Here is a 60,948-nt window from a genome sequence, read left to right on the forward strand (position 1 = left end):
CATCCTACCATCTCTCCATCTCTCCATCCATCCATCCATCCATCCATCTCTCCATCCATCCATCCTACCATCTCTCCATCCATCCATCCATCCTACCATCTCTCCATCTCTCCATCCATCCATCCATCCTACCATCTCTCCATCCATCCATCCATCTCTCCATCCATCCATCCATCCTACCATCTCTCCATCCATCCATCCATCCATCCATCCATCTCTCCATCCATCCATCCATCCTACCATCTCTCCATCCATCCATCCTACCATCCATCTCTCCATCCATCCATCCTACCATCCATCTCTCCATCCATCCTACCATCTCTCCATCCATCCATCCTACCATCCATCTCTCCATCCATCCTACCATCTCTCCATCCATCCTACCATCTCTCCATCCATCCTACCATCTCTCCATCCATCCTACCATCCCTGGGTGGTAATTCCCTCGTTTGACACACACAGTGAATTTTACTGCTTCATCAGCGTGATCCAAAACCAAGTGGAAAGACTTCCCTGAAGAGTGCAGGCTGTTATATTTATAAAGAATTATTCATTTTTTATTATTTCCAAATCCCTCTTTATTGGAAAAAGACGATTAAGAATCACATGTGGTTGTAAAAGTCAGCTCCAGAGTTTGTTTTATTATCCGACATTTTCATGTGTAGTTTGTTGAAGAAACACAGAAATATGACCTCATAAAGTCCGTCAGCGTGAGAGTCAAAGAGTTAAAGTGTGTGTGTGTGTGTGTGTGTGTGTGTGTGTAGATGATGTAACTGTGTGTAAAGATAGAGAGGCTGGCTTTCATTACACTTTTGGCTTTATTCAGCTCAGATGCTTTGTTTCTTTCCATACATCTATCTTCAGCTGAACTTCTGAACTTTATGATCAGTAAGAGAGAGAGGGGAGGAAAAAGTAGCAGAAAAAGGAAAATATCGATCGTTTTTGGCGTTTTCCTTCGTCTGCTGGAGCCGTTAAGAGGACAGAATAAAATCTCAGCTGCAGACCGAGGTGAGTCAGGCTGCACAGTTTATCCACTCTGCTCTGTCTGCAGCCACTCGTGAAGGCATTATGGGAAAATTGTCAGCGTGTTTACTCTCCATCCCACCGCTCTGTCAATCCCACTATCAATTTATCATACATCAACGACTCCACCCACCGACCAGCAAACCACCAACCCCCTCTGAGCTGCATGTATAATCACTGAGGATGAAAGTGTGCACACCAAGAATCAAGATTTACACAATTTCAAAACTATTTATGGCCAGAGAGTTTTGATTCTGTGTTTACATCTCTGGTCCAACAACAGAGTGTAAAGACAAAATAAAACAGGCCGGGAGTTTTTGTACAGCGTCTTCCTTATTTGAAAGAATTTAACACTGAATTTTTTTGCTCTTTATTTGTGTTGGAGCAAACAGAAACAATCTTTATATATGACGTGGACGTTTAGCCTGTTTACTCATGTGAAGCCTCCAGTTCACCACCATCTCAAGAAGCCCAGAAGGAGGCCAAATACTGATTGATTGATTGATTGATTGATTGATTGATTGATTGATTGAAAGCTGTAAAGTACAGACCCACATCTTGTGACTCGCGCTGCTCGACTCCCCTGATCGCCCGTTTACTTTAATATCTTTCAATCAAAAGCGATAACAGCACTACAGTATGTGTATCTTGCGACAGTGCAGTTACACTCAGAGACCTTCAGTGGGCGCCAAATCCCACCAATCAAATTCCAACATATTGTTGCTTTAACTCATGTTCCCCGTGTTGGATTTATCCTCCTATTTTCTGTCCCTTTTTTGTATCCTTATGGCCTTCAGGTGAGACTTTAGGGTGGTTGGTTTGGACATAAAAAAATGTCTATTCTGACCGTTAATGTTAGCAGACTGTTTGGGAGTCATTAAAAGCAAAGTGTTAATTCATATTCTGCATCATGTGTGGACGCCACGGTGAATACATTAAGCCTGTTAGAGACAAACAGAAGGTGATTGTCGGAGGAACATTAGTAATCATCTGATAGTGATGACATAGAACAGAGTTACACACACACACACACACAATCTTAAACGTCTCTATCTCCGATTTGTGATGACAGCACACCTGATAGGATTTGACGTGCGGAGAAGAAGAGGAGGATGTTGACAGCACCCAACGTGTGACATCACAGCGGTCACCACGGAGACGAAAGGTCAGAACCAAGAGTCCCCGCTTTCGGCTCAGAATAGAGGATGAGTCACAACCTGCATCAGAGCTGGAGACGGCCAATCAGAGAGCCGCCTGTCACATCCTGCATCAGGAGACGAGCAGCCAATCGGAGAGCCTTTTCATTCAGACAGATTTAATCGGTTTGCGTCTCACGGGTTATGTTTTATTTTGTTTGAATATATAAATGTTAAAAATGTGTGTGTGTGTGTGTGTGTGTGTGTGTGTTCTGCAGGAGGAGGTGTTCTGCTCTTCATTTCTGCTGCTTTTAATTCAGTTTCTGCTTCCTGCAGATGATCGTCTGTTTCAATTTAGTTTGGAAATCGAGTTAAATTCATGCTGAGCAAACAAAGGCTGCACGCAACTCAACTCAGCCGTCTATGAATAATAGAAAATATCGATGAAGGATTGGCAGTTATTTTGTGTTGTGTCACACTTTGTAGGAGAATATCAGAAAATTGATGTTCCTGTATTTGTTCTAAGGGCCAGCAGGGGGCGACCCAGATTGCAAAATAGTCTCTAGCCTTGTTCACACCGGCACAAAACTCCTGAAAATCTCCCCACGTATGTGTGAACGCAAACAGCTGAATGTTTCACTTCATCTGGAGTTTTCTCCTGCCAGACTATGTGTCTATTTTTTTCTGCTGAAAGTCTGATGTGAGAATGAAGCACTGAGCAAATTCCCTTTACAACCGACACAAACATTATCACATCGAGCTGTGAAAAGTGATGTAAACAACATAGAGGACTCCCAGGGGTGCATTTAACTTTCAATGAGGATTAGCCAGGAGATGGAGAGGATTACTGCTGTCAATAAAGTGACTGTAGTCAAAGGGAGGTCACCTATACCTGTGTGAGAGAAAACAGAGAACACCCTGTCCCCTGAGGTTTGACACCTCCGTAAACCGATATCTGGAAGAAGAAGAAGGAGAAAAGAGGAGGGATGAGCGATAAGGAAGGGGCAGAAAATGAGGCGGTAACATGAGATCATTACATAACAGGCAGTAACTATTGTTTAAAAAGCAACATAACAAACAAATATGTGTTGGTGATCAATGCAGTCTGACAAAGGATATCTGTCTCCAAACTTCAGCTACATCCTCAGCAACGACCCTGAAACACAACACAGACCAAATCCATGAAAACAACCGGTTTGTGCTGTTATCAGAAGTCTGTGCTCTGTTTGTTGAATGCACAGGTTGAGCTGCTTTTTGTGGACTCTTAAAACTCTTAAAAATATCTTTATTAATATCTTACAGAAGCCCTTAAAATAAATAACTCGACATCTTGAGAAAACTACCCAAAAGTACTCGTTATCACGGAAAAACAGAATTCAATTAAATATAGTGATACGTGTCCTCTTAGGGCTTCCGTAGAATCTCATTTAAAGACATTTAAGAAGTACATTTTGCTTGCTCGTTGGCAGCAACTCAGGCCTTGTTCTTTGATTTTTATATCTTAGAATTAAATGATTATCTTGACTTGTCAGGTGGGTATGACTTATAATTAGTGTAATGATTTATTTTTGACTCAAATTGGACAAATACACTTGCTAAGATTTGAGTTTTTGCAGCAAAGTTCCTAGAAATCCAGTTTTTAAAGATATTTCATGGAACAATGACACCTGGAAATGCCCTTCTTACCTGCCTTCTTTCTCTGAAACCTACCCAGATTATGTAACAGGTCAGAGGTGGAGCACATACAGGTGTAGTCTCTGTAGTCACAATAGACTGTGTTTTCAGTCCTGTTATCTCCCCGTCTCTGTTTCTCAGAGGAGAAATGAGCCGAGAGAGGAGACAGAGGAGAGCCGGAGCAATCATGTAAGAGAGGGAAGAAATATCTGTTTCATTCTCGTTCTGCAGTTTGTGTGTGTGTGTGTGTGTGTGTGTGTGTATGTAAGTGTGTGTGATGAAGCTGCGAGCAACATATCAGGTTGTCGTCACAGTCTCCACAGTCTTTTGTCTTTCTTTTTCTCTACTATTTCACATACAAACATAAAGTTATCCTTCTTTTTTAACAATATGTATTTGATTATGATCAGGTTGCAGTGACGCATCTGGCCTGAAGGGGGCAGTATTTCATCCTCAGCTCTCTGATTAAATCTCTGGTGGGTGCCTGCTGAGAGACCTTTTCGTTGACATTTAGACTTGTCAGTGAAAGAAAAGCCCGAATGGAGCTTTAAACAGTGATGAGGGCTCAGTTCAGTCTAATGCTGAAACATGGAAAAAGGTCTGTCCAACTAATGAGCCCAACATGGCCTCTTAAAGGCTTTCTGCAACACTGCAGGTGTTTCATCACCTGTGTGAGGACACGTTTTGCTATATGTCCTACTGCTTTATTGTGTATAAGATTAACTCTAATGAGCAAAAAAGTATTTCTGATTCTCATAAAAGTCAGTTGCAAATTGCATTTTTAAAAATCTTAATTATTCTTAAATATTGCAGGAAATCAAGCATGTATTATAAAATATATATTTTTTAAAAGATGACGTAGTCAAACTAGAAAAAATATAAAAAAATATTTATACAATTTTTATACAATTTATAAAAAAATAAAAAAAAATACAAAAGAAATAAAGGAATATTTATCTATTTGATCCATTAGAAAACTATTTTTCAAATTGAATTCTGATTTAAATCGTTAAAAAATGTTTTACCTGATTTTTATTTCTCATAATAGTCAGTTGCAAATTGCATTTTTAAAAATCTTAATTATTCTTAAATATTGCATGAAATTAGGCATGTATTATAAAATATTATTTTTTTAAATCTTTTTTTTTAAAGATGACGTAGTCAAACTAGAAAAAATATAAAACAATGTTTATAAGATTTTTACACAATTTATAAAAAAAAATACAAAAGAAATATTTATCTATTTGATCCATTAGAAAACTCTTTTTCAAATTGAATTCTGATTTAAATCGTTAAAAAATGTTTTACCTGATTTTATTTTCCGTTTTTTTTTTTGTGTGTGGGCGTGGTCGTTATTTGACGCTTCGTGGGGGGCGTGGCTTCACTGAATATTCATTAGCGAGCAGAGAGACGCTCAACAGCGGGCAGGCAGACAGGACGCTCACAGCTGGATGGATAACAACGTCTCCAACAACAAGGATGTAAACATTTTTCGACATTTTTTAAAAAGTTTATCAGTAAAAAAAGAAGAAGCAGCAGCAGCAGCAGCAGCAGCAGCGGTTTACGTAAAGGACGTAAAAATAACGGTGTCCACGACAGCCGGTAGAAATCAAAGTGCTCCGTTTTAATGAGTTGAGTTTAAGATTTTCGTTAAATTAGCAACTGAGCACACAGACAAACCATGATGGAGTCTATTTTAGACAGTTTAACCGCGGATAAACTGTACCCGCCCGGAGGAACCAACCTGTTGGACCTGGAGGAACTCAGCGATGGAGATTTCCTCACTAACGTGGTGAGTTTCAGTCCGTGTGTTCGTCACTACAAAATGAAATGTCGTGCTGTTATTTGTCATGCATGAAGTTTTGCAGTCAATGAAATCAAACGCACCCCTGCTGCCTGTTCCGCCCGGAGCCGGACCTCAGAAGGGCGGTGTTTGTTGTTATATCCTGACTGACATCCGGGGCTCGCACCTCTACCTGCGCGCGTGTGTGTGTGTGTGTGTTTACTGTAATGTGTGCAAACCAATATGTGAGACTGGGAACAGGGACACAAGCTGGCGAGTTACTGGTTAACTTTAAGTGTGTGTGTGTGTGTGTGTGTGTGTGTGTGTGTGTGTGTGTGTGTGTGTGTGTGTGTGTGTGTGTGTGTGTGTGTGTGTGTGTGTGTGTGTGTGTGTGTGTGTGTTCAGCTGGCAGGTGTTCAGAGTCCTCAGAGGCACACCTGACTTTTAATGAAGAGTGTGTGTGACTGGACGTGTTCTCACAGCAGTCTACAGTTTGCTTTATTGCCTTAATGAAAGTTAAATTACACTCAGATATGAATCTTAATTAACTCAAAAACTAATGAAGGTCTCCTTGTACTTTCTCAAATGTCAATATTTCCTGTTTTTCTATGATTAAAAAAACCCATATCTAGAAGTCAAAGCCTCTGAAACTATGTGTGCATGGTGCATGGTTGTAAAAGGGGGCGTAACTTGCAGGGTGAGGAGGGGGAAAGATCTTGATTGTTTAGCTTCTTTGTTTGTTTTATGAATCTTTTGCATCGATTGCAAAAAAGCATTTTCTATGAATGTTTTCAGGTTTACCTTAAATATATTCTCCATCCATCCATTCATTGTCTTCCACTCATCCGGGGCTGAGTTGCTGCTGCAGCAGGCTGTAAGCAAGTTGCCCCAGACGTCCCTCTCCCCAGCTGTGTTTTATAGCTCCTCCTGGGCATCCCTAAGGTGTTTCCAGGCCAGACGGGATATATAATCCCCTCCAGCGCGTACAGGGTCTACCCCGGGGTCTCCTTCCAGTTGGACGTGCCCAGAAACCTCCAAAGGCAGGCGACCAGGAGGCATCCTGATTAGATACCTGAACCAACTCAACTGGCTGCTTTTGGGATTCTTTCTACACTGAGCTTCCTCTGGATGTCTGAGCTCCTCACCCTTTCTCTGAAGCTGAGCCAAGACACCCTCCAGAGGAAACTCATTTCAGCAATCTGATTCTTTTGGTCTCTCTACCCAAAGCTCATGATCATAGGTGAGGGTTGGAACGTAAATCGACTGGTAAATCGACAGCTTTGCTTTTTGGCTCAGCTCCCTCTGACACAACACCTGCACGACTGTTGACACTGTCCAAATCCGCCTGTCGATCGCACAATCCGTTTCCCCCCACACTCGTGAACAAGGCCTCCGAGATACTTAAACCCCTTCGCTTGAAGCAAAGACTCCCTCCCTACCCGGAGGGAGCATGTCTTATTGACTGTTTGTATCCGAGAGCTTTTTATCTAACTGCTGCACAAAAAAAAAAAAGTCAGACACATTTTTCTTGTTTACGTCGTAGAAACATAATAGAAGCCATGCACGGAAACAGGAAATCTCCTTCACCTCCAAATTTAAAACCACCTGTTGATTCTAAACGTCTCGTCATATCCTCATCCTAAATTCACAGGTTACCGGGGGCAACGGCAGCATCAATCATCTCCGGTAGCACCTGTGACATCTTCAATATGAGTAGAGGGAAAACATGTAGCTGTACTGAAGAACAGGACGCAGCAACACAGAAACATTATGCCCTGATGTCTTGGCTGTAGTGACTGACTGTACTTTTGCATTTTCATCCTCCTCTAATGTAATGAGAGTTCTCATTATTACGACATGCCTGCAGCCTGTTTTTTTAATCTCCAGCAATGAAATGCAAAAAAAAAAAAAAAAACGACACTGCCTTACCCTCAAGTGCATGCCATGCCTGACCGAGCTTTGCACTCTTAATTGATGGAAACATGCTGAACACTGCTGCATGCTGGGAGTTCATATCATTCACTCACTGTCCCTGTTTCCACCCTGTGTCATCCTCTCTTTTCTGTTTGTTTTTTTTACAGTGCCGTTTTTTTTTTTTTTTAAAGCAGATCTTTATTCCGGTCGGTGAGTCAGTCCAGAAGTCTGCTCGTGGTTTCACCCCCCCCGTTTCTGTGCTAAATACAGATGTCCGTTCTGCCGTGAAGCCACTAGGCTGGGCTGCACCACTGAGGACATGGGAAAGGATGGCTGGTTAGCTTTGTTGCAGGGTGGCACACGAAGGCCACATTTGGATTTCTCGTTGCAGTTGTAGTCTCTGGGCAGGTGTTGATGATGACTCACAGCTATTTATGTGACGACTACGACTAAAAATGACTCTTAATGAGAGACTGTAAACACCACAACAGTAAAACTGTGACGCGTGGAGTTAAAAGAGTAAAAAAGAGCTGCAGAGTCTGTGTTTGCTCGTCACTGTGAATGACTCTCACTCTGCAAGAAATTCAGACCAATAAGAGAGCATTTCTCTTGTGCATCACAATATACACTTTGTGAAAAAGCCTTTAGACTTAATTTCTAGAACTGAGAGTCTTTCTTCAAGTCTTTTATGATGTCATGTTAAAGGTTAAGACGTGCTCTCTGTGGAGCCGCACTGAAAGGATCCGCACACTTCCAGTTCCTCCTCATATTTTGGTCAGCTCTTCCAGTAAACTTTTTGACAAAGAAGCGACCTCTAGGATGGAAAAAATAAGGAGCAAGGATACCTGGCTGCAGCCTGCAGGTCTTTGAGGGTTTCAAATCATAATATCAATCCTCTTTTGTGTGGTTTCATTGTGTTAGCTGCCAATTTTGATTGGATGCTGTAGGCTTGAGCATGGCCCTGGAGCTATCTATTGTCCCAACTATCAATTATTACAGTGTAAAGTATGGGTGTTTTTAAGAGCATTTTTAAGAGTTTATAGAGAAACAGCTACTTGAGGTAACACTGGTCGGTTTTATTCCATTTCATAATTACACACTGTTTAGCAATCCCTAACTTAGCTCTGCCCAAATCCTGTTAAATTTGGATGGGCTGCTGTAAACATTAAACATATGTGAACTATATGTGCACCATGATCTGAAAATGTATCTTCAGCATTCCCTAAACCCGACTTTGTGCAGTGGATAACACTGTCTCAGTTGTTGCTAATACTTTTGCAAAGAAGGAGCATGACATGAGACTCAAAAAGAATCTCTACTGTCCATCGTTTGAATCTTTCTCAAACTCACGTCTGAATCAACTTTGAAAATGGAATTAAAATATGGAAAAATGTAGGCTTTGTTTTTGGTATCAGCTTAAAAGAAATCCATATTGTGCATCACTGACTCTTTGTTTTTGTTTTGCTTAGATTGGGATCATGCACATGCACAATAAGGTGAAGTAAGGACATTGCAGTTGGTAAAAGTTTTGAATTAGTCGCTGTGTGTGTGTGCTTTAGTTTGATTCAAGTCTGTTTGTAGTTAAACCAAATGCAGAAAGCATGTGTGTTCTTTTGTTTTTAGTTCTGCTGCTTCTTGTATGTTCTCTGTTCATATTCTATAAAATTAATTTATTTTCTACTCTGCTCTGTTCTACTCTCCGTTCAGACCCTGTACTCCAGCTTCAAACACACACACCCCTCTCATTTGCATGCTCGCCGCTGGTTGGCCGCTGCATCTCCAGAAGGAATGTGAGCAGGCATGCAGCGATGTGTGTGTGAAGGAAAAAATCCTCTTCTTCTGTTCTACTGAGAACTAAATCTGAGTTCACTTCTGTCTCACTTACACACACACACCTTCACACACGCACACACACACACACGAGTACGACTGCCTCTCACATGCAGCTCGAGTGAAGACTAACGCCGCCAAACCGCTGCAGCCACACACCACCACATAAAGCCAAATACAGTAGAGAACATTGCCATTTGTCTTATCTGTGGCAGCCAGGATTGTAGCATAATGACATGATGTTTTCAGTGCTCTCACAATTGTAGTTTCTGCTAACTGTACACTGCAAAAAATCTCCCTCATTTTCCAGCCATGGACTCTTTTATGGACTTTTAATGTCTCATTTAAAAAAAGTGGAAAAAGTCTGCCAGTAGAGTGAGAGTATATCACTTCTTTGGGATTGAAATATTCAGTGTTTTCACATTATGGGATCGTCTGAATCATACAATTACAAATATTTTCCATTTATCCTTTCAGATAATTCTCTAGATGTTTTGTCCTAAAATGAGTAAAATAAGTGACTATGATAAGTTCACACAACCCTAAATATTACATTACAGATCTGTTATGATGGAGAGTTTTTATGGTGTTAGAGATCTCTTAAGAGAGTTAATTCAAAAGCTTCCTTTGCCATGTCATTCTTTATAATCTCATTTCTGACATGAACTGATTTTTTTTAATCACAGCATAAATCTTCTGAATATTTCACTGCTTTTGGTTTTCTGCATGATTTAGTTTCTTTAACTGAAATGTAAACACGCAACACAAGAGTTTACATGAACATTGTTTCTGTGTGATTCCCTTCGGCCTGAACATGATGTTCTGAAGAGTTCACAAAGGTTTTATTAAGAGTAAATATTCTTTCCATTTGTAAGCATGTGATTCATTTTGCTGTCTGGTTGCGCTGCAGGAGGTGGCTCATTTTACCAGCAGATGTCTTCACCCCTCTGGTTTAAAAAAACAACTACCACTGCTTATCGACAGACTCTAGAAACATCTCATATCTGGTCTTCTTCTAGTTGTTTCACCTGAACCAGTGAGGCTTCAAATCGAGCGGAGAATAGAGAGAGATGTTGAGACTGAACTCTGTTAATTACAGACGTTTATAATGACTCCCTGCGTCTGTCTTTCCCAGCTCTTTCTCTGTGTGGTTTCCATCTCAGCCCCCACACCCCCTTCCTAATGACACAGCACCTCTGAAATAAGCTGTAAAAACTGTCAACTGGTTTTTAACACAGCTTTTCCTCCCTGATGTGATTCTTTTCCCAGCAGAGAGGGGTCAGGTAATGAGAGGTCCAGACGTCTGTTTCCCTGCTCACACTGACAGCAGATGTTCCTGGACGGAAACGTCTCTGAGACCTTTGAGCTTCCTGTCCTAATGACAACAATAACGGCGTCCACTCAATATTTATCGCTGTTTTTAAAAAGCTCGGCCGAAGAGTGGCGCAAATAAAACGCTGGTGAATCCACAGCAAAGATGTTGATGTGGTAACATAATGCTATCCTCGACCTTTTCTGTCATTTATTTTATGACATTTTACATTTTTTGAAGAACCCTGTTGTTGTATTCTGAGTGTCTGACAACCTTTCAGAAAGCAGAGATAGACCAAGATGCTTTTTTTGAAACCAGAAACTGTCTTTATACTCTTTGATACCACCAGACTCCATCCACCAAAAGAGTCATTTTACCTCCAAGAAAACATGACTTGATTGTCCATCGCTGCTGTCACCGACTCCTGATTGAATGTCATGCAATAGTTGGAGGCTAACTTGCTGTTTGGACTCTCGCTGGTGAGAGTTTTAAGTAATACAAAGTGAGGAAACACGACCTGTTAGTTCGTCTGTCTAACCCAGTTTAGGTTTGAGTCTCTGCAGGTAACACTTTACACTCAAAGGTTCCTTTATGCTTCTGTTTCTGCATCATTGTTTGGTTTACTTCTTGTACATTTCCACCAGGAGCATGATGGGAAGTCATTTCAGCAGGGGTGTAGTCGTAGTTTTGTAAATGATCCAAGTCCAGGATATCCAGTCTTTGCAAAAACATATTGTCAGTGACTAAAATGTTCTCAGATATGAGAGGGGAGAAGGTGTCTCACTTGTGGTTTTAAAGGCTTTTCAAAGTTTGAGGTATCGAGAGCTGTCTGCTTCGTCCGTAATTCAGATCCAGGTTTTAGTGCCTGCAGGATTTCTCTGTAAAAATGTTCAGAATATGCAACTGAATGATTTCTTATGTGTGCAATAAACTGAAACAGGTGAGAAAAGTGAAGCAGACATCTTGAAAGTGCAGCTCCTGAAACTAAAAGAGTCAGATTGTTGTAGTAAGTAAAAGTTCAGCACTGCAGTCAAAAGCTACTACTAAATAAAAAGCTAACCCTGTTGTTCTAATGCAGCTATTAGAGATCATTTTAGTCAAACTGCTTCCTCTCCCTCCCCGCATCAGACCATTCTCACCCACATTTCTCCATCTGGGAAACTTTTACTGTTTATTTTTGAGCAGTCTGGTTAAAAAAGTGACCTATATTCCCTCATGGAGCGGAGTTAAAGGGGCAGTGTCAGGGTTATTTAAAGGGAAGATGTGTCATCATTGAGCTCAGCAGGAGAACAAGGCTCCTCTGTCAGCATTATACATCTTTATCTTCATGAATTAGTGAGTGTTCACCTGTGAGTGAGGGAACAAGACCCTGCAGGATTACAGAGAGTATGCACACACCTGGCTGAGCAGCGTCTCTACCTTGCAGAGCCTGATTCTGCCCACATACAAACTGATATGAAATCAGACCGTCTGTGTTTTTGAGGAAGATCTAACTTCCCTCTGCATCTTCCTTCCACAACAAATCAACATTTCAAGTGTCTTTCACGCCTCTTAATCCTCAAGTTTTCACCAAGCCAGCTGTTAATATTTCTTTAACTCAACACCGGTCATAGAAGTTTCCAAACATCAGCAGTTCCTCATGTGTCATGTGTTATTTTACCCACCATCTGTGTGTCTACCCCCCCTGTCTGTGTGTGTCTGTGCGTGTGTGTTTGCTTACCCCATATGGTTTCATTAGAGAGTTTCCCCAAAGACACATTTGAGCTCCTCATCACAGTCATAAATACAGACACTCTCTGAGATCTACGCTGCATCACTGGTCACATGGTTTTCCTTTGACTTATGTTCTGCACCTGCACTTGAAATACTTACTTTGCATGCAGTATGGATTCAATTTGTCATCCTTGAAATTTAAACGCCTACTCATTTGCCAAGCCATAATTTGAATACTGCTGAGGGTCAAAGCCATTAGCAAAGCTCGTTAAAGACATTGGCCGACATCCACCGTGGAATTCCTGATTCTTGGGAGTTTTGACTTTATTATAGATTATAAATGTGGTTGTAGATTTGCAACAGTTAAATCATTCTTTTGTCGTTATTTTCCAAGGGGTGCAGCGGATCACAAAACTCACGGTTCAGATAATTCATGGAATCGGCTAAATTGTGATTTCAAACGTTGCGTCGGCTCTGATTTTCCCAACCAGTGCATCTCTACCTTCAAGTGCTCTACAGAAAAGAGTGCTCCCTGCGTCCTTATTAAACCAGCCGTTCCACTAAAATCTTCTTTTTGTGTGCACTTTTGACCTAATAAATCCCGAACAGAACATTATAGTGTTGTGTTCCAGCTGCCTGTTCCTTGATGAAAACATTTTGTGGGACAGAAAACCAAAACAATGAGCTGAAAGAAGCCAAAATTCTCCACAGAGCCGAGAGAAACTGCAGAGCCAGCCTTTTATTCCCCTGCTGTTGATAATGAAAAAAATTACCATCAACTGTGTTTTTATTATCCCCGGGCCTGATTGAGTCTGCTCTGACACTACTGGCAGTTATAGGGAAAATACTTCAGAACATTTCCAGGATTGAAAAGATATAAATCACTTCTTATTTTTGTTGTTAATTAGATCAAGTTATTTCTGTCACTGCGTCTGTCTAAGAAACCTCAGAGCAGAGTCGACTGCTGCAGCTGATTCATCCAAAACACTCCGCCTGTGTGTGTGTGTGTGTGTGTGTGTGTGTGTGTGTGTGTGTGAATTTGTACCGCTTTGTGCAAGTTTACTCAAGAGTGGTCTGACTCATATTGTGTGTGTGTGTACCTGTATGTGTGTGTAAACCAGTGAATGAGAGCACCATGCAGTCCCAGGCTTCCTGAACATCCTCTCTTTGGGTTTCGGTGACTCATTCATCCAGACTGACGATGATTCTCTTTTTTTTTTTTTCCCCCCACACTGCCTCATTTTTCATACCCTCAACACTGTCTGTCTGGTTCCTGACTCCGAGACATGGTTTGATGTGGGGCTTGGAAATAAATGCATTGTTTGAATTTGAAAAAACTGAGATGTTTCAGTCAGTAAGAGTCGAGATGAGTCATTCATTTTGATCTGACGCTCGCTCTAATAAATGCAAATCTGATTTCTGCTGAGCAAATTGATCAAATGATTCACTTTAATAATTCTTCATGCAAAATTGTCTCAGCTTCTTCATTCTGATTATTTGCTGCTTTTCTTTGTGTTTCACATGATTGCATTGAAGATTATTATCCAGTGCAAGTGCAAAGATAACGTGCAAGAAGATGTGCGTTCAAAACAACAATAACAACAAATTGAAATGTATATAACCATCTCTGTGTCTGCAGCCTTTCTCTGGAGATCAGATGGACGACTTCAGCAGCGAATTATTCAGCAGTTTCTTCGACGACCATCTATTAGAGCGCCCCCTGCTGGCAGACAGACCTTCACTTCTACAAATGGACGAGGACATGGAGAGCTGCCCAGGTACATCTCTCTGATATCATTGAGTGTGTAGCACCAAAAGAATATGAATACCACCCTGTAAGACTTGGAGTTACAAAAAACATCACAATTCCTCCAGAGTTTAAAGCCCACAGCAGGTAAATGAAGTCGGCCTGTGGAACACTTTCCAAAGCCAAACCTCTTTATTAAAGATGATTTGCGTTGAAATACTTCTAGGCCTCTAAAAAATACCAAAGATTTCCACTCTGCAACTAATCGTCCCGTTTAAACGACCTTCTGGTTTCCTTGGATAAACTCCAGCAGTGCAGCTTCACCTTCAAGCCAACGTCTGGGTGGAAAAGAGACGCCAAATCCCGTTATTTGGATTGAACCGAAAAAAGCCAAAACATGAAGACCAACTGTATCAAGTTGTAACTTTTCAACCGCTGACATCAACTCTGGCTCCCCCGGTTAGGTCAAATTCCTCCGTTTTAGAGCTGGTTCTCTGCTGCCAAAGTCTTAAAAAACACTCTCGAGTTTAAACCAGAAGGAAACGCACACAGACCTCCACCGCACACACAGCAGGTGGTGGTTCAGGATACAACCGGCTGAGCCTGCAGCAGGCTGTCACCTCCAAGATAAAGTTCAAGAGCTGGACGCAGTGGGCCCGCTATTCCTGCTCTGAACTATTGCACTGCAGTTTATTTAAGTCTGTGAAGTATTGTCATTCCTACAGAGACTTCAACTGTGGAAGAAGAAGAAGACACTTTCACTTTAATGTTTAAGGACGTCTTAAAAACATGATTCACTTGCTGGATAAAAACCATGAATTAAAAGCTTCAATAAGTCATTTTTATGTTACCAGTTTGAATATGATCATAATTCTGTAACGATTTTGACCTGCTTCAAATCAGTTCAGAAACAACGAAACACATTTATCTAGAGTTTGTGAAGTTCAGTCTGCGTGGTTGACAGGCAACGGGTACAAAACATCTCCCGCTGCAGCAGCCAGATGAGCTTTCAGTCTTTATCGACTGTTTAAAGTTTCTATACAAACATACAAAATGTGAGCAATCAAGACCAAGCGTATCAGAAAATCTGACGCACAGCTTACTGACATCAGCAGACACCTCTGTTAAGTTCATGACGTGTCTAATACAAGTTTGAATCTCACAGATATTCAAGCGGAGCACAGCTACTCCCTCAGCGAAGACTCCGCCCCCCAGAGCCCAGCCCTGTCAATCAAAATGGACCAAGAATCCGGTAGGTCATCCAAGTAATTGGATCCACTTGCTTTATGATCATCTCTTCATGTTGCTGTCTTAGTTTATTCATCCTTTAAAAATGTACAGGCTGCTGATGTTTAGTCTGTTTCCATATCTGGTTGGCTGAGTTTTCTGTCTGTTTTTCGACTTGCAGTCGGAGCCCATTTTTGTCTGTCTACTACCATAAACTCTGATTGGTTCAAAGTAATCCAGTCTGTCACATTTTATGTGTGATGATTGACTCTCTCAGTCCAAAATAAGCATTTCTTTGCTCTTTATTTCTGCCCTGACTGTCTCTTATCTACTTCAAAAACAGATGTTGTTGCACATTTTATTTTTCAGAGGGCTTTTGAAGAGCTTATGCAGTTTCCCCTGGAGACGTTTTGTGATGATTTTGTGCCACAAAACAAGTTCAAATATCGTCTTTTGCAACCTCAAAGCAGCAGGCTGCGCGGTGCTGCAGTGGTTAACGTTGCATCACAGCGAGGAGGTTCCTGGTTTGAATCCCCGTCTGACAGGAGCCTCTCTGTGTGCATGTTCTCCTCGTGCATGTGTGGGTTCTCTCCTGCTTCCTCCCACAGTCCAAACACATGCTCCTTAGGTTAACTGGAGACTCTAAATTGCTCGTAGGTGTGAATGTGAGTGTGGCTGGTTGTCTGTCTCTATATGTCAGCCCTGTGATTGACAGGTCCAGGGTGTAACCCCGCCTCTCACTCAGTGACAGCTGGGATCAACTCCAGCGGTAAAGATAATGGATAATGGAAACTCAAAGCACACAATGAAACATCATAGAAACTAGAAAACTGTGAGTTATAGCTAATATGCACTATTGAATTTTGGTCATTCATCAGAATATTTGCATATTTGTATCATATCCTGCAGCCTAATGCTAAGTCACCAGTGAGATGGATGAATCTGTTGGTAAGCGAGCCGTCCTCAGGTGTCTGTTGCCTTTTTTGTGTTGTATCAAAGAGGAGGCTGCAGGAGCAAGTGCCTCCTGCAGTGTGAAATGAAAACACTTTGTCTTTCTCTTCCTCATTACCTCCTCCCGTCTTCCTCTCTGTCTGTGTCTCTGCCTGTCTCAATTTGTCTCTGTCTGTCTGTCCAATCTCCGTTTGTCCCGGGGATCCTGCTGTCTGAGCAGCAGGTTCCCAGTCTGAGCAGTTTTTCCTCCAGCTAAGCCCTGCCCACCTAACACACACAGACTCACACACACACACACACACACACACACACACACACACAAAGCTATGACAAGCATATGGTTTTGAGTCTGCAGCTTTAGCCGAGGCCAGCGGAAACTCTCTTTCTCTCCTCTGTCAGGTTATCTCTCCCTCTCTCTTTTCTTTCTCTCTTGTTTTCTATCTCTCTCGCTCTCTGTCTCCTTCAGCCTTAATCCAATTAAATCCACTTTATTGCTTTGAATATCATATTACCTGTTATGCCAAAATACCACACTGGAAAAAAAAAAGCAAAGTCTGGCTCACATATAAAAACAACTGTCTGGCTTGTGAATTGTTTTGAAACCACAATATTTATTTAGATCGTGCTCTGCTCCTTAGAGGAAATGCGATAAAGTCAGGCTGGATAAATCAGAGAGAGAGAGTGAGAATCACTCCAATCAATCAAAAATGAACATGACACTTCAGCTAGGGTGAACATTTAGACGACTGGGCAAAGATTCAGCAAAACTAAGAAGACATATTAAAGGGCAATTCTGGGTATTTTAAACTTCGGCATATTTCTTCTGCGATGCATTTAAAAAGTTTTGCTCCAGTAGATTCCTTCAGCCCACAGCAGTAAATCAGGCTGCAGAGGTTGTAGAATAATCCATAATCAATCAAAGCACAAGCACTCACCACTACGCTACCGGCACCCTGTGTATTTTAAATTCTCTATCTTTTAGTTTTTTTTATTATTTCCTGCGTTGCTTCTGTCTGTAGTTGTGCAGCCGTCATCTAAAGCGCACATATGGAAAACACACACAGCCGCACACACACACACGCACGCGCACAGCTCATCCATCATATATAAGTATTTGAATCGATTCCAGTTGATTTGATATTGAACTCAATCCAAAATGCAATTCATAAGCTGAACGTGCTCCATGAAGTCTGAAAACTTTCCACTGAGTTCACGTCTTTACGTTACTGCGTGCGCCGCACAAATGGACCGTTATGTTTCAGTGTTTGTTCACAGTTACATGTAGTTTATGATCTTCATCTACAACCGGTTTAATAAGAGATAAACAGTTAACTCCTCTCCTGCTGTAAGAAGAGGTTTTCTGTGCAATATTTATTTTATATTTCTGCAATATCGATTTATATTCTGTTAGGCTTCTACCTGTAAATAACTCCTACCATACATAACCCCTCTTACCTGAATGAGAGTTCCTTCTTTTGTTGTTTTTAGCTGTGGATGCTTGTGTGTGTGTGCACTTTAAGGTGAAGCCAAATCATTTTGTTGTACAATTGTATGATGACAATAAAGACATTCTAGTTTATCTATTCTATTTCCTCATCCTAAGATCTCCAGAGGGTTCAATGTTCATGTCAAGAATATCTTTTTAACGTTGTCTTTTCTTACAATTTCTCAAACATCGACTCTTTATCGAGTCAAAGAACAGCAGATTACTGATCAGAAAAGTGTGTTTGTTCCATTTAATCGATGTCCTCTTTCAAGTTTGTTCATTTGTGCTCAGAGTTTTCCGACCGTTAAAGCATTTTTTAGGTTTTCAAAACTTGTAAGTATTTGTTTATTTTCACTTTTCAACGGCCTTTCCTGATTAAGCAAGAGCAGATTTCTGTGTCTTGATGATTCAGGTTCACGAACCGCCCTGTGACATCAACGTTTGTCATGAGTTTAGGAATCTGTGATCAAAGCTTGTTCTTTTTAAAGAGAACATGGAGAGCTGTGAAAGGATTTTTTTATAATTAAAACAAGTTCAACACAGTCAACACAGCACAAACGCACGCTTAATACCGGAGATAGTAGCTTAATCATATTCTGCAGAGACCTGAGCTGCATCAAAAGCACCACTTCAAATCCTTCAGGATCATTTTGAATAAACGGCTGAATGCGTCTTTTGCAGCGGGTATGTGAGAAGGCGAGCAGCAGAGTTCTGGATATGTTGTAGTTTCCTGAGTGTTTTGGATGATGAACCGTAGGTGAGACTGTTGCAGTAGTCCGGTTTGGAAGTGAGGAATGGGTGGGTGAGGGTCCCAGCAGCTGAAAAGGAGGCTTTCAAGGAAGCATGTTAACATGTTGGAAAACCATTTTAAGGGATATTTGATGCACGTCTGAAAGTTCATATAGAAAGACATTGCAGGTTCTTATTGTTCTTGGGTGGTATAAGTTTATATCCAAACAAGTTGAAACACACAGTAACCCTCTGGCTGCTTCTCTCTTGGAGGGTTTCATTCTGGGGCAAGTGTTTTGTTTAATTAGTAATCGTCTAGTCATCGTGAGCCTGTAAAGTTTCTGCTACACGGCTTCATTTCAGCGACAAATCCTGATATTTGTTTGACTTTTGAGGTCATCTTCAGTCACACACATTTCCGTTTTATAGAAACTGGACCGTGACTTTTATACTTTCCCCTCCGCTTTTCCTTTTCTCTCTTCCTCTCTCGGCCTGTGGTCTGCGTTCTCGTTGCCTGTATCCAGTCAAAGAGAAGCTGTGTGTTTTTTTACTACGTCTCCTGCTGCGTGGCTCCATGTATTGTTTTAATGCTCCTCCTGTCCCACTGAGATCAAACACGGGCTCCCGCCTCTCCTCTGTCAGCGCCCCGCTACGACCGCCAGGAGCTCTGTGGTCATTAGTCGCGCGCTGCATGATAGGACCTGAGCGTACCAGCCTCACAGACAGGCTGTCTTTAAACGACAGCGTACAAAGAGAAAGTATGAAGATCAGGTTTTCATCTGAGACGGAGATTCTAAATCAATCTGTCTAAAAGCTGTCAGTTGTTCTCCTGCTGGACTTTTATTCCACTATTTTCCCTCAAAATAACAACTTTTTCAAGCATATGCTGACTTTTAATGAGGACGATATCACCTTTTTCATTCCCCACTGTGTCCTGACAGACTTTTTTTGCTTGATGTCGCTCGAGTTTAACACGTATGATCGGCTTTTTTACAGTTTGAAAATGAACTTTTCCCCCTCATCTTTAAATGGTTTTCACATTTTGGGGGAAACGTTGACGTAGGAGGTGGAGAAAAGAAAAATACCACATTAGTAAAAGGCAAATATACAATACACAAAATCCAACCGTTGCTATTTTTTTCTGACGTTTCTCTTTTCCATTCTTTGGTAGATTATTTTCCCTGCAGTTATGTTAAGACCTGGCTTTTGTCAGCTGTTCATAAATCAAGCGAGTCTGCACATCAAGGGAATCATTCTTGATGAAAACAGTGGAAAACAACAACCCACAATCAAGTGCAACTGCAGACACAGATCTAAATCATGTTGTTTCTAATCGAATCTGTGTCACTCTGTCTCTGAACAAACTACCAGAGTCGATGAAAAGTTAGAGTAGAATCATTCTGTGCGTTAGGTAACAGACAGCATCGTCTGGTCTTCATTAAGAAACCGTGGTAGAGGTCGTCCAATCAGGCAATACAGGCTTAACGAGGGGCAGGGGGCTTAACGAGGCTCAGGTTAGCAGCAGGACCCTCATTAGGGGAGAGGCTTCTGACTTACACAGAGGATGTTGTTACAGTGCATCCACGTCAAAACTGAGCTCAAACGGCTCTCCTACTTCTATTTAACATGCAGTCAGGGAACTTTTCAGGATCAGGGTAGAAGTGATTGCTGATTGGCTGATTTGTTGATTAAACTTATTGTCAGACATTGTGCATCACAGCAGCTCAGTTCACAAGATAAAAATGAAAGATACAAACATTCACACAACAAATATTCAGAGGCCTTAAATGTGGGAGTCTGCTCCTTTTCTTTAACCGAATCCAGTCGGTCATCTGGTACCTAAACCAAAAAATATAATCTGTGTGAACAATTTGTTTTAAACGATTTCTACTCAGTCTCAGTTTCCAGTTTTTAACCAAAGCATTAGACCGCACTTCCTATCGCTGACATTGAGGTTTAATAGAGCGACATGATGCAACAGGTACGCTACAGCTCTGTATGTTTTGCAACCTTGAACAGGGCCATCACATTCATCAGAGTTAGATTGCATCATTTAATATTCACCCCGAGCGTGACATCAAATTAAAACAACTGTAGGGGAAATATTGTGAGTCAAATCTGAACGAATCCTCGTCCTCCGGGTGGGTGGCCCGGCTTCAAGTGGGCTCCTTTCCCGCATGTCATCCCTGATTTCCTTCTCCCTCCTCTGTCCTGTCCAATAAAGACAAAAGCCCCAAAATAACAATCTTTCTTGCATGGAAATCGGAGGACTAAGGAACTTTTGCCACAAACTGGAATCTCTGTATACTTAAATATGAACCGCTAATCTAAGAACTGAGCTCTAACAAACACCACGGACACTCATTTGTGTCTTGTACCAACATGACTTCAAGATTTCCTCTACTCCACAAGATTTTATCCAATTTGGATTTAAATATTTGATTAGAATCAACAAAGCAGATAAAAAGAGGCAACATAGATTCCACTTTTGTGTTTGCAGCTCTTGGACCTTTTTTTGTCTCAGACGGCCGAAACAGGCTGCAGGGATTTGGTCTTTTTTTTTTTTTTTTTTTAGGATGGTGTTCGTCTCTCTTGTAGTGATGTACAGGATTAAGAGACGAGCGTCTACCACACAGCTCGTAAACTTCAGAGCGTTTTTTTTTTTTAACCAGCCCAATGTTGCTAGGAAACCAGGAGGCGATTAAATGACGCTCACTCACACACGGCAGCACTCGTCTCGTTAAACTGCTACCGCTCTCTTTCCATGCACCACGGGAGCCTCTTGGCGTGTGTGTTCAGTGACCAACATCAAAGTGTGTGTCCTGGTGTTCATGTTCATTTTAATGCGGGAGAAAATCTGCATAACACTCCTTTTCCTCACAGTTTTGTAACTTTTCTCCTGTAAAAAGTTAAGTCAGGGTTTCACTTTTGAAGTTTTGCATATTGAAGATCCCCCTGGAGCAAAACCTCATTTAGCTCTCCTCTCCACCAGTGGGGTGTAGTCATTGCGTCAGTGACACTTTTGTTATTTATCTCGATTTACACTTTAATTATTTTGGGTGTCTTGCAGGACACAGGATGTTACTTGAAATATTCCATGTTAATTCCCGAGCATGTGTTAAGCTTAAAACCTTCCTCGTTTCCCACGCTGCAGGGCTTAATGCATGTGTTGTTACACTCTGTCTAATCTGTATAACCGTCCACATTTATCAAACTCCGTATCACCAGTCGTTTTCTTTTTCTCAGCTTAAAATCACGTCAAATATTGGGGAAAGATTTGCCGATAAAAAGCACTTAAAGTGGTGGTTCAAGTTTTGTTCTGACTGCTGTGAAAAGGTCATGAGTAAAAGCTGAAAACAGTGAATGAGTGAATAATAACAACTTAATACAGTCATGTGTGCGCTCTTTCTTTTGTGTTTATTGTCCAAGAAGAATTGTAACGATGTCAGCAGAATGAGGAGTTCATTAGAGGTCATTCAAAGAGGCTGCTGTTAGCGGGGGCAGGGATGCTGAGCGGAGGCTTTTCATCATCTTACCCACTTGGACCCAAACTAAACCAGGAGTGGCTGTGACTAACCCTCCTGCAGAGGCTCTCTTCTAAATATACTTCCTTTAACTCGATGTAGACTACACAATCTGACATGTTGGTAGAGAGTGATGTCCTCACTGCGTTTCGGTGAACGTCCTTTAAAATCGCGCTGAAATATTCATATTTTCTTCAGATTCTGATACCAAAGGTCGGTTCTTTTCTCAGGATGATTTGCTGGTTCAGCCCATCTTTTATTTCAGGGTTGATGCACTCAGACAAATTATGCACCACAGTTGCCAGAGCGCCGCCGTCCAGCAGTCCATAATAACCAGCTTAGTCAGGAAGTGTTCAAATGTTTGGGGAAGCTCTTTGAACGTGTGATTTATAAGCTACCAGTTACTTCCCATCGGAGGACCTACATCAAAGTTTGGTGGAGACTTATTTCACCTTTTTTGTGCCAGGCAACAATTCTAGGCTGATGCTCATCTGACCTTTTTATTATATTTATAAGTTTCCTTCTGATGATGGAAGTGGTGTTTTTAAGAAGTCCTTGTTTATAAAACAGATTCAATCATGATCGTTTGATGAAAATGAGAAAACCAGGAGACTTTTATTGGGGATTGTTTTGTCAAATTCAAACATTATTGCCATGACTTCTAAGCTTTTATGCAACAATTTCAAGTCACTAAGGACCTGTGTCCACCTGTGGGTGTTTTTTTCTGAGTCCCAGCTTCTTTTTTTAATTGTGACTGAGACTGTTGTCATAGAGACAGGATACACGTGCAGCACCTTTTCTGCCAGGTGGACACAGGCCCTAAAGCATCTTTGCAAACGTTGATTGTTTTTGTCTCCCCTTTTTGTAGAATTTGAATGGAACTTCAGCCAGGACCTTTCAGCCATCTTGGTGAAACAGGAGGAGCCCGAAGTGGTTCAAAGATTAGACCCTCAGCCTCAGGAAGGCCCGCCCCTCATATTAAGCCCCCCCCCTCCACACAGAGGATCAGCGTGGAAACACACGGTAAGCATGAAGTCAAGTCGAAAAATATCGCTAAATGTGTCGATTTTGACTGGTCCGTTGTAAAGTCAGGTTCTTCTTCTTCTTTGTTTGTTTTGTTTCCGTAGGAGCGAAGTCCAGACGATGTGAAGCCAAAAGCCATAAAAGACGAGCCCAGAGAGATGGGACAGTACCTCAGCCTGCCCAGCGGTACACACCAACACAAGCTCATGAATGAAACCTCCTTTATTTGGCACATTGAAATACATCAAATACATCACTGGAGAATAAACAGATTCAGACCGTGAGAGCAGGACAGCGCTGTCGGTGTGCTGCGATCTGGCCTGCAGAATTCCCGGTGTACTGTTCCTCTGAGTTCCTAACACAGCACAGATGTTCCCTGCTTACTGTAGACACAGTTTAAAAACATGGTACAGTTTGTTCTTCTGTTTCACAGACAACACTGAACACACAAAGGTCAATGAACTCAGTGCTCTCCATGTAGCATGTAGCCCCTTTAAGAAGTTTGTTTTCATGCATTCAATGAAGCATGATCAAAATATATAAAGTATAAGAAAACAGTTAAATAAAGTCCAATTCAAGCCAAAAATAAGTCTGTAAACAAACTACTTCTGAACCTTTTTCTCCCTCAAACTTCCAAACGAATACCTCAGTAGCTGTTTTCTAACGACCCTCGGGTGTTGGATGTCGCCTCACATCACGCAGAATCGGACGCTCGCTGAGGGATTGTTTTACCTTTCACATCCCAAACGACGCTTAATGAAACAATAAAGAACCTCGAATGAAAATATATACAGTGACTGATCAAACACATGAACCAACGCGACACTAAAAGCTGCCATTTTTTTAAAAACGTATTCAGCAGCTCGTAACAGAAGCTTTAAAAAATGTAGCCAAAAGTACTCTCCAAATCCTCGCGTCACCTTTCCTGCTCCCCCGACATACTACAAAAACATTCTGAATGTTTCAGACGCCACAGACATGTACTCACTCCACAATCCTCCTCTCCTCCAGATGACGCTCTCCAGCTCCCACCCACTCCTCCCAGCAGTAACCATGGCGACAGTGACGGCTCCCTCCCCCCCTCCTCCCCTCACCTCCCTCTGCCACCTTCCTCCCCGCAGCCACAACAGAGGCCAGGAGGTCGAGCCTCTTCCTCCTCCTCCTCCTCCTCCTCCACTTCTTCCTCCTCGGCCATCTCCTCTTCACCTCTCCTCACAGCTCCACATGTGAGTAAAGAAAACAAACACACAGAATCCAGATAAAAACAAGCTTTTTCTTTTTTTGTGACAGATTCTTTTTTTTTTGTTCTGACTGAGAGCAACAAGTTCAACTTAACTCCATGAACCTTCACTTTTCAGAACATGATTCAGACCTGGTCAGAGTTAACTTTGATTAGACACGGCCGAGTTAGTGGAACAGCTCAATGTTGTGTTTATTCACCCAGGGCTTTTTCAAGTAAACATGACTCGGATGGGAAATCTTTCAAGCATTAAAGTAATCTGCAAAGAAAACCGCAAACAGCTGAATATCTCAAAAGAAAAGCTGATGAGTCGGCGTCCTGCAGGATAATTTGGTACTCCCGCGGATCCTTAAAAGTAGCGGTGTGCGATTAGACGATCTAAGATACGATCGAGAGAGATCGTAGAACTGGGCCGCAGTGTTCATTCTATCATACTGCAGTTTGTGCTCCGACACAGACACGACTCACCCTCCCTGTTTGCTCCAGAGTGGAGCTGGACTCATCTCTGAAAACGAAACTTAAGAGTCCATCTGTAAAAATAACTCCACTCTGGTTATATGTAACAGTTTGAGATATTTCCAAACCATCAGAGTGTAAGAAACAGTTATCTGCATAGTTAAGGTGTGCACTTCTGGATGGCAAAACAACAAACCTTTTTACAAGCCTGAGAGTCTGAGTGTGGCGCTCAGACAGTCAGCGACAGGAGATATAATCCTGAAGTGTAAACGGATGCTGCCGCTGATTTTCTGCTCTCTCTTGGTTTTTAAAAAGTTACTATCAAGCATCTCAGCGCTCACCGGTTGTGAGATCTTAAACGTAATTATAAACGCAATAAAGTTGTAAATGGTTAGTAAATAAGAAATTGATGCAGCCTTTGTTGCAGAAGCTGCAGGGCTCAGGACCCCTCATGCTGACAGAAGAAGAGAAGAGGACCCTGGTCGCTGAGGGATACCCGGTCCCCAACAAACTCCCTCTCACCAAGAGTGAAGAGAAGGCACTGAAGAGGGTCCGACGGAAGATTAAAAACAAGGTGAACAATGCAGATCTCATTGCCTGTGTGCTCAGAGAGAGATTAACCATCAGAGTGTAATTAAAGGAAGAATAGGAATCATAATGCTGCAGCTGAAAAAGAGATTTAAAGCATCTGCATTGAATCTGAGCAGATCTATATGCACGCATTAGACGAAGAACAGTTTGGAAATGGAGATCGTTGTGCAAACTTCCTGGTTATATAAAAACAGGTTCTTTACCTTTGTGATCATTTTCTGCTTTCCTCCACAGATCTCAGCTCAGGAGAGTCGGAGGAAGAAGAAGGAGTACGTGGAATGTCTGGAGAAGAAGTAAGGCTTGGAAACGATCTCTGTCCCCATTTTTCCTTTTCCTTTTCCACTCCCGTCGGTTTACCTTCGTATCTTTCAGCGATGTCTGAACCTTTTTCTTTTTCCTCATTACAGTCCATCAAAAGGTTTCAAAGCAACCCTGCTGTCGTACATCAGCCGAGCTGTCAAATCACATTTCCAGATCATTCAGAGCACACAGTTGTTGCAGTCGTGAACAAAATGTCAGATATGAGAGCAGTTATCAGGTCAACAGGTGTTGCAGCGATGGAAGCGGGTCAAGAGAAGTGGTTCAGATAGAAGTGATTGTACCCGACCTAAAAAGCCTCTGCATGTTTCTAATAAGCTCCACGAGCAGAAACGTGCTCAAACTAGGATCAATATTGGAGATGCTTTTTGAAAAATGGAGAGAGGTTAGAACACAGAAAGGTTTACAGACCCATGCAGAGCTGGTTGAAGAGAGCAGCCATGTTGGATAACGAAGTCTCCCCTGAGGCCTTGTTTTACATTATTGTGATTTTTTTAAATTCAAGAGTGAAGAATGCGAACAACAAAAGAGAGAAAAGATAGAGATGTGAAAGGCTGACAGGAACTTGGCAGGTGACGTTCCCATAGGAGGCATTTTTTTTGTTCTATTTCGCGGTTTTCTTTAAGCTGCACGGAGCTGCTGAGTGTGCTAACAGACATGAGAGCTCTCTGCAGGGGAAGAAACAAATCGTCAAACTCACAGGTCGTCACGGGGTCAGAGACGGTTTCATCATTTGAAGTGAACTCCTTTCCCCCTTATCGTTTCGGTGTTATTGTGAACGTCAGCTGACATGGCGAGACTCCAATAACCTGCTGAACACATGCGGCAGATTCAGGGAAGAAGAGGGGAGAATGTGGGCTTGTCTTTATGGAGCAGCTACAGGTGGTCACTAAATCCAGGGATGGGAGCGTTACATCAAGAGTTTGGATCTTTTTAATCCACACTTTGGGATCACAGACGTAACAGAAGGTGAAGACACATAAAGCCGCTCTTTCTTCATCTCCTCTTTGTGTTGATGTTTCCTTTCCGCACACGAGGACAGGATTATCTGTGAGGAAGGCGACGGGACGCGCTCCTCAGAGGAATGTGTGCGAATGATCTGCTTTCAAACAAACACAGGAGGAGATCAGAGCGACGGGGTGCAAGATTAACACGATGTCCAGTTAGTGATAGAAATCAATGAGATTAGCAGGAGAGGATGGAGAGAGAGAGAACAAAGAGGAGAGGAGGAGCAGAACCTTTTTCCTCCCGCTGATACATGTTGCTGTGAAAATCACAAAAGGGACATTTGACAAGTCAAAAGATGCATTTTTTATACCTTAAAGACTTCTAAATCATTATAAAAGTATAAGCATCTTCGTCTAGGGTTGAGACGATACAAGAATTTTAAACTTTGATATCATTAAAGTAAAAATCAAACATTAGAAATACATGTTTTGATACCACAACAAAAATAAAAGGCACCCATATGTACTTATATTATTACTTATATATTTCCACGATTGACCCGTTGTTGGCTCTCTGATTGGTCCTTGGATCATATTTCAAATGATTTTAAAAAGTTGTTAGAGACTTAGAGTTCTCCGTCCTCATTCTTTCACTGAGGAGTCGTTTAGAAAAGAATCAAATCAATTAAATATAAATTCAAATCCTTCAAATCCTCGTTTCAAATGGGAAGGAGCTCTGCGACGAGAGCTTTTGTCTGACCTAGTAACAGTAACTAAGGAGGGCAGGGTTTGACAGAGGGTTACTTCCTGGTGAGGGCGGGGCATTACAAAGGGTCAGTTATCAAAAAATTGCTTTTAAACTCCCGCAGAGTCTACATTGCAGAAAACGAAACGAAACGTTGTTCGGCAGAGTGCAGGGGTTTGCCTGCTATTTCTGGTTATTGAAAATAAGAAGCTACCTGATGTTGGGGACCAAGGGCCTCAAGTTTTGTTGCCATGACATCAAAACAGATATCAATACTGTTGGATTTTTACTGAAGTTTAAAAAAGCGAGACAGGGACAAACTAAGGGACAAACTGAGCACGGCCAGATAGCAGTTATGTGTCACCGTCTTTTGGGGAAATTGGTCGTCGGTGACCGTTTGGCAGGTTCCCTCTTTGCACAGTTTGATAAAGGTTAGTATTTCCTATCGGCGTCAAGATCAGTGAATGCATGACATGACAAGTTCTGCGTTTGTCTGTGTGTCTCAGGGTGGAAAACTACACGTCAGAAAACAGCGACCTGTGGAGGAAAGTGGAAAACCTGGAGACTGCCAACAGGTGAGTGGACGCACACAAACACACACTGTGTGAACAGCCTGCAGCATGCAGCTGTAGTCTCCACGCTTTCACCCATTAGTGCGGTTTCTCCTCATTAGTCGCCTCCGCCTCTTCTTTTCTTTTTCCACTAGAAGACCAAGAGCTATTTTCAACTTTTTATCAGACATTATTCTCCATTAGTAGGCGACCTGTAATATGAAGTTCTTTACCGTCCTGTCTGTCCCCCGCTGTGAGGTGCATGTGTGAACAACCAGGTCAGGAGGATTTCAGGCGTCAAGAAGTGAAACATTTGACTTTTAGAAGTGAACACTTCAAAAGGAGAAAGTGGCTCTCCTGCAGGTTAAACATGCGGCTATTTGAGGTCTGTCTGCAGTTTATAAGCGGAGAAAGATTTATGGGACTCTAAACAGAAATTTGTCTGCTCCAAAAGAAACGTGTAGACTCATCCAGCTCTGTTATTATAACAATATGAAACCAATGTGCTATTATCTCCAGAGGGTGGGTGGGTGTGTCGGGACAGAGGGGGGGGTCTGTCTCTGAGTCTGTCTGTCTGTGTGTGTGTGTGTGTGTGTGTGTGTGTCGGTCTCAGTCTGTCATTAAAGCTGCGATTTAACAGCAGCTTTCATCATGGAAGGCAGCCCCCTCCCTTCCCACAACACACACACTTTAACACAGACACACACTTTAACACACACACACACACACACACACACACACTGATGAATATGTTAAACCACCACACAGGGGAACAATGAGTTGGCACAAACTGGGGAACATGAGTCAGCACGCTCACTCTCTCAGAAAATCCAAAAGTTTGTGCCGGCTGAATGAAGTTTTCAAAGTCGTGAGCTAAATTTAAGTTCCCTTAAAATGCTCAAAATGCAGTTATTAGTGGTCATCGTGCTTCCTCCTCTACACGCCCATTTTAAAGTTTAAACAAAACGAGGTTAACGCCGTTGGTGCTATCTCCACCTCCATCTGGCACTAAAATATCAACGAAAACGAGGATTTCAGCAAACGTGCAAAAAACAAACTCAAAATAATCCTTTTGTCTGAATTCAATATTTAATTTTAGTTTTTCCACTTCTGTTCTGGATATTTAAACCAAAACATTCACCCAGTCAACCAGCGTGACCTTTGTGAGTACGGTTTATTTAAAGCAGCAACAACTTGAGCTGTAAATCACTGCGGTGGAACTTCAAAGTGCGGCGTGAGTGACGCTGGTCAGAAGCGACCCATAAAAAGTTTATTACAGCTGGCATCGTGTGGTTTATTCTGCTTCATATGAAACATCACAGACTCACTGACTGTTGACCAGTTAACCGTCTGGTTTAGTTGCTCTCTGCTGCTGGTTCTCTGTCTCCCCCTAGTGGTCGGCCTGAGTCATTACACCCACTGTCAGTTTAACCATCAGAGCCCTGCTCTCCAGATCAAAGTGATTCACTAAATTCTTGTTTTTAGACCAAAGCCTTAAACAGTGAACTTGTTCTCTCTCTGGACATTTATTCAGGTAAAGAAAAATAAAAGAGGAGGAATGTTCTGCCTTTAATTTAACTCCTCTGTCCCCCTCTTTCCCGTCTCTCTGTCAGGTCTCTCCTTCAGCAGCTCCAGAAGCTTCAGTCGTTGATTTCAGGGAAAGTCGTCCCTCGTGCTTGTAAAATGGCCTCAACTCAAACGGGGACATGCCTCATGGTAAATAATGTCTGTTATCTGTTGTTTTAAGACTGAGATGTTGTAAGCACAACTTCAGGCCTCCTTTTAGAAAACAAGACAGACGACCACAGACTGACGGAAGACTGGCAGTTATATTCTGATGCACAAATGCATCTTCAGAAGTGATTCGGTGTCGTGGTTTGTTTACTCACAGAGGCTCTATAATGTTGACGTTTCTCATTAATTTCACATGTTTTGTCTGCGTTTTCTCTGCAGATGATGGCGGTGTGTTTTGTCCTGGTGTTGGGCTCCTTCTCCCCCTGCCTCTCTCCTCTCTCCTTCCTCGCTGACTCCTCCTCCTTGTCCTCTGACTCCTCCTCCTCCCACCCCTCCTCCGCTCCTCTTCAGTCAGCGGACCTCTACACCACCAGTCAGGGTAGGACATCAAAATACTCACGTTGAAGTTGTTTTAGGCTGGTGTGGTGTGTTGTGAATTTAAAGAAAGAAACACATAAATGTTTCAAAGCAGGTGAAGCTACACCAGAATGAAACAGCGTGTGTTGTTTGTGTTTCAGTCCGTTCCCGCAGTCTGCTCTTCTACGATGAAGGGTCTCCTCTGGAGGAGGTTTTGGAGGGCGACAGGCTGCAGTCTGAAACCCACTCCCACGTTCAGAGCAGCAGATACACAGCTGAGACGCAGAGAAACCAGACGACTGAGCCAAAATCAGACCACAGGTAAAGAAGAAATCTCCAAATAATGAAATCTCTTCAAAGCCGTTTTCACACATGCTCTCTGAAACCCTCCTGATCCGGCTGTTCACACCTGAGTGAAAAATGAGTCTGTTTGCGTTCACACATGCAGCTCATCCTGAAACTATCAGGAGGTTTTCAGGAGTTTTGTGCACGTGTGAAAGAAAAAAAAACTAACCCTAACCCTCTCTTCTCTCCTCAGAGAAACAAAAGCAGAAGGAGTCTCAGAGATTTTCTGACCCCGCCTGACTCCTCCTCCTCCTCCTCCTCCTCTCACGACTTCTCATCTCTGACCCCAAAACAATAACCTCGAGATTCCTCAACTCAGACCGCTTCACATCAACATCCAACTGGACCAAAACCTGCATCATCATACGTACTCCACTTCCTGTCAGATCCCCCCATCGTCCACAGCCGGCTCACTGCCGTACGTAGTGCTTCACTTCTCACCTGAAAATACTGGATTTTAAAAAGACCACAATGTTGGGATTTTACAAGTTTTAGGAGGATTTCATCCTAATTCTCAGTTAGACTAAATCATGTATTTATCATATAAAAAACCACAGATCAACCTGTAGCGTTTTAAGAATCATAATTCATCACTAAAAACTAGTCAGACCTTTTCCAAGAAGATACGACGGTGCACGTCATTTAAGGTTGTTAAAATATAAAAAATGATCAGCTTCATTTAGCCTCCAGAATCAAGGTGGTATTATGGTGCGTTCCATTTGATCTCGGATGTCAGAAACTCTGAGTTTCCTGTCTGAAACGTCAACATTAACGCTCCCCTGAAGACGCAGTCTGACTTGAAAACTCAGAGAATCTTCAGTAACCCGAGAGCGAGATCTGATTTCGGAGGTAAATTGAACGCACCATTAATTAGCTCATTGTTGTTCTAATGTTGAGAGAAACACAGAATGTCTGACAGAGCTCGACTGTGGGACTCTAGTTAATGTACTGAACAGTATTTGCCGTATTTTCTCCGTAAATGATTTAAATAATGAAAAGATGATCAAAATCGTAACTGATTAAAAAGCTGTCTCTGATCATAGTAATCGTAAGAGCACACAATGAACGCAACAGACTTGTAAAAAGACAGCGGTGCCATTTTAAAAGTGCCTTCCTCTTATTTCAGACCAACTTGGCCTTAAATGAAAAGCCGACTCACCTGAAGTCTAAAGTAGGTTTAAGTAGTTCGAATCACTCTGCGTCTCGTGTCTTTTAAACAATCATAAACACCTTGAATGTGGACATTATTTTATATGACCTTTTTGTGAATGCACTTTGTTTGAACCTTTAACTAAAACTGTTTGATGATGTGTTTACAGCTGAGAAATACGACAAAACAACAACAAAATGATGAAATATTCTTTAAAGGTCACATATTCTCCTCCTCTTCAACAATCAGTTTAAATAAGTCTATGAACCCCTCTATTTCAGCCCTGCTCAGAACAGGCTGTTTCTGTGTCTGTACCTTTAAATATGTAAATGAGCTGTGTCTGACCACGCCCCCCTCTCTGGAAGGGGCTTGGGTGTACTCGGTGCTTTCTCGCTCCATGTCCTATTGTTTACGGTGAGAAGGCAGACTCAGAGGGCAGAACAAACACCTAGCTGTGGGAGTGTCACCCACCTGGGGGAGGGGCTACTGCCCTTTGTGATGTCATGAAGGGAAAATCTCCAAACGGCCTGTTTGAGCACACATTTTCTGAAAAGTGGAGCAGGGAGAAGACAGAGAGGATGGACTTTTCTCATCATTGGGGGGTTTGTAGACAGACTAGAGACACATATTAGTTTTAGAGAAACATGGGGAAGTGTGTTTTGCAGAATATGTGACCTTTAATTAAAATTTTTCATCCGTCTCTGAAGTTAAATTAACTTTCTGTCTTTGAATTCAAATCAAACTTCTGCATCATTCCACGGGGAAACCATATTTTCATATCCAGGGACTGTTAACGGGGTCCTGACGGAGGTTGTTGGGAAACGTCACATAAAAAGTATTTTTTATGGAATTATAAATTGTACATATAATATATTTGCAGCATCGAAAAAAAAGAGCATATTTAATTTATGCAACAAAAAAAAATGTTTTTAAGATTAGTCGATCTTAATGTCTTGTTTTTTTTCTAAATAACGTTTACAAAAAAACCTTAAAAATACGTCTTATAATATATTGTGAGCATCAGAAAAGAGCATATTTATTTTATGCACAAAAAAAGAGGAAGTGTCTGTTGTGATGTTAAGGATGAAGAAGTTTTACACGATGGTGTGTCGTCGTTCACATGCTGCTTCATGGATGTAAAACTTTGACCTGTTTGTCTTTTAACTGTAATACAGTGTTTGTTCCACTGCTGTCGCATGAAATACTAAATTAATCCACTTAAAGTCAGGGTTGGTGATTTCCTCCAGATCCACTTTTTAAGATTTTGGTTGAAATTGTCTTTATTGCAGACGGAGCACTGAGGGAATGCTACTTTCAAAATCATGTTAGTTTTAGAAAATGACCAACCCTTCCTTTAAAGTTAAACAAACTTCAACTTTGACCCTCAGGTTGATCTCTTTGTTGCTATGACAACGCCAAAAATGGACCACAGACTCTTAGAAGAATGAACCTAATGTAGTTTCTCCCCCCTTGTATATGAAATGAATTGACTGGACGAGCTCATGCGACAGCGGTGTGTGTTGTATTTATTCCTGTTTGTAGAAAGTGTGTATATATTGATGAAGCCAATCAGGAGACGAAAAACATTCCAGGAATTAAAAAAAAAAACCACTAGCTTTATTATCTCCACACATTGAAGGAACTTTACTCTTTGATTTTCTGACAGATTTAGAAAACGACTGTTACAAAATGTTCATTTCCTTCACATCTCCAAACTTGTAAAGACGAATACTTGGGAGTGTTCTGTATTGAAAGTCACAGATTTTCTTTATTGTGTTCTTTTTTTTTACGAGTTTTATTTTGTGTCCCTTTTGAAAAAAATGTCAAAATGTTTTTGTGACTGCAGCCCGCAGCACAAACATCCCAATGTTTCTCATCCTTAAAGGGGAGTTCTGGTAGTTTTCAACCTCGGCCCAATTTTTTGCATGTTTACAAATGTAAAGATTTCAATGTGTTAGTGACTGAAATATCTAAAAGCTTTGGGGTTGCTTTAGTCGGAAGCAATGAATAAGTCTAAGTGACAATATCACAGAGAGAGACCTTTATGTTACAGAGGAAGACAATTTATCAACCACCAGACTCCACTGACAAAAACAGTCGTTTAAAGTTTCAGAAACAATGAAGCCGATGCTGAAGTGTAAAACCCTGCAGTCCCTCGAGTGTCCACTAGAGGCTGGCTGCAGAAGCGCAGGAAGTCACATACACACCCATTCAAAAAAGCAGAAATTAAAATGTTTACAGCCCGGTTCAAAAAAACTAAAAAGTCAGATTAGCTGACGTCTCGATCAGCACTTATGGATCGCTGGTTTTGTCAATGGAGTTTGGTGTTTTTGAATAAAGTGATATAACGGATGTCTCAAAGACTAAAACAAACATCTTGGCTCATTCTTAAAAACAACAATCATTAGCGGATGTTCTTTGCAGCCATTACCGCTCGGCTGCAGGCTGAACCGATCGTCTGCAGAAACAGTTTGAATAGATCAGTGATTTTAAAACACCAACACGTGTAAAAAAAAATGCAGCCCAGGTTAAAAACATGATACTGGAATCCCCCTTTCACAGTCGTAACGCACCAGTGTACATAAATAATGACAACAAAATGTGCAGTTGTTGTAAATAAGGGCCTTTTCTGTTTTTGTTTTTTTTGTATTGTGAGATTGTTGAATGACGTGGAAAAGAAAAAAAAAGAATCAGTGGAGTGAAGGCGGATCTAAGGAGGGAGGGAGGGTTTAAAAAATGAACATAAAAGGAGGGAGGGAGACTTTTTCCACTTGTAAAGGAACTGCGATAACACGGCGGCTGCACACAGTTTAAATAATTGTACAACTCCAGGAGGTGCTTGACATTTACCCACGGATAATGGAGCACGTTCCAGGACGTTATTTGAAATGTGACATGTTCACCTGTTGTCTTGGTTTGTTGTATAGCGTCTTGCATGTTCCTCCATATACAACTATGTTATCTTAGTGTAGTCCGTAGAGTAGAAACCAGCAAAATATTAAAAAACTGCATCAGCAACGCCGTGTCTGTGGATTCTTTTGCTTTAAATGTGACTTTTTGTTTACTCTGGTCACAGTCGTAGTTCAGTCTTTGACGCCCCAGAGAGCAGATCAGCTGTTTTGAGTATGAGCTGTTTCCGCAGGTTCTCCGCATGGCTGTCCCGGTCCTCGGGTCTCTGCTCGAGGCTCTCGGGCTGCTCCAGAGGGTCGGTTCTCTCCAGAGTCCAGGCGTCCAATCCGGACTGCAGGGAGGCGTTGTGGAGGACGCAGCAGGCGAGCAAGATGGCCGAACTTTTCTCAGGAGAGTACTGCAGAGGAGAGATGATGAGGTAGTTAAATGAGGAGAACAAGCTCTCAGTTTATTCAGTTATTTTTTATATCAGGGAGACAGCGCTCTACAATGTTTTGAATTTGGACTGCAATACACATTTTAAACATGTGAGTCAAATAAATTGAAACTTTTTTGTCTAAGAAAACAAAAAAGAAACTTCAAACGGTCACAATGGTCCCATCTGATTTATGCATAAACATCATTATTAAACTCTGATCCAGCAGAATGAAACAGAGCTCAATCGAGTACCTGAAGGTATCCTTTGGTGCCGTCCAAACACCTGAATCTGGTCTGGATGGCCCTGAAGGTCCGGTCCACAATCTCATGTGTAGTCGTGTGAGCCAGATTATACTGAAACTCAGCCGGGGTTTCTGGGTTATCGACCGGCGTCATCAGCCACTTCTTCAGAGGGTAACGCCGGTCGCCTGGAAGAAAACAGAGATGACCCTTTTTTTCATTTTCTCAACCTTTTTAGATTTGACAGAGTAAAATCAGAGAGACTGAAATCCAGGACTCACCCAGCAGCCAGCCATCCTCGACGTCCTGCAGCTGTTTAAAGAGAGCGGATCTCTCCAGAATCTCCGTGTCTTTGAGTCCTCCTGGCCAGGTTTCTGCACTGAGTAAGAGTCCTCGAGCGTTACAGAGCAGCTGACAGCCCACAGAGTGGAAGCCCTTTTTGTTCACGAAGGAAAAGTCCTCGCTGTTCGGGGCTTTGATCGTCACCTGAAGAAGAAGGAGGAGGAGGAGTGAGGATGTCGCCTGCATGCAGAGTGTTCACAAGTATTAGAATCTACTTTACCTGAACACAGTCCAGCACCCCCAGAACTCCTGGAAATCCTGCAACCCTCTGGAACTCCTGGAAGTTTTGGTCTCTGCTGGCGGGGTCTCTGATGTAATCATTTTTAAAATAAAGCACAGGTTTAAAAATAACTTAAACCAAGCAGACATGCATTTACTGTAGATGTTGGCTTATCTTGTCCGTCCATGTGTACTTGTATTTTTATATGCTAGAAAGAAAGTTATGAAAGCTCCAGATTTCATCATAGTAGAGATAATCTCGATAAATCTAAGAGGATGCAGACAGACTTCTGCACGATGATGACTTGTGCACTCCTTCTTTACTTCTGTAAAAACTATTTTTAGCCCAGTCATCTATGATGCAACATAGTTTAATAAACTTCATTGAGACAAATACAATGTTTACCAAACACAGATACACAGATGAGCCTTAGTGGGGCTTACATGTCTCGATCTGTAAGTGTATAGCAGTAGATGGTTTCATACCTGTTGAAGGTGATGAACTGAGGAGCTTTCTCCACCAGGGCTTTGGTCACGTTTGACACACATCTGGACATGGACGCCTGGCTGATCCCGATAGTATCTCCCATAGACGTCTGAAAAGAGCCGGACGTGTAGAAACCCAAAGCTGCCAACACCTGGACCTCAGGACTGATGGCTCTGGACCTCTGGGTACGTCTGCACAGAGCCTGACACACAAACACACAGATACACTTAGAGAGGATTTCTAACAATGTGTTTATTCATCATGATCATATCTGTCTCTCCATACTGTCATCTGTTCTGCACATGTTAAATTTACAAATGATCCCTGCACTCATGTTCACTTCATTTGTCTGTCTACTCGCCGTTATATTGAATAGTTTCTGCTGATAACATGTCTACACTCATGCACTTTAACTTATGTCAATACTGTCCATTTACGGGTCATCTGCAGCACAGGGGCCCCACAGGGGACCATCTTGGCTCCCTTCCTTTTCACCCTGTACACTGCAGACTTCTCCCATAAGACACCTAACTGTCATCTGCAGAAGTTCAAACCACTGTGCTGTGTCTGTGTTACACTGAATATTACAGACTACACTTTTGTCAAATAGCTGATCTATTTTTTATTTTTTAAATCTATTTTTTTGTAAATTCTTAATTTTCTTTTTTTATTTAAATTGTACTGTGTTCACTTTTTGTCTGCAGTCTTTGCTCTTTGCTGCTGTAACAATGTAAATTTCCCCGTTGTGGGATAAATAAAGGATTATCTTATCTTACGACTCTGTTTTTGCACATTTACATTTAATCTTTCATATTTAATCTTCCTTTTTAAGACTAGTAATGTTTAGTTAAATCCTGGTTGTATATATTCACATTCTTAGTTTTGATATTTTTAGTACTTATTTACTTTGTAGTTAATATTATATTGTGTTTAGATTTGTTAATATTGTGTTTTTTACTCATATTGTGTGTTTGGACAACCTGCTGCTGTAACGCCACAATTTCCCAGTTTGGGATCAATAAAGTAATTCTATTCTATTCTATTCTATTCTATTCTATTAAAACATGACAACCAGGCTCACCTCTCTGAGTAACTCCACCAGGTAGAGGATGAAATGTCTGGGGAAGCCAAACTGTGAGAGGAGGAAATGGTCAGAGACAGAGTCCAGGTCAAAGCGGTCCAGGGTTTTTTGTCCTCGGCCATGTAAGAGGAGATCACAGTCCAGGATGGCTATAGAGATCGCCATTCTGAGGGTATAAATCAAATAAACAGAATGAAATGTTTTACCTCAAAGTGCACAAACACACAGAAATCCCAAAAGCATGTTTGCAAATTGTCTCGTAAATGCAAATACTGTCACATCCCTGCACAAACTGCACAACTGTGGTTCAATTTATCACATAAAGTGTGTGTTTCATGTCATGTTTTGATATTTTGTTGCACTACTGTATTAAAAATCAAGTGAGGCTAACATGCTAACTACCTTTAAAATGGCTGTAAACGTTATTTGTGCTTTTAAATAGTCTGTTAAAAAGTCTGTTGATTATTTTAGTTGAAATGTCTATGAATCGAGAGTAAAGATTGGGCTTTAATGTTGCATTTTTAATTAAAAAAAAAGGCTCGTACCTTTACAGAAGTCGTGCAGCATTTGTAAACAAAACACAAGTAGACGCAGCTTTCTGCGCACATCCGCAGATTCGACACCGGTTTCTTGTTTTATACTTAAATGATTGTTTACTGGTTAAAAAAATATTTCGCATTTTTTTTTATTTTATTACGCTTAGTGTGGCGTTTCCTTAATATTTACATCTATGTGAGTTATTTCTTTTTCATAAGATATATATATATGCCGGACGACAAAAAAGTAACGAAAGTGCCGACGTGAAACTGCAATCGACTAAAACACGTCGACATGGAGAAGATAAACAGAAAGTAGCGCAGCCGTTGTTGTCGTTGTAAACATCGAGAATTGCGCGTCTTAAACACGTTATTTCATGTCGTTTTTTTACGATTGAGTGACGTTTTATTGGAGCTGCTCTGTAAAGGGAAAAGCGGATGTAAGTTTGACTGTTTTGTTATAAACATAAAGTGTGTCGTATGAAGCTAACGGTTGCTAACGGCTAACGCTTGTTGACCAGTGAGTCACCTCCTCAGTGACCCGCTTATGTCGAGAAATTATTAATAAAATAATCAAATGAAACATTATTAATCTCCCAGAGGTTGTTAAGCAGCGTTTAAACTAGTTGTCAGTGTTTGTAGTTTATTATAAATTCAATTTTTAACTCGGATATTTCATGTAAACGTGGAGGCCTCACATGCTAACTCATCACACAAACATTCACTTTAATTCTATAAAACCTTCTTATTATTCTATGTTTGCAGCTAAAAGCTTTATTAATGTATCACGCATAGTGTACAGCTGGTAAATATGTCATTTCACGTTATTAAAGCACCACAAATCAGCTGTTTAAATGATTGTTTTGGTTCAGAATCAGCTGATCTGTGTTGTGAAAATAATAAATATCATAGTTATTATTTACTTATTTACATGTTATGCAAATTAAGTGTATGATATTTTTATTGTTGCAATGCTGTAATTAGCTCAGCACCTGTTATTCTATAATTTAATGTTATTGTTATTTATACATGTTTTTATTTCTGTATATTTTGTTCATTATCTACTTCTATTATGTATTTACAGGTTTATTTCAACTGTCTTTTATTGATTTTTGCATTATTTGTAGACATCTCACATTACACACGTTCATGTAGCAATATTAGCACACAAGCATCCAGCATAAGGTGTAAAAGAAAGTAATGCAATGTGCATGAAGGGGAACATATCACCCTTCATAACAACAGTACAAACACCCCTTGTACAAAATAAATATATATATAAATAATGTATTTACAGGTTTGCTCCAACATATTTGTTCTACTTGTACAGTGACAATAAAGATATCTTTTCTTATCTTAAGATTAAAGCAGCCTGCAGGTAAAGAACAGTTTACAATTCTACAATTCACTTATCAGACTCTTTTATCCAAAGCGACGTACATCAGAGAGTAAGAACAACACAAGCAAGGATCTAGAAAAAAGGGAACAATGTCAGTAAGAGCAAACGATCAGCTTTGAGTCTGATTGGACACACAGGTGCTGACAGGAAGTGACCAGAGGCAAAGCACAACATTGAGGGCAGTTCTTGAGAGCTCTAATCAGTATAGAAACCATCTTATAAGTCGTCGTTATCAAACAAAAACCATCATCATCATCAATAATATGGAGACCATCATCATTAAGTTAGTAGGTATTCATGAAAGAGCTGGGTCTTTAGCTTTTTCTTAAAGGTGCAGAGCAGTCAGCACTTGAGCTACAGGATCCGTATGCACAGTCGTCCTCACTGGCTAAAAGTTGAGGACAAGATGACCGCTTTGCTCCTGGAAAATCAAAACACTTAGTTACTAAACAGAATTTAGAATCATAAACATACGGCACCAGACGAGACACAACAGGCCGTTTGTTTACTACGCAGAGCAAACACAGATTTCCTTAAACACACAGTCGAATAGAGAAATGAAAACATGGAAGTCCTCTCCCCTCTTACTACATTAACACTATTTATAGAAAGCAATTGAAGAAACACCTCGGGGGACCATATTTGTACGATACTGTGCACATAGTATATGTAGGGTAGTATTTAGAAGTTTATTGCTAAACTAACCAGGATTTAACGACTGTTAAAAACTGTTTATTTTGCAAACTTTACACTTGAAGCTGCTGTGGTGGATGTTCGTCTCTAAACATGTTGATCTGTCTGATTTTAGGCTCGTGAAAACATGGACAGTGGCCTGAGTCCGCAGGATAAAAAAGATCTGGACAAGTTCATAAAGTTCTTTGCCTTGAAGGTAAGAAAGCAGTACGATGATAATAATATGAATGTAATACTGCCGTGTTTATCCGAGCTGTTGCACCAACATGCTGCAGTCAGAGCTCTGCGGTCAACACACCAGAAGCTCGTGGACGTCCCAAGCTAAGCAAGTCCCCCAGACGTTCCTCTCCCCAGCACTATTTTCCAGCTCCTCCTGGGAGACCCTGAAGTGCTCCCAGGCCAGACGGGATATCTAATCCCTCCAGCGCGCTCTGGGTCTACTCCCACTTTATTTTGCTCCTAATTATTGGCTTTTTTTAAAAACCTGTACAGCACTTTTGATGTTGTTTTAAATGTTCTCTATAAATAAACTTTGACTTGACTAAGAACAGCGTGCTCGACAAAACCAGGTCAGGAAGATGCAGCGACACCATAAGAAAACAATTTTAGATCGATGTTAAACACAGGGAAAGAAAGTGCTTTATAGATATATATAATATATATTCAGAGTGGTAATTGATCTGTGATATTATCAATGAACTTAATATAATGGAGAACATAAGGTAGGTGAAGAAGAGTTATGAGCATATGAAAGTTAATAAAATCAAGGCAAGGAAGAAGAATTTTAAAACAACCTTTTTAACTTGTAAATGTTTCCTTTTAATTTATGTTTAATCTAAATTATCTCAATGAGCTGTAAGATGTACTCATATCAAATATTTAAGTAAGACTCTAATTAAAAGTTATAGGTTTAAAATAAATGTATTTTATCTTTTATAAATCACTTTATATAGAGAGGGCGCCCTCTGGTGGTTCATTGTTGGTTACTGCACTTAAATAATAAATTAATCAAACTGCTGTTTCTTTGAGTAAATTAAACACAGAAAGCTGGATTAAGAGCTTTTACTTTTAAATAAAATAAATGAAGTCTATTCATATTACTTGAGTAAGATGAACATTTAATCTCTGAGCTCTGTGAACAGTAATGTTTAGAAAATCATTTTACCTCTGAGCTGATCTTAATGAGCACTATGTAATGAGACTAAATTAGGTGCATAATTTGTGTTTTAACTTGGATGTGTTTGATATGATATGATCAGAGAATGAAAGAAATGAAGGTAGATAAAGATGAAGATGATCTGATTTTTGTTTTTGTCCTGTGTGCAGACAGTCCAGGTGATCGTCCAGGCTCGCCTTGGAGAGAAAATCTGCACTCGCTCGTCCTCATCACCGACAGGATCTGATTGGGTAAAAATTAAAACCATTCTTTTACCCTTTAGTATGACTTTACATTAAAGAACATTACCCCATAGGTTAGGTAAGAACCTTGATCTCCCATAAAATAAATACATATAAACTAACATTAGTCAGTGGATGCTTTGGGTCACGATGGTGTTCTCAGAGTATTTGATTATTATTTTGAATTCTCGTCTTTTTCTAGTTTAATTTAGCCATCAAAGATATCCCCGAGGTGACTCATGAAGCCAAGAAGGCGCTGGCCGGACAACTCCCCGGCATCGGACGCTCCATGTGCGTCGAGATCTCCCTGAAGACGTCGGAGGTAGAGCTCTGCTTTACTTCTTTTTTTTCTTCTTTTATGGAACTAATTTTCACTTTGATGACATTTAGCTGTTCAGGGACTTTTACATCAGATGTTTAGAAAACAGAAAGTCAGGAATATGAGAGCTTGGAGACAAGAAATATGTCATGATAGGTACGTGTCAGAGGATTTTATACATTTTGAACAGAAGGCAGACCACTTCCCATGAAATCAAACAACTGGACATTTTGATTTCAGTGGACGTTACTGTCCCTGCATTAATGTTTCTGTCTCTTTATTTCAGGGAGACTCGATGGAGTTGGAGACTTGGTGCCTGGAGATGAACGAAAAGTGAGTGAAATCTGCTCTCATTTTCTTTTTGCACGATAGATCTCGTTACATTCCCCGAATTACAATAAAAGAAAGAAACAGGAATGAAAAAGGGATGCCGGGGAGTTAAAGTATTACAGGAAACAGAAAACGAGCTTCTCTCAAGAAAAAACTTGTTTTTCTTTTTCTGCAGGTGTGATAAGGACATCAAGGTGTCGTACACGGTCTACAACCGTCTGTCTGTCCTCCTGAAGTCTCTGCTCGCCATCACCAGAGTAACACCCGCCTACAAACTGTCCAGAAAGCAGGGACACGACTACGTCATTTTATACAGGTCAGTGGTCTGTGCTCGTCTCTGCAAACAGCTGATTTAACCGACCTACAAATAAGTGAAGCCGGCAAACAGCTGCACTACGACACTCGCTTTTTACACATTTGGGGTTTCCCTCTCTAACCTTGACATTCTTCTTCATGCAATTTATGTGAAACCTGTTTCACCATCTCTGTGTCTCTCTTCATTCTAGGATTTACTTTGGGGAAGTCCAGCTGAGTGGACTCGGAGAAGGTAACACGACCTTTTCATTTTAATGATGGCTGATTCAGTAATTAACTGTTAATCATATTCGCTGTTTTACTTCAGCTGATGTGTAGGTTAAGGTGAGTAAATGAATTGTTTGTGTTCCAGGTTTTCAGACGGTGCGGGTCGGTGTCGTCGGCACACCCGTGGGCACAGTCACACTGTCATGCGCGTACCGCACCAACCTGGCCTTCATGTCCAACAGGTAACACACACACACGTGGCCTAACTAAGAAATAAGAAGTACATATAAATAAGATAAATTAAGGAAAAGATGTGACATGTTTCATGAACATTTCTGAGTCTTTTTAAAAAGATATGCATCGACCTATTAGAAGTTTGTGCTTCAAAATGTCCTCTGTCCTCTGCAGACAGTTTGAGCGGTCGGCTCCCATCATGGGGATCATCGTGGATCACTTTGTGGATCCTCCCTGCAGCGGCCAGCGACCTGCAAACATGGGACAGCCCTGCAACTACAGGTGAGTACATTACTCCCACCTTAAAGGAGATCTATTTTCAGCATTAGTGATGTCAGTCTGGGATACCTGTTGAGCTGTGTTGTGAGACGTGTAGCTCAAAAACCTCGTCAGTAAAATCCCTCAGGTCAGCCTCGGCCTGAAACGCTTCATTCCAGCTGCTGTCTCTTTAAGGCCCGCCCTCCCCACGTGCTCACTCTCCTCCAGTTGGCCTGTTTATAATATGTATTGGTAACCTTATTTATAATATTGGTTACCTTATATATATTCTAAATTCTAAATGTGTGTGTTTGTGCAGAGCTCCAGATGAGGACGACGGAGGACCGTTTGCAGGCGTTCAGGACTCACAGGAGGTCTGCACCACCTCCTTCTCCACCTCCCCTCCCTCTCAGGTAAGAAAAACACACCTTTACTCCTCTTCTTCTTTTTTTTAATCTCTGTCTTTATCCTGAAACTTCTTCTCTGTTTTCATTTCTCTTTTCTCTCTTTGTCTGTTTTCCTTTATTGTATCTGTGTGCGTCTGTGTGTGTGTGTGCGTTATCTCAGTGCGTGTGCACTCTGAGCCCTTCGCCCTCTAAACTGTCTAAGCCCCTCCCCCTGGACAGTCTGCAGATTCCATTGGCTCCTGGACTTGTCACTCACACTGTGAGTCTTTGCTGGCCACTGTGAGAGTGTGACTGTGTGTGATTCACTTCTTAATGAACAACACTCAGATTCATCTTTTCATTTAGGGGTGTGAGCATGTGTGTGTGAGTGTGTGTGTGTGTGTGCCGCCCCAGAGCATGTGTGTGTGTGCATGTGTGATGCTCCAGGTCGTGTGTGTGTGTGTGTGTGTGTCGCTCCTGGGTGTGTCAGACTTTATTTTCACCATCTTGTCTGCCTCATTTCAAATTTCATCAACGCAGATCTCCAGGTTCTGATCCCGTCTGACTCCCTAACCATTTTCATTATTTATTTTATTGACTAACCACAATCTTAGAATTATGTTTGATCCAAGTCAAACCTTAAAAATTGATCTTTCAGGAGGCGAGTCTGACTCACGGAGACGCCATTCATTTCACCAAAAACAAAAGACGAGCATCAGAAATAAACGAGAGAGGGAGATTAAATTCATAACTGAGGTTTAAGGTGTAATTTCTGCTGCTTTCTTTCATCTAAAACTGCAACAAAAGATTTAGTTTGTTGGAGTCTTTAGGTAGCGTTGAATCATGGGAGTTGTAGTTTTTAACCCTTTACAGCCTCTGATGCCTTTAACAACTAAATCTATGTGAAGTAGCTCCGACAGAAATCATTTTGACGAGTGAGAACCTTCTTAAAGTCAAATTCACGTCCCTGTAAGCCATGTTAAAATCATTATGTGGCCTTTAAGTTAAGTCCTCCCTAACTCCATTCAGACTCCTTCAGATCCGAGCGCTGAGCCTTAACTTGTCAGCATCATGTCATGCAGTGTGACTCTGCACATCCATCATGTTTCGTTCGTTTTCATTCTTCGTTCTTTGTCTCTCTGTGTAGCTCTACGCTTCCAGGTTGTCATACCAGCCTTCAGCTCTAGGGGGAGCTGCTGAGTTCTGTCACCCCACTGCCAATCCAAACCAGGTAAAAAAAAAAAAACACTCTAAACGACCTATCTCAGTGTTCTTCTCGTTCATGTGCTGTAACTCTGCTGTGCTCTGTTCCCTCAGGTGTTGCATGCTGGGAAAGAGGGCGGGGTCGTGCTGGTTCCTGCGCAGCCTCCTCATGCAGCTGATGCCCACCTGAACGTAGAGCACGCCCCCAACACACCTGGCAGCAGGTAACTCTCTCCTCATCCCCTCAGATTAGCATGAATAACATTTCTGTCTTGTTACATCGGCCTTACTCGAAAATGTTATCAGAGTTATTTTTTTATTCACGTCGGGTAAATGTGGCCGATCAGAGTACGTGAGAAACCTTTCTTCATGACTCTATTTTCTTAATAAATGTTTGAATGAGCCACATTACACATCGTAGATTTACTCTGAGGAATAAACATCGAGGTTACTGTTTGATTAAACGTAACAGCGTCTCCTCTCTCTCCTCAGCGGTGATGATGACGGTCTGTCGAACAGCGGCGAGGGACGCAGGGACGAAGTACGGAGGAGCGTTTCTCCCTCCGACCCCGTGGAGTCGCTCAACGCCTTCACGAGGAAAGTCGGAGCGTTTGTTAATAAACCCAGCGCACAGGTACATCAAACATATTCCATTTCTTTCCAAAGTAACATCAGTCTGAGGTGATGTTGTGAGCTGAGTTACGGTCTGTAGCTTCATGTTTGTGTGTTCCTGTGTGTGTGTGTAGATCACGGCAGCCAGTCTGGATCTTCCGTTTGCTGCGTTCGCTCCTCGAGGCCTCGACTCCGAGGACAATGACCCCATGGTAAGATTTAGAGCGATATTTACACGTCACTAAAAGTCCTTTCTTCATTAAGCAGAAGTCTTTTGTTTGTATCTAAGAGAAAAATGTAAACATCAGTGTGTGTGTGTGTGTGTTCAGGTGCAGCCTCCAGACTCTCCTCCATGCCCCTCCCCCCTGCAGGCCAGTCTCCACTCTCAGGGCTCGGAGGGATCAGGGCCGCAGGACGACTTTGTCATGATCGACTTTGTACGTATTATCAACGTCCGTTTTGTTTCAGTGTCAGAACAAAATCCACAAAATGAAATTCTGCATGTTGACCCAGCGTCTGTATCCGTGTTTTAGCGTCCAGCCTTCTCTAAAGACGACTTGTTGCCGATGGATTTGGGAACGTTTTACCGCGAGTTTCAAAACCCTCCTCAGCTGGCGAGCCTCTCTCTGCACATCAGCTCTCAGTCCATGGCAGACGACCTGGTAACACACTCCTCACTTTAAACCCACATTCACTCCAAAGATAAAAAAAAACTTTAAATTTAAAGTTCATTTTTGTTGCTGCAGGACTCTCTGCCCGAGAAACTGGCCGTCTACGAGAAAAACATTGACGAGTTTGACGCCTTCGTGGACATGCTCCAGTAGAAGACGAGCGAGGGGTTAACGTGAGGAAAGACTAAATAAGAATGAAAAGGAGAAGCAGACTGTGTCGTTGTTTGTCCTATGAGAATCACACATTTCTCTCTCTTCCTGGCACGTTCACACCTCCTCTCTGACCAGCCTGTACAGATCGTCCTCGCCACTGTAAATATCCATCATCTTGTCGGGGAAAGTTAAGACGCTTAAAAAAAAAAATCACAAACGCCCTCTGTGTAGTCACTGTAAGTTCAACGGTAGCTCGCCCCCTCCTGAGTACGTGAGCTTGTTCTCTTCATCATGGCCTTTCTGACTCTAAAATCAAAACAATCCTCGGGTATTTGTTTCATCTTTAAAAAGCTGGTCTTTGAGAATCACTTTCATTTAGCCTTAACGGTGCAAATCTAGTGTCTAGCACATTAAAAATCGACAGTCTTGCATCATCATTCGAGGGTTCACTGCCTTGCTTGAAGAAAACTGACTCATTTTACCCACGCCAGGTGTCTCCCAGCAGGTCTGGGGAGTCAAATTGCCAACTTAAAAAAAAACCCAAAATGGATTTCACATGAAGTAAATGCTTTGTTTGTGTGTACAGAGGAGATGTTTCCATTCTTAAATACAACCACAAGCCAGTTTGTTTATCACTCTTAGCTAAAACTAACGCAACAGCCCTGCAAGAAATAAAAAAGACAACTTAACGCTAATTCAAGAGAAGATTTCCTGCAGGGTTTGTCGTGTTAGCCTGTTAGTTTTAGCCTCCTAGACGACCGCTAACCGAGTGTGCTAACTGTACCACACGCTTGAGCATATTTAGGTTTTTTTTTTTTTGTTGAACTCGTTTTTGCAGCCGTCTCCAGAAGGAACCACGTCATCCTCCACGACTGTTTGGTTGAGAGCTTTAATTTAAATGTTTCTTTGCTGTTGTTGGTCTTAATGTCCTGATAAATAAAGCATGGCTGCTCTGTTCAAACTGATGCTCTCCGTCTACAAGTGTCTGAATGATGCGTACAGGTCATTACCCTCTGTCTATAAACCCCTCTATTTCAGCCCTGCTCAGAACACGCTGTCTGTACCTTTAAATATGTAAATGAGCTGTGTCTGACCACGCCCCCTCTCTGGAAGGGCTTGGGTGCTTTCTCACTCCATGTCCTATTGTTTACGGTGAGAAGGCAGACTCAGGGCAGAACAAACACCTAGCTGTGGGAGTGTCACCCACCTGGGGAGGGGCTACTGCCCTTTGTGATGTCATGAAGGGAAAACCTCTACACAGCCTGTTTGAGCACACATTTTCTGAAAAGTGGAGCAGGCAGAAGACGGAAAGGAGGGAGGTTTGTAGACAGACTAGAGACATAGAGTTAGAGAAACATGGTGAAGTGGATTTAAAATATCTGAAAACTGAACTAAAGGTTATTTTTCCTTCCTCAGGAAAAGGAGAGAGAGGACAGAGAGAGAGAAACATAGGGAAAGAAAACCAATAGAAATTCTGCAACACATTTCTTCAGGTTAGTGAATGAAGTTGCTGAAATGTCGACTTTCTCAAATGGAATTTTATTGTTGGTATTTTCTGGAGTTCCATCACAAACCTGCGGGGCTGCAAGGGGTCAAAACCTTAAAGTTAAGAGTATGGTAGCACGCATTTTACAGAAACTCTACAATTCATGTTTCCTCCTTTGTGTCACATGCCGTGTTGCCGTGACTACACAGGTTTATTGCTCTTTTCTTAGAGCCCCTCCCCCTTTTACAATGCTACCTTAAGGGCTGAGAACCGTTCAGCAAACATTTTCAGAAACACATCTGGAAGGCTATGGAGGAAAAAGCTGCTTAAATCAGATCTCCCAGACAACGAGGATGTAAATTTCCTAACTATTTATATTTTCTAGAGTTAGCCACTTAACATGCCGTTACTTTTAGAGGCCGCCCCCCCACCCCACCCCACCCAGGTAACACTGAACGAGAAAAGAAATAAAAATACAAAAAAAAAAGTAGATTCACAGGAGACAGGCAGTGATCGCCCAGTGTGCATTTCCATGTCGTTCAAATCAGTCCATTAAATGTCCCCGTTTCCCCCCCACTCCCCCTCCCCCCCCCCGAGCCCGACTGTCCAATGAGTTTGTTAACGGGGCGACGTGGAGGACAAACATCAGGGAATGGTTGGAAACAAAACGTCCAGATAAAGACACATGAAAGGACGGGGTCACTCTCCTCTCTCGTCCCCGCAGCCTCGGGTTCAGGGTGAAAGTCTTTGAGGTGGATGGTTCAGTCCTCCATCGTCTTTTATATCCGACCTGCTCCCCCCGGCGCACAGGGATTTTTTATTTTAACGATCGGGTGGGGGTGGTGATGGGGTGAAGCCGGCGACTTTCTGATCAGAGCGAGAGGGAGGACAGGGAGTGTTATGGGGGCGGTCCAAGGGCTCGACTTTTTCTTCTTCATGGGCTTTTTTTTTTGTTGATAAAGAGAGCAGGGAGGTGACGGGGTTCAGGCTCAGGCCGTGTTCAGTAGGTCCTGTATGGCTCTCTGCTGCGTCTCGTTCAGCGTCGATACACACTGTGTCCATAATCCTCCCGACACCTGAGGGACAAAACCACAACAGTCAAAATCTGAACATGAGCGGGACAGTACTTCAACTATGGTGAGGGCAACGGAGGCTGTAGTCCTGGGTTTGAATCAGACCTTTCCAAAAATAAACCTTTGAGATAGCAGGAAAGCAGAAAAGACTCAGGGGAGGGGCTCACCTGTACTTGACGGATGACGTTGGCGAGCCGTTTGCTGCACGCGTCTTCGCTCTTCACCGATTCATTTACGACTCCGTCTGCGATGATGAGGAAGATTTTGGGCAGGTTGGAGTTGTCCGGTCCGAGGACGATCGGGTTGTTGCTGTAAAGGGAATCAAACGATCAGACGGGTTGTTCATTTTTCTAGTTTTAAACTCTACAGAGATTTAAAAAAAAAAAAAAGGGCCGTCGTACCTTTCGATGAGGTCACACAGGAAGTCGAACGTGTGCACCGCCTCCTCCTTGTCCTCGTTGAGCGGCAGCCAGCTGAGCCAGTGTGGGAGGATCTCGTTGACGTTGACACACTCGGGTCTGAAGCGTATGACCTTCCCGACGGCAGAGATGCAGTTCTCTGTGGCGTTGACGTTCTCTTTGGCGCGCGAGTCGGCTGCCTGGATGACTCGCACCAGCATGGGGATCGCCTCTGAAGCACAAAGGTCGAGTCAGCGAGAAGGCGGAAACGTCTTAAAACCTCACAGGTGACGAGAGAGAGAAGCTGGACTGTACCTGTGCAGAATGGGCGGTAGCTTTCTCCTCCGTACTGCGCCATGACTCCCACTCCGTACGCGGCGGCCTGTCGGACCTCCGGGCTCGTGTCACACAGCGACTGCAGCATCGGCCGCAGGAAGTACTCTGCGTATTTGAAGGAGGAGGGGCTGCAGTGCTCCACCACGTCGTCGAAGATGCACAGACCCCACTGCCTGTCCGCCCACGGCCTGTTGGGACACTGAACACCAGGTGAGTCCGTTAGATTGAGTGTGAAAACATTCTGTGATGATGGCGTCGCACATGTTGAACCGCACGGTCACAGAAATATCAGCTTTACTTTTTTGATGAAACATTCAAGTCGGGAAAAAACTGAACTTCTGTTAAAGTAAAGAATTAAAGACAATAGAGTATTTTAAGACACAACTGTTAGCACCATCTAGTGGCCAAATGTGAGTCTGTAAAAAAAAGTCTCAGATTCAAAACTTCAGTTCTGATGAAAAATGGCGGCTCAGTACTCACTATGAGCTGGACGATGAGCTGCAGCAGCTGTTCAAACCACGGCAGCACTTTCTCTTTGTAACTGCTGAACACCGAGTGCAGAATATCCGACACTTTGGTCAGGATGTAGACGTCGTTCTCATCCTGTAGGAGACGAAAACAAGGAGTGAACATCTTTAAGACTTCACTCCGTCTTTACCAAACGACTCTACACGAGCGGCAGCGTTTACCTCGTCTTGTAGCGTCTCCTCCACCTGCTCGTCGTAATCCTCATCCTGTCTCTTCGCTGAGGAAGCATAGACAAGTCAGTGTAAGATATATATAAGATAAGAAACAGAACAATGTTTGAATCAAAGCAGAGAAATGTTGTGATGAATTCTTCTCACTCTGTCTGAGCTCCTGGTTCTTAAAATGCTCCTCCAGTTTTCCCTTCAAGATGCCGCCCAGCTCCTCAAAGTGCTCGTTGTTCAGGCAGCCGTCTCCCATCAGCTCGATGCACTGAAGCAGAAAAACAACGACGTCAAAGTCTGACTGAAAGAAGGAATCTAGACTTCTGTGAGGAAGTGGAGAATTATTTTACCTTAGCGAAGGAGTGCATGATCTCAGAGAGGACGTCAGAGTCTGGCTCGGTGCCGATGGCCTTGATGAGAGCGTCGCACATGAAGTGCCACATCTGGGTCAGATAGTCCGGCCCTCGGACGCGCGCACACTCCAGCAGCAGAGGCATGGACTCAGCGGCCGCCACCCGAACACGTGAGTGAAGTCAAGGAAGCTCTTCGTCCTATCATCTCTGAATTTCACATTCTTACCCTGACCTAACGTCTACAAGCTTTTCAAACTCTTTGTAATGTTGTACATGTTGTTTAATGGACTAAAGTTAGAGCACAAAAGGATATCATCGTGGAAGTAGAACTTGAGCAGAGGAACCATGAGCTTCACCACCTGCTCCGTGTACTCCACAAAACCTTCCTTCAGCTCTTTGGCATAGCACACCTGCAAAACAACACAGATCCTCTTACTGACAGCACACACAGCCAGATATGTAGATAAACAGATCTACGTCAGGACATGCTGTACGTGTTCATGTCCCCTGTGCTGGTCTGGGTCACTCACCAGCATCTGGCAGGCGGTGGCTTTCTCCTCCAGGCCGGCCGTCTTTATCCCAAAACTCTGCTGGTCTCCGAGGTTCACAAACTCCCAGCCGTCGTCCTCCGAGATGTTCTCCATGTCCTGAGCTACAACACACACACACGTATGAGTAAGGTCTGGATCTTTCACTTTGTATTTAAACAGGTCATAATCATCTCCACATGTCAGTTTGCTTTGTAATCCAGCAGAGGGCGCTGCAAGTGTATCAGCTTGACTTCATGCATGCCAAACAAATGAGGAAGAACTTATTTAGGGGTTTTAAAGAGCAACGCAAAATAAATCAAGACTGATGTGTTAATACATGTTGGATGTGTTCTGAAGGGAGTTTATTTATTACCCTAAGTAATGAGGCAACAGGATTTTATTAAGGAGGACTACATTTACCAGATTTATGAACAGGGAGTTATCCTGCATCTTTAAATCAATGTGAATCACTACTTCACTGCTGGAGTGTACTTACTGTCGAGCAGCGCCACCTCAGGCTTGATGGACGCTGTCTTCATCAGCGGGCCCATCACCACAGGAAGGTACTGCTGGAACTCTTTCCCCAGGATCTTACACATCCTGGCCCAGGCCGAGATCATGTACGAGATCTAAACGACACACCCACAGAGACAGAAACATCACGACGAGGTACAAAAACATCGAAGAGAGTCGGACAAATCACGGTGATCTCAAAGTGTTCTGACCTGAGGATCGTCGTCCTCCAGGTCGTTGAAGTCCGTCTGAGTTTTGAGGAGCAGCTGCATGACGGCCGAGGCGTCTGGCATGAACTGAAACGACGAAGAGAAGAAAAGGTCAATATTTGAAGCCTCACAGGCGGTAACTGTTAGATTTGAATAGCCTTAAAGATAAAATATCATCCCTGCATTATTTAACTATTGGTGTAGAAAACATCCCGTTACTCTGATTTAACCCTTTACCTTCTCCTTGCCGACAGCGAGTCCGATCAGACTGATGCACTCGATGGTTTTCCCTCGGAGCAGCCGCAGCTCTTTCTGCACGGCGTTCTCCACGATGTGTTTGAGCGACGGCATGAACAGGTCGTAATATGGCACAAATTTCTCCTCCGCCGTGTCGGCCACCGAGGCGATGGACGTCACCACCTGCTCCAGCACCAGTTTGGTTCCTTTCTGGATCAGCTGAGGGGAGTGAAGAGGACTCTGTTAAGAATCCTGCAGTTTAAAAATGTTAGCAGGAGGCTGTGATGATGCTGATCGGTCCTCTCTTACCTCCTGCAGCTTGGCCACCATGATGACGTGGAGGTGCTGCACCAGGCTGTCCAGATACGGGATGAGCAGAGTTTTGGGACAGTCCTCTGTGAAGTTGATGAGGGCGGCTGCAGCGTGAGCCTGAACCCGAGGGTTACTCTGGTCCTCCATGGTCTGAAGCAGAGCGGAGATCACCTGCCAGAGAAGAAGACGGTTAAACAGATCTGAATGCATCTGCAAAAATCTTAAAACACATGTGACACATTGATCTAAAAGACGTCTCCTTTGTCTGGTGGCTGTATGACCTTTAAGTGTCACTTCATTCACCTTATCGTGGAACTTCTTCTGGAAGGTGGGGGCGAAGTCTGTGGCCATCTGTCCGATGGCGTTGCAGGCAGCGTATCGGACCCTCGGGTGCTGAGGAGAGAAAAGGAGAGTCAGTTTTATACCCGCAGTAGAGAAACAGAAAGTGTAATGAAGGTATGAAGAATGTGTGAAAGTTGTCTTTTCTCACAGGATCGGAGCAGAAGAGGAGGACGAAGCTGACGATCTCCTGCAGAATGGCCTCCATCTGCTGGTGGCAGCCCTCACCGATGGCAGAGAGCGCCATCAGCCCGGCGTGACGGTACTTCCAGTCAGCTACAAACACACACAAACAGCATTAACATCAACTTCACGTACAAGTTTAAATTAGTTTCAATATAAAAGCGTTTAAAGATGGTTACTCACGGTTCTGCAGCATGGTCATGATGTGCTGTTTGATCATCGGCAGGATGATTTTTCCTCCCAAACCACAGGCGATTCTGTCCAGAGCACTCTCCCCGGCCACGGCGTTACTGCAAGTGACAACACACACATCACTCAACACACACATCACTTTGTTTGAACTGTCTTTAACCCCTCAGTTTGAAACCACTTTGACGTTGTTCTAATATTTTCCTTTAGTTTCCTGCTTAGCTTCCTCCTCAGTTAGTCTTTTTCTTGTAGTGAAGTAAAGGTAGAGGAGGATTTCACTCCTGCAGTGGAGCAGGTGTTTGTTTCATACCTGTCAAAGTCGTCATCCTCGAGCTCGTCAGCCATCGCCCACTCGTCGTCATCCTCCAGGTCGACCATCATCGCCAGCATCTGAGGCACTGAAGCAACGACACACACGTACTCTCACTCAACTGTTCTACGAAACTACTCATGGTGGACACGTGCAGTGAATTAAAGATGGAGCAGATCCTCACCGCTCTGAGCCACGATGGCCGTGTGTTTCCTCAACATGGCGGCTGCTGTTTCAGATAAAGTGACGACGACCTCCAGAGCGAGCTGCCTCTGCATGTTGGTCAGGTTTGTGTCTGCACACAGCTGAGGAGACACGATGACGTGTGTTATAAAAACACATTCAATGCATCAACAAGTCTTTGTCGTACTGAAGTTGTGTTTCTCTCTCGCTCACCTTGAGACAGAGCTGCAGCGTGGGCTCCAGATTGGGTCGCAGGTATTTGGGAGCTGTGTCGGCGATTTCCACCAAAGACTTGAGCACTGAGTCGTCGCCCTGGTAACACGACTCGTTCACCGCCTGGTTCAGAACAACAGGGAGCTCAGGTCAGTGTCGCAAAAAACAAACACTTATCCACTCAGTGTCACGCTGCTTATTCTACGTTCACCACAGTCACAGGGTGAGAAAAAAAAACATGAACTTATCAAGGATGGGGAATAAGTGCAGGATCGACGTTGATGCTGCCGTGTCGATTGGTTGAAAGAAAAGATTAAGTAAATATCTGAAGGGAGGAAAAGCTTTAAGTTCTTCTGTTTGCACTGATGAGAGACGATTAATAAAGACGACCTGGAAGCAAACAACATCTAACACTGAAGGCAAACACTCGGCTTTTACTTTGAAGTCCCGCCCTCCACATGTTATTTACACAGAGACACATACAACAGCTCTGTGGACATTTCAATAACTCATATCTGTTTATAGAGCTCTATAAAAAACAGAATAGTGTCCAAGCGCCTGCAGGTTAACATCAAGGCGGATTTACTCAGAGAAAGCAAAGCAAGTAAACAGCCAGTGTAAGAAACAAGACCGACAATATAGTTTAAGAAGAAACCCTAAATCATGTCCATGGCCTACAACAGAATCTGTTTATAGAGGTGATAAAAAGCATAAAACCGGACTTTGCTTCATGACTCACCTGCAGGACTCCTGGGAGGAGGTCTGCAAAATGCTTCAGCAGAGCTGTGTTGCTTTCGTTTGCCAGAACAAAGGAGCCGGCGGCCCGAGCAGCCAGGGTACGGATCTGAAGGATGAATTCAAATGAGTTCAATGCACGCTCATAAATCAGTCAGTCATGTGCTCAAATCACTGCAGGTTTGATGGTACCTGTGGGTTCTCCTGGTCCTGCATGCACTGAACCAACATGCGCTTGATGACGTCCATGTAATGCTGCTGCTGGTTACCGAAGATTCCTGGAAAGTTCCTGAAACGAGCAAAGACACAAACATGTTTCAGTCTGAACACAGCAGTACTCTCACTTTAGTTCAATAAGAGACGACGTGAACAAGGAGGTTACCAGAATATGTGCAGGGCAGCTTCTCGCAGGCCGACCTTTTCTGAGTTTACCGAGTCAAACAGGAACTTCAACAACTCCGGCCACTGGTTATTACCATCGTCATCTGAACAGAAAGCATCACGATCAGTCATTAGACCTCTCACAGCAGACATACACTAAAATAACAAACTTTATGTTTGCTTGGTGTTCACAGCCGAGATCTTACCGATGAGGTTGCGACAGAGCTCGGCGGCGATGTCGCACACCTTCTTGCGGATGTTGAGCGAGCTCTCCTGCTGGATGCTGGTCAGCAGCTCTGTCTTGATGGCCGTCTGCATCTCCACCGTCAGGCCCGGGTAGATCTCCTCGAAGGACGACGACAGCAACCGCCGCAGCAGCACCGCCGCCATCTGTTTGACCTGACGGAACGAAAAAGGTAACGCAAAACATAAAACAGCCTTCTGAGACAACAGGAACAGCGGGGCAACATAGCTCAATAACTAAATCAGAAGTGTTTGATTTAAGTTAAGTAAAGTGTGGAGTCAGTGTTTGTTTTGTCCTGCAAAACGATGACAGGACAGAGAACAACCAATCAGCAGGCAGAGGTCTGTATGCACCGTTGTTTCAAAGCCTCCATATTTAATAAAAAACGCATTAAAGCCTGAATTTTTTAGAAACTGAAAACCAGGTCGGCTGAACTCCCAGGAGTCTTGTTTCAGGGTCTCTAAACGCAGGACTAAAAGATAAAAGTGGAGCAAAAGACTTGAAAACAAAACAAAGCTGCAGTGATAAAACTTGCAGCATCTCAGAGAGGCAGGTTCACTCTCGGTGGAGCGAGCTCATCTCCGCCTGCTCCCGTTTCACCGCTCTAAAAATATCCGCCTGGAGGTAAAGAAAAGGAAGCGTTGGGGCCGAAGCAGCTGCTGGAAGAGAAGTAAACACAACGGCCCAAATGCCAAAACTGTGACTCATAACCAGTGCTGAGAGGGGGGGGGGGGCGGACCACATTCTTTAAATGCCGTCAGTGTCACACCTTTTGGAGCAGATAGATGGCAGTAATACAGACAGGAAGTGGCATAACGAGACCTTTGGATGGCTTTCAAAGCACAGCTGTTGTGCTTTCCTGGACAAACAGTATTTTTTTTTTTTAAAGGTTCTCGTCTCTAATTGGCTGCTAGGTATCGGTTTAACTGGTATACAGAGACATAGAGGGGATTCATGTGTTCCAGAAGTCGAGAGCGTAACACGTCATGTCACAGATCTGTGAATGTTTCTGTACAAACCTCCTCTGCAGCAGCTGCATCTCTGATGGCCTGCAGCAGGAACGTGATCTTGTTCTGACCCGGGATGGTGTCATAGGTCTCCTGCAGGGGGAAAAAAAAGAATCATCAGACAGCGGTCAGGATGAGGCGTGCTCTTTGTGCAGATTCAGGAAACACGTCCGCATGATTTAAGCTCTGTGATGAATTAATATCCACCCGTGATTGTGTCATTCTGATGGCCTCTAGTCTATCTGCACACACTCTACTGACTGTGAGCTGAAACAGACACTTAAGTTTATCCATTAAAGAAACAACTAAAATGGATATGGATAATTCAAAGCCTCTTTTAGTAGCTGGATATTTCACCTGCAGGTCTTTAATCGCCTGTAAAACAGTCAAAGGAGCGACTACGGTCCAATTACAGGCTCTGCATTATGACCAAGATTAAGAGGAGCTTGAAATCATAGAATGCAAAAGGTTAGTTTAATGGTTTGGGGTTTCATTTTAATCCAGCAGAGTTAAATGGTGGCACGACGTCCAAGCTTTCCTCACATTTTAGAAAGCCGTCTTCAACAACACGTTGATCAATCACCTGAATGCTGACTCCATATTTCACAACAACTTCACTAAACATCTGATCATGATGGTTAGCGAGGCACCATCAGAAGAAAAGCAGGAGCTAAACGTGTTTGTCTGCATCTTACACACTGTTTACTAAATCGTAAGACAGGAAGAAACAGGACAAACTGGTTGAACTGATGCAGATCATGTTTGTTTTGATGCTCTATGTTAACAAGCTGCATCATTAAAGCCACCAGAGAAATGCAAACACACACACACACACACAGGACAGTCCATAAAAGGACATGTGGAACCATGGGTGTGTGACAATAGGATCACATGTAACAGTAAACAAAAACAAACTTCTTAATGTGATATAAAAGGAGAGAAATCAGTGGAGAAGGCCGGAGGTTTTACCGATAGAGAAACAAGATAATGTGAGGCGTAAACACCTCGAGTAGATTCATTGCTGATGCAGATATTTGCATGACAAAGAAGCAGGACGGGGAGGAGGAACTCTGGGAGAGCAACAGTTTGGTGGGGGAGTAGGAAGACTCCCGAACAATTTGAATAAAAATGCAGGGACAAATTCAGGGTTGCAAAGTCGGCTGATTAGAGGCAAATTTAGTCAAGGCTCCTTCAAATGCGGCGTCTTGCCTGCTCAGGTTTCTAGACCTCAGATGCTCTTTTGACTTATGCAGAGTCTTCTGTGTTTCCTGCTGGATTTGGCATTTTTTTAAAACCATTTTAAGACCAATAAATATAAGTATAAGTAAATACTCCCAAGGGAAACTCAAAGCATCCACAAGCAGCTTACAAGACACGCATGATAAGAGACTTTTATTACATCTAATAACACCCACTTGGCCAAATAAACCTGGCTACATGCAGGACAGTAAAGATGTGCCACTCAAATCTCCAGACCGTGAAGTCCCAGAAACAAACTTTAAAGGTTTTGAAGTAATGCATGAGGTAAACCAGAAGCTGAGCAGCTTGGTTTACAGTATGTGTAGTATTTTAACCATTAAAGTTGAGTGATAGTCTCCTCCGTATGGATCGATTCCCATTGTGACAGAAGGGAAGCGTCTCTATAAAGGATGAATTCCAATGAGCTTAGCATCGCGGCAGACCGTCTGTGGCTTACAAAGAAAACCGCTGACTGCCAAACGAGGGAGGGGAGAGTGATAAGACTCAACTACCTCATCCAAAAGTCGGACGATACAGAGGTAAACCCGTGCTAACAATGCTTTGCAGCGTTGAGAGGCTAATCGTGGTGGTGGTTTGGGGCGGGGGGGAGAGAGAAAGTGAAAAGGGCAGCGAGACCGAGCCCAAACAAATCCTCACAGGAGCTAATCCAGCGAGAGGGGATGACCTGGCTTTGATGTGACGTGACTGAAAGTGAGATAATTCGCTTCCGCGAGCGACACTGGAGCAAACAAGGAGAGCAGGCGCACAAATTCAGACTATTTTAAACACTTTCAGATTAACCCTTAACGTGCCAGCCAGTGTTGGAGCACAAATATATCACACAAACACTGAGTGAACATAGGGCTATTAAAACTCATTTTATGATCAATAATGTAATCATGTAAATAATGTATTATCACTATCCTCCACCTCTGATATCAACCTATGCACACCCTTAATGTAAATACTGTTATTACATAATTACACATTATATTGCACCAGTCACCACCTCACTGTTGTCTCATTTAGCCTTGTACATCTTTGGTTTGGATATTTAATGTCATACTTTTTGTCCATGGCGAGCTAAGTTGACCAAATTCACACTCCCCGTGCGTGTGAGAATAACCAGCCATTACAGCCGATTCTGAAATAAAACAACGAGGACAGTCTTCGCTGTTGAACAGGGTGTTGACGTGCTTTCTGTGGGTCGTCTTCTCCTTGGTTGTAGCTCAAAGTTAATCTCATTTTAACTTCTCAAAAGCTTTGAATAAAACCAGAAAAAATATGATTATTAGGCAGCTGAGGGTTAAAAAACACTGATACTTTTTCATGCCACGTGTTTCATAACAAGCCCTCTGTATTAGTATCATGATCCATGAGAGAGTTAAATAAATCTAGATCTCTCTTCATGTTTTAGGCAAATGCTACAGCACTAGAGTTCTGATGGGTTCATTCGTCTCCTGTTGACCTATCCTATGAAACAGATCTTGTTTTTTGTTAATAGGCTCACTATTTTGTATGGCTTTAGTCAGAGTCAGAAATCAGAGAGAGAGGGGAATGAGCCACGGGTCGGATGTGAACCCGGGTCGTCCGCTTTGAGGACTACAACCTCCACACATGGGGCGTGCGCACTAACCACTAGCCCAACCACACCCCTAGCTTCACTACTTTATGACACAATCGATTAAAAAGTGAGCAAGTATCTGCCATGCTGACAGCCTTACTTGAGGCTCTAAGATAAGGCTGGGAAATATATTGAGTTTTTAAGACATATCGATATATTTTCAAACAAGATATAGGATAAGACAATATGGTTAATATGGATATAGTTTATGTTGCATTAAAATAACGTTACAGAGGTGCCAGGTCGCCTTTTTCTCATCTCACTGATGATGACTGACTGCTCCTCCTCTCTCTCTTTTATTGTATTTAAGGAACTTTTTTATTTTATAATATTACTTTTTAAATTCACAATCAGGTAGTTTATTTTCCATGTGTTTTCACTGTTAATAAAATACATATATCGAGTATCGCCTTTCAGCTAATCAACATCAAGATATGAGTTTTGGTCCATATCGCCCAGCCCTACTCTAAGATACTACATTTTAAAATCAGTGTCTCAAGACCCTCTGAATTACACTCATTAAACCCCCATAATGTTGACTTCTATACATGTTTGTGTTGTTTCCTGGTCAGTCTGGATGTTATGTTTAACTTGTGATTTAATAGTGAAACATTAGAAATCCTGTTTGATAATTGAACATGCTGGATTAACTTGGCACTCTTGGATTTTGTTCTGTTCATAAATCAGTGAAGTTAGACTGACTTTATCAAACTAAGATGAAGACAGGGACCTAAAGCTTCATATTTTATACTGTATCTAAAAGCCGAGATGACTAGTTTGATAGTTTACGTGTTTTAGATGCCTGAAGGCCATTGCATAACGTCCAGCTCTGTTAGCACATCCTGCCCTCCTCATGAACTTATCTCCTCATCTGTAACGACACAAACTTAAATTTAATCGCTTCTAACAACACCTGAATGTTTGTTGTTTATTCCTGGACGTTTTAACAACACACTCTTATCAGGCGCTGTTGTAGCTGCTTAGCCATCGCGCTACTTCCTCAAGTCTGGGTGGCTAGGTGAAGAGCTAACGCGGCTAACACTGTCAGAATAACGGTTCCGTCCATAACAAACGTTACATTTCAGTGTGAATCAAACACACTTGGCGCGACATGTACACACACACAACATCCACATAGTGTCACGACTTGTATCGTAGCAGCAAGGACTACATTATCTCCACGTAACTACGCAACATGGTGTGTCTGCTCCATTCTACACGTGGGCTCCGGAGCCTGACGTGAGACTTAGCTTCGGCTAGCTTCGGTTAGCTTCGGCTAGCCCAACCGCTACCCGATTACCACACTCGCCCAAACTTGTCGTGAACGGTAACAAGGCCCCCCCGGTTTCTCTCCTCACCTCCGATTGTTTCCTGATGTTGTTGTCAGGGCTCATCAGGTTGCCCAGCAAGAGGTAGAACTGCTGCTGTTCCGCCATTGCAGTGAGATCCAGAAAGAGCAGCCGGGTGGAGGAGCGGCGAAGTGAGCCCGGCAGAACCCTGCTTTCTTCGGTCACACAATAGCTGCTGACGCCTTATTGGTTCGGTGTGTCAACTCTACTCGCGCGTTCATTGGTACAGAGCGCTTTCTCAAACGCACGCCATTGGCTCACGCAGCTGATTGGATGGACCGGACACAGCGTCGTTGGCGAAAGCGCGGGAAATCTCTTCGTGAGCTCGACGAGAATAAAAACAAAATATTATGATCCAGTATCATACTTTAGCACATGTTGAGGTACTTTACGTGAGTATTTCATCGAATGCTTCTTTATATTTAAGGATATTATGATATATAAGTCTACATTACTACAGAGTAATGTAGACTAGTGGTTCCCAAAGTGGGGGTCGGGCCCCCGTGGGGTCACAAGCCGCCAAGAAGGGGGGCCTGGAGAAGCCTCCCCCCGTTAAAAATACTACAAAAAATGTAAAATAATTTAAAATGTTGTATTCTACCCATTATTGTAAATATATATATGTACAAAAAAGTGGTTGACTATGATGGTTGATTATTAATAATGATAATAATAATAATAATAATAATAATAATAATAATAATACATTTTATTTATAAGCGCTTTTAAAAACTCAAAGACACTTTACAATAGTTAAAAACAGAAAGAACAGCACAGTATGGACAGACTAACAGACATCACAACATTACACACAAATCATAAAGATAACAACAATAAAGGTAAACTACAGAAAACAAAATTTTATTATTTCTATATATTTAAATTCAAATTTAAAAATTT

The 60,948-nt window shown here is 42.4% G+C and overlaps 4 protein-coding genes across 5 annotated transcripts; 2 read left to right on the plus strand and 2 right to left on the minus strand.

Annotated features, from left to right (window-relative positions):
• Positions 1–5,244: 5,244 nt before the first annotated feature.
• creb3l1 (cAMP responsive element binding protein 3-like 1) lies at positions 5,245–34,524 on the plus strand. The gene is made up of 13 exons (XM_061032409.1): positions 5,245–5,625; positions 14,025–14,163; positions 15,298–15,384; positions 22,918–23,072; positions 23,177–23,258; positions 24,084–24,298; positions 25,196–25,342; positions 25,594–25,652; positions 27,876–27,944; positions 29,534–29,636; positions 29,874–30,033; positions 30,173–30,332; positions 30,550–34,524. Exons 1-13 carry the CDS (start codon positions 5,515–5,517, stop codon positions 30,584–30,586), a joined length of 1,524 nt encoding a protein of 507 aa, XP_060888392.1. The 5' UTR covers positions 5,245–5,514; the 3' UTR covers positions 30,587–34,524.
• On the minus strand, positions 33,107–37,803 carry harbi1 (harbinger transposase derived 1). The gene is made up of 7 exons (XM_061032410.1): positions 37,748–37,803; positions 37,203–37,368; positions 36,121–36,323; positions 35,636–35,723; positions 35,355–35,559; positions 35,086–35,261; positions 33,107–34,813 (listed from the first exon to the last, which is right to left on the minus strand). The coding sequence occupies exons 2-7, from the start codon at positions 37,365–37,367 to the stop codon at positions 34,577–34,579; spliced, it is 1,074 nt and encodes a 357-aa protein (XP_060888393.1). The 5' UTR covers position 37,368; positions 37,748–37,803; the 3' UTR covers positions 33,107–34,576.
• A 198-nt stretch (positions 37,804–38,001) lies between these two features.
• On the plus strand, positions 38,002–46,881 carry atg13 (ATG13 autophagy related 13 homolog (S. cerevisiae)). 2 transcript variants are annotated; one of them, XM_061033034.1, is made up of 18 exons: positions 38,002–38,178; positions 39,946–40,026; positions 41,157–41,237; positions 41,431–41,550; positions 41,834–41,880; positions 42,053–42,193; positions 42,384–42,424; positions 42,545–42,641; positions 42,808–42,915; positions 43,211–43,304; positions 43,459–43,557; positions 44,425–44,508; positions 44,595–44,704; positions 44,973–45,114; positions 45,227–45,304; positions 45,422–45,529; positions 45,626–45,754; positions 45,839–46,881. In XM_061033034.1, exons 2-18 carry the CDS (start codon positions 39,958–39,960, stop codon positions 45,914–45,916), a joined length of 1,626 nt encoding a protein of 541 aa, XP_060889017.1. In that variant the 5' UTR covers positions 38,002–38,178; positions 39,946–39,957; the 3' UTR covers positions 45,917–46,881. The 2 variants fall into 2 exon arrangements, with proteins under 2 accessions (XP_060889017.1, XP_060889018.1); XM_061033035.1 differs by lacking the exon at positions 43,459–43,557 and having other exon boundaries at positions 38,003–38,178.
• Positions 46,882–47,434: 553 nt separating this feature from the next.
• Positions 47,435–60,221, minus strand: kpnb3 (karyopherin (importin) beta 3). Its single transcript, XM_061033033.1, has 26 exons — positions 60,058–60,221; positions 55,849–55,929; positions 54,792–54,984; positions 54,587–54,689; positions 54,397–54,493; positions 54,209–54,313; positions 53,470–53,592; positions 53,258–53,378; positions 53,074–53,161; positions 52,758–52,864; positions 52,543–52,667; positions 52,356–52,445; positions 52,050–52,223; positions 51,741–51,959; positions 51,507–51,590; positions 51,278–51,410; positions 50,782–50,903; positions 50,565–50,661; positions 50,249–50,421; positions 50,055–50,166; positions 49,899–49,954; positions 49,690–49,812; positions 49,189–49,408; positions 48,877–49,105; positions 48,643–48,784; positions 47,435–48,478 (listed from the first exon to the last, which is right to left on the minus strand). The coding sequence occupies exons 1-26, from the start codon at positions 60,133–60,135 to the stop codon at positions 48,392–48,394; spliced, it is 3,282 nt and encodes a 1,093-aa protein (XP_060889016.1). The 5' UTR covers positions 60,136–60,221; the 3' UTR covers positions 47,435–48,391.
• Between the last annotated feature and the right edge of the window lie 727 nt (positions 60,222–60,948).

The sequence above is a fragment of the Labrus mixtus genome, chromosome 24 (assembly GCF_963584025.1).
Source record: "Labrus mixtus chromosome 24, fLabMix1.1, whole genome shotgun sequence".
NCBI classification, from domain to species: Eukaryota; Metazoa; Chordata; class Actinopteri; order Labriformes; family Labridae; genus Labrus; species Labrus mixtus.

Bases quoted from the DNA above. Each gene is read 5' to 3' on its own strand.
- creb3l1 (XM_061032409.1), top strand. From the start codon at position 5,515: ATGATGGAGTCTATTTTAGACAGTTTAACCGCGGATAAACTGTACCCG. The intron at 25,343-25,593 runs GTGAACAATGCA...TTTCCTCCACAG, and splicing joins GACGGAAGATTAAAAACAAG to ATCTCAGCTCAGGAGAGTCG. The intron at 30,333-30,549 runs GTAAAGAAGAAA...TTCTCTCCTCAG, and splicing joins GAGCCAAAATCAGACCACAG to AGAAACAAAAGCAGAAGGAG.
- harbi1 (XM_061032410.1), bottom strand. From the start codon at position 37,367: ATGGCGATCTCTATAGCCATCCTGGACTGTGATCTCCTCTTACATGGC. The intron at 36,324-37,202 runs GTGAGCCTGGTT...TTTGTGTGTCAG, and splicing joins TGGTGGAGTTACTCAGAGAG to GCTCTGTGCAGACGTACCCA. The intron at 35,262-35,354 runs GTGAGTCCTGGA...GTTTTCTTCCAG, and splicing joins CGAGGATGGCTGGCTGCTGG to GCGACCGGCGTTACCCTCTG.
- atg13 (XM_061033034.1), top strand. From the start codon at position 39,958: ATGGACAGTGGCCTGAGTCCGCAGGATAAAAAAGATCTGGACAAGTTC. The intron at 40,027-41,156 runs GTAAGAAAGCAG...TCCTGTGTGCAG, and splicing joins TAAAGTTCTTTGCCTTGAAG to ACAGTCCAGGTGATCGTCCA. The intron at 45,115-45,226 runs GTACATCAAACA...GTGTGTGTGTAG, and splicing joins TTAATAAACCCAGCGCACAG to ATCACGGCAGCCAGTCTGGA.
- kpnb3 (XM_061033033.1), bottom strand. From the start codon at position 60,135: ATGGCGGAACAGCAGCAGTTCTACCTCTTGCTGGGCAACCTGATGAGC. The intron at 53,379-53,469 runs GTGAGCGAGAGA...GTGTCTCCTCAG, and splicing joins CGCTGCAGCTCTGTCTCAAG to CTGTGTGCAGACACAAACCT. The intron at 49,409-49,689 runs GTGAGTACTGAG...CCTGGTGTTCAG, and splicing joins AGCTCATCGTCCAGCTCATA to TGTCCCAACAGGCCGTGGGC.